A 69914-nucleotide genomic window follows, 5' to 3' on the forward strand; every position below is an offset into this window, starting at 1 on the left:
CAGGCCGGCTGCTTCGTCCGTGACCCGGCCAGATAAAACCGGGAGCGGGGAGCTGTTGTTTGTTGTTGGTGTAATTCTGGCTTTGATGGTGAGATGACCAGGGCAATTTGGACGGTCCATTTGGGCGCGAAGGCTTCAAGGTGGCGGGATCAGGTCAAGCACAAAAAAACAGACACGAAACGGGCCGTTATCAGAGGTTTCAGCCCCGCCCTCCCACCGCCAGAATTATTGTTTCAAAGAAGCTGAACCCCGGACACACGAGTCGAAGCACAGACGTGCAAACAGATGTTTTTCTGATCGCTTTAAAGCAGAACACACTGAATAAATTTACCTGTTAAATCGCCTCAATTTCCCCAATAAATCCTGACTGATGCGTCAATAAAAGCACGAGTGCGTGTTTGGCTTCAAAGTGAAAGCAGGAGGACGGAAACGGTCTCAAAGGTCCATTTTCCACGTTTCCACAATCACAGAGAAGACCAAGGACGCGACTCCCATCACGTCAGCAACAACAACAACAGCTCGAGCTGCAGAATGAATGAAAACTGCTCTGCCGGGATTCAAAGTTCAGGTTTTTACACCTGAGTTTAAAATAATCGGACGAGTTTTTTTAGGTTCTTCAGGATGTTTGGCCTCCTTTTATCCAAAAGGATAAAAATACAATTTCAGAGTCGGTCACATCAACAGCCACCTAAATTCGTTTTATAGGGTTAAAGACGCTTCAGTAATACAGAGAAACTATCAAACACTCGGCAACAGTGGGAAAGAAAAACTCGAGCACTGCTCTTCACCAGGTTTGCTCAAAACATCACCAGATACATGAAGAAAGATCTGGAGTTAAATCCTCCTCATGCTGTGGGGCAGGTTAGCAGAGGTTAAAATATTTGCACTGTGATGAGTTTAAAGACCCGAGGATTTCATCATTTCGTGATTTGATTCATGCTCTCAGCCATGAACGGTGAAGTCGCTGTGAGGGTTAGCTCCCTGAGCATGACAGCCGACGCAACGACAAACCATTTTACGACTTTCTCGATCTGGACACGTCAGTAATGCTCTTATTTGGGACATGAAGGAGTGAAGCTGTCGTCTGAGCTGATGTTTGAACCAAATGTGTTTTTTTTCACCAGATGTGAAGCTCAGACGGTTCCTCAGAGCTCGCCGGTGCCTTTCCCTCCGACCTGAAAGGTGCTTGAGGTGCTCTGCATCCATCGCAGCGTGGACTCAAGTCCCCCGGGGCTCCTCTGTGGACCCCGATGTGGAAGCGAGGGATAAAAGGTTTACAAAGAGAGGCAGTCTTATCTTATCTCACTGCCGCTGACTTCCTCCCCACACAGATATGACAGTTTAATGGCGCCCGTCACATGCTGCCACCGGCCACAAAATTACCCAAAATTCAGCAGGAGCCGGAGGTGGGAGGGCGGCAGGGGTCACAAAGAAAACCTCGACTGTTTAGGGAACCTTGCAGAGCTGGACGTGGATAAAAACCATAAATCAACATCTTTGTCATCCATCAGGATCTTCAGAGTCACAGTTTGAACTCAGCATCTTTCCACCTGCACAATCAGGTTTATTCTGTCCACAGCTGCAGTCTCTGGGTATTACACAGTATCTAGTGATCATTCGTGTGGTGTGAACGATCAGCTGTATGTAAGACATTTATTTTTGTCCTGTTTGGAGGTCTCTTTCTAAAACACCTGATATGTACATGAGAATAATAACTTTATGAATTCAGAAATCACCTTTCAAAGCGAAGTTTATGAAGTGAAGCTGGAGGTTCAGTGTCAGGTTTACAGAGTCGGTAACGATGAAGCTGACAGCGGAAATAAAACAGCATGAAACAAAAACATTGCTGCTGCCTCGTCACCAGCAGGTAAGGAGGCAGAAATAAATGGAGCGCTGCTTTAAGCCTCCTGGGCTGCGTTCATTAAAGAGGCGTGTCTGAAGCCTGTCACATGAGTCCCAGCGAGCTGTTGGCTTACAGGTGTCCACGCTGCTTCCTGTTGGGAATCCTGGCAGGAAGTAGTGCTCCACGCTGCTTGACCTGAAGACTCCGTCAGGCTGGCGATCGCAGAGCTCTCACCGCACCACTTCAGCTTCCGCCTGATGTCCACTCTGACTTCACGACCCTTCCTCACATTTTCAGGCTGAGGGGACTGACGAGGGTCTGCTGCACGTCGTCACCGGCAGCAATGAATGTGACAAAAGACATAAACATGAAGACATAAAGAAGATGTTAATCTGAATGAACCTTCTGGAACAAATGTCCTGCTTTATATAAACAACAGTAAAAACGGGGTTTCCTGAGGACAGCAGCAGGAGGTGCTCACTGAACAGGTTTGTGAGGAGTGACAGCAAGAGAAAGAAACTGATATTAACAGAGTTTACAGATTTGGGACAGCTGCTGTTCTGCAGTTCTGTGCATGTTTTGAAATTTACAATGTGTTATATCTATATCTATATATATAATAATGTGTGCCCTGTCAGTGCGCCCCAGGGCAGCTGTGGCTACAGTGTAGCTGCCGTCACCAGTGTGTGAATGGGTGGATGACTGGATGTAGTATAAAGGGCTTTGGGGTCCTGAGGGACTGAGTAAAGCGCTATACAAATGCAGGCCATTTACCATTTATATTTATTATATTTCTTAAATGCAAATCTATTTATTTGCATTTACTAAACAAGGTAAACAGTTGATTTAACAGGTAAATGTCAAATCAAAAGCGACATTTGACCCCTCAAGGTTCAGGTTCAGGGTGCAGATGAGTCCACATCCTGTGCAAAGCCTCTTCCAGATGTTTGTGTAGCTGCTCTGTAATGATTCAACTGATCTGCAAAAACTACAGGAATTAACCTCTAAAATATTTACATAGAAAATATTGGAGTGAAAGCAGAAAGTAGCAGAGTAACTGGCAGTAAATGTACTGAGTTACATTCCTTTCAAAGCTGTGGGGGGGGGCACCTCAGCTAAATACACCCCTGCAGCCAAGTGGCATGTGAGTACTTCCACAGTACTTTGGAGTATTTGTACCACTCGCGCTTTTACTTCATGTCTGTGCTGACTTTATGAGCTCACCGTCATCACGCGTGGATTCCTCCTGGTGCTTTCCTCTCCTCCTCCTCCTCCTCCTCGCGGTCACGCGCTTGTGCGTGAACTTGGAGTATCTAGGGAGGGGGTGGGCCCGGCGTGGATGACATCAGCACCCTGCAGGATATCTGGCTGCAGCGAGCGGAGGCTTCACTCGGGCTTCGGGAGAACCAGCAGCAGCATGCGGACCGCGCGTGGAGTCCCGCGCGCCGTGGACCTGGACACGGATTGCGCGGACCCGTCTCTGCGCCCCGCGCGCTCTTACGGTTGCTAAGGTCTTTCTGGATACCTGCGTGGGGGTGTGGCTCGTGGACATGGAGCCCTCTTCCCTCCTGGCCGTGTTGGCGCTCGTGCTCTCCGTAGGCTTTGGGACGGAGGAGGGGGCGTGTCAGCACTGCTTCCTGCTGCGGCCGGTCCCCGGGGACGGTCTACCGGTGGAGGCTCTGCAGGAGGACCCGGACCCAGCGCTGGACCCCACGGAGCGGGACCTGAACGTCACGGAGCTGCGTGGCTTGCTGGGAGCCCGCTTCGACCCGCGCTTCATGTCCGCATCCCCGCCGCAGGAGCCCCCGGACTCCCCGGGGGTCCCGGAACCGCCGCGCGGCCGGAAGCTGCGCCGCCGGCTGCAACAGTGGCTGTGGGCGCGTGCCGCGTGTCCGGTGCAGCACGCCTGGAGTGACCTGGGCGCGCGCTTCTGGCCGCGCTACGTGAAAGTGGGCAGCTGCTCCAACAAGCGCTCGTGCTCGGTGCCCGAGGGCATGCTGTGCACGCCCGCCAGAGCCGCGCACGTGACCCTGCTGCGGTGGCGCTGCCGGCGCAGGAACGCGCTCCGGTGCGCGTGGATCCCGGTGCAGTACCCACTCATATCTGAGTGCAAGTGCGCTTGCCCGAGCTGAGACTCTCCACTCACACCCGCATCACACCTGTACGTGACATCATCACAGGCGTGGACAGCAGAGAACAGACTGGTTTTATTTATTCATCACGGCATCCTGTAAAATCACGTGTTTGACTTTGTCTTCTGTTCGAGAAACAAAAAAGTGTCAAATTTGTTTTTGCAAGAAATGTAAAATGTTTTCTGTCACAGCAGCCAAAACCCTGAACGCAGCGCGCGCCTGCGGATCCACAGACCGGCGCGCGCCTGCGGGTCCACGTGGAGTCAGTCTGCTCAGAATAAGATCAATGCAAAAGATCCAGAATCTGTTTTATGTCCTCAGAAAAGTACAAATGGGTGGAAACGAGCAGCGCCGCAGGAACATTTGTCACATTCAGGTGACTTTACGTGTTTTTTTCTGCTTGATTTAAGGTGGAAATGTTTGTTAAAGGAAAACCTGCAGATTCCAGCTAAATGATGTAACCGAGAAAATTATTATCGTTTATTATCAGTGATTTATTCTTGTCATTTCTTTGGAGAAATAAACACATTTACCACAAGGTGGCAGCGTTTTAGCAGTTTTATATCTGTGTTGTGTTTAAATGTTTGTGTTTAATAGAGACGCTGAACGCTTCCTGTTCACGAAACAATCGCTGAGCAAGACAAGAACGTCGTTTCGGTACGAATGAGTTAAAACTAACATGAATAATGTGGGATCGTGTTATTTAAACCAGAGTTTCCGCTCACAGGCAGCAGGGAGGATGGAGGGGCGGTGGACGGCTCCAGCAGGCTCTCCTCTGCACGTATTCAGGTGGAGCGCACACCTGTGCCGCTGCTGCTGCTGAACAGCTACAGATTTTCTTTATGTTCTTCCTGTAGGTTGAAGATTAAGATTGAAAGATTAAATTCTATAAATCCAGCTGATTATTGTCCATCAGAAATACGTGCGCGACTTCTCATCAGATTCACGTCACGCATTCAGCTTCAGTCTGAACCTTTGATATAGTTTTATTGTTTGTTGTCTTTATGTCCGTTTTCTCTCTAAAATCCTGAAAAACTTTGAAAACATTAGTGAGTGAGGGTGATGTCAGGATGCAGTTTGGAATAAAAAAAACTTTGTATTGTTGAAAAAACAGCAAATCCTCAAAAACAAAAGAGCTGAAAGTGTAAAATGTTTGAGAGCAGGAAGAAGCTTTGATCCAAACGATTTAACGCTCATTTAGTTTCAGTTTAAAACCTGCAGCAGCGGCTCAGAGACGAGAAGCTTCTCTGTGCGGTCGCTGCGAAAGACCTGTGTCTGTAAATCACTGCGAAATATTAGAAAACATCAAGTTTGAGTGGTTTGCGTAGCACAAAGACTTTAAGGAAATCAGTAAAAATGTGAGAAACAGCATCAGTCCAGGAGCTCGCAGATCACTGAAAAACCTCCCGGACCCACTGACACAATCAGTGACCCTGAGCTTTGAACCGCGGTAAAGTGAGCCGTCATTTGTGAGCCGCGGTCAAGCCAGCCGCTTCTTCTCCGCCGCATAAATTTCCTTGCGCTTTTACACCAGTCTTTACGGTAGCGCCTTTTCGCTTTATATCCTGATTGAAAGGCTAGACCCGCGCACACGTGCGCGCGCGCGAACAGTCACACGCACACGCGCGCACACAAATTACAATGGAACAGCCCAACACAGCCAATACAATTATGGAAATTTCAAAAATTCATTAAAAATCATCCTGAATAGTTGAGGTCCAACTTTCAACATGTTCCTTCTCTGGGACACCTACTGTACCTCTGGGCCAGGTTTAATAATTGTTTAATATTGATGGATCAAAAGTGCCGCTGAGAGAGTCATGACAGGGACTATGAAGAGACAGCATATTTGCTTGTCTTCACTGACTCGCTTTGAAATCCAGACTCACACCGGCTCACTCCTTGGCGGCCGCTTATCGGGGCCTGGAGCCTGGGGCTCGCTCGGGCCACTTCGGAGGTGGGGTGCCCCCGGCCTCTCGGCCTGGGGCTCGGTCACTCAGGCACAGCTGGCTGCCGGCGGAGCTCACGGGCGCGTCACTGCAACCCCCCCTGGCTTCTGCTCCGCGGCTGCTGAGTGAGCCCTCATCTGGGACTCTCCTCAGCTCTTTCTGGGACAGTGGCGCGGCTGCCCCTCTGTTGGTCTTCCTTGGTCTCTTGTGTTCTGGGGGCCTCTGGATGTCTGGAGTTTTGATCTCCTCCATACCTGCTTCATGCCCTGGAGGACGGGGCTGTGGCCCCCCCACACCCTCTAGCAGATCATTACATGGAGAAACCTTTGGAATGCAAGCATGCTGATCCACACAGGTATGCACACAGGTGTACACACGGGTATTCACAGAGGCGGACTACAGCTTTCTTGGCTGCTGCCTCAAAGCACATTGTGCGCTGTCTATCTTGCGTGCTGCACAATATCGTTTATTATTTAGTATCTACTGATATCTACTGCTAGCTAGTTCATTGTGATGGTGCCGTTTTTTTTATTATGTTGCTCTTTGTTGTTTGCTTTCTCTTCTGTTTTTTTCTCCATACAGGTGATCCAGGTGTTTTGTTTTGTTTGTTTTGTTTTTTTCTTTCTTCCCCTCCTTCTCACCGTCTCTTCTCCCCTTTGGTTTTCTTTCTCTCCCTCTCTTTCTTTCATTCTTTCTCCCTGTCCTATCCCCCAGTCATGTCTGTCCCGTTTGTAGCAACTGAAAATAAAATAAATTCATAATTATAATAAAGGTCAATCAAATGGACCAATATGGCATGGCCACGATGATCCACTTGGTAAAATAAATCTGCTTGGCATCTTTCTTGGCCTTAAGACAACAATTCTGATGCTAAAGATCCAAACGGGACACAAAAAAACAAAACAAAAAAAAAATGAAATCCAGATTTTAATTTTGGAGTATTAGGTGTACTTGTGGTTCCTATAGAATTTTAAGGTTGAACGGTAAGTCTTCATCTCTTAGACCTCTCTTCTGTGGATAATAAAGTTGAATTCTATTCTATTCTATTCTATATTAATTCAGAAGACAAACACCCGTCTCTGCTTTTGAGATTAGCATTAAAACCCTCCGTTTTGACAAATAATACAGTTATAGTGGATCAGGTGACCCTGAATCTTCCCTTATTTGTGCTGCAATAAGCCTAGGAACGGTGGGCTTCCCATCATGTATGAATTTTTTCCTTCTTTGCTCGTTCTGTGTTTCTACACCTCTCTGCATTTAATCATTAGTTAATATCTCTTGCACAGTGTGTATGTTGTCCTGTCTCCTTTTCATCAACCTCAGCCAGTCACAGTAGATGGCTGTCTCTCCTTGAGCCTGTTTCTGCCAGATGTTTCTACCTCTTCAAATGGAGTTTTTCCTTCCCACTCACACTAAATGTTAGCTCATATGGGTACTTAAATTGTTGGGGTTTTCTTTGTATTATTGTTGCGTTTTTACCCAGCAACATAAAGTGTCTTTATGTGACTGTTGTTGTGATTTGGCGCTCGTCATCTCCGCTCACAGACTCAGAGTCTCTTAGTTGTTCCCCGTACACGATTGAAGACAAAAGGGGCGGAGCTTTTCAGTCTGTTGCACCAAGGCTGTGGAACAGTTTACCACTACAGTTACGTTTGCTTGACTCTGTGGATTCTTTTAAAAAACAGTTAAAAACTCTTTTGTTCAAACAAGCCTTTTGTTGATCTACATATTTTATTTTTTTTACATTATTTACATTTGATCTTTTACATTGTATATAATGTCTATTGATTTTATTGTTTATTTTAATATTTTAATATTTGTGTACAGCGCTTTGTGATTGCCTGTCTGCGAAAAGCGCTTAATAAATAAAGTTTACTTACTTACTATAAATAGAATAGAATAGAATAGAATAATGTACTTCAGACATGAAGACAAGACTGGCTTTAACACTAGAGTGTTTTCACAAGTCTTCCATCCACTTGTGGAACGCTGAAGAAGAACTACACTTAAAAGCAACATGGAACTGAAAACAAAAGAATACATAATGTAAACATACCATCAAATAATCCAGGACTCACAAGCAATGATATGATGAACAGAACTATAAAGAACAAAGCTGAGAAATGCTTGGTAAACTGACCAAGAACTATGTCATCATGTCATTTTTTAATATCATAGTTAATGTGTCCTGATTTGTAGATAGTGCCATCTTACAAATACCAGGAAATCCAACTGGGTGACAAGCCAGAGTTGTCTGCCCACACACCCACTGACTAGAAAAAGGGTCCAGGACTCTTCAAGCTGGGATACAGGCATCAAAGAAAAAGATGTAAACGGATAGAAAGTCATCAGGAAGGCATAGTCTGTTGTTGCTGCTGCTGTCAGACTTTTTCATTCATCCACTTGTGTCAGACACATACTGAACAGGAATAAACATGACTCACTGCACTCTCACTTTGTATGCCACAATGTTTGCTTAGACACCTGTATGCTTATATTACATTAACGTTAAAACTTGTGTTCCTATGTCTATATATAAGTTTATTTTCATATCTCTATATTAATCTATTTATAGCTCCATTCCCTCACTTCATTTTATACAATATCTTTGTTCCTGCATGAGAGCTATTTAAAGTGGTTTCACACACAGTGCCTCCAGATGAATACAGAGTTTTGGACAGCAGAGGCTGGAGAGTGGTATTGCTCTCTGTGTGAAAAATAACTACTTATTTGAAATGAAGATGAATGTATGTTGTCAAGGCAAAAAAAAAAGGTTTTTCTTTTAAACAGTACATTGCATAATGAGAGTTGGCAGTTCGTCTTGTAATTGGAAGGTTGCCGGTTTGAGCCCCGGCTCCCACAGTCTCGGTCGTTGTGTCCTTGGGCGAGACACTTCATCTAAAACCGACTGGTGTTGGCCAGAGGGGCCGATGGCGCGATATGGCAGCCTCGCTTCTGTCAGTCTGCCTCAGGGCAGCTGTGGCTACAACTGTAGCTGCCTCCACCCGTGTGTAAATGAATAGTGGATTTGTAAAGCGCTCTGAGGGTCTCGAAAAGCGCTTTATAAATGGAATCCATTATTATTATTAGTATTATAAGATTAGGGAAACCTGCAGTCAGCTGAGACTGCAGAAGTCACCTGGATGAGTGACAAAACTTTTCTCCCATTGAAAACGCTACGTCCAGATGAACAGAATCAACCTTTAGGGATTTAATTACCTGGATGATTGAGCGTGCATCAAGACATTCTCCATGTTGTTTCTGAATTCTTTGTCTCCTTATGAATAATGTATATAATTTTGAAAAATTTCATGTAAATTTAAGTCTTATTAATAGAAACTGAGGAAAGAATGTAAATTGTTTTTACACGTCTTGATACTTGGATATGGGGATTATTATATATTTTCATTATCTTCTGTATTTCAAACTGTAAATTAAGCTTGTTTGGTTATATTTTTTATTGCACTCTTGTAATTTTTCATGCTTATACTTTTAATACATTTTTCATAACATAAAAATAAATCTGAAAGATACCTGCATTTTTCAATACAAAATCCACAGATATTTTCAAAATTGATTTGGCAGCGTTACATTGGTAAAGTTTAATATATTGCATTAGAAACATTCACAGGATCAGTACTGGACTATATCAAGTTCTGTATTGCAAATGTGACTGTGGACAAAAGCATTCAGGTTTTCCCAAACCAAAAACCCTGGATGACCGGCGAGGTCTGCACACTCCTCAAAGCCCACAATGCCGACTTTAGGTCTGTTGACAGAGCTCTGTACAGGTCTGCTCGAGCTGACCTGAAAAGGGGTCCCACCTGTCCAGCAACAACACACGAGAGGTGTGGCAGGGAATAATCGACATCATAAACCACAGAGGCAGAACTGTGAAAACAGAAAACCTGAGTGTGCAGCTGGCAGAGGAAATAAACAGCTTCTTCGCCCACTTTGAAACACCACAACAGCAGCATTCATCTGCCTCAGCCCTGCTCCCATCCTCATCCTCACCTGGTTCCTGCACCGCTCCATTCACTGTAACGGAGCACGATGTCAGATGTGTGTTCCTAGCAGTGAACCCCAGGAAGGCGGCCGGTCCAGACGGAATACGTGGTAAAGTGCTAAGACCATGTGGCCACCAGCTCACCCTCATCTCCACCAGAATCTTCAACCTCTCACTGGATGAAGCAGCCATCCCATCCTGTCTAAAATCAGCCACAATCATCCCAGTACCAAAGAAGTCTCCCATCACCAGCCTGAACTATTATTGCCCTGTGGCCCTCACACCCGTAATCATGAAATGCTTTGAGAGACTAGTCCTTCAGCACACCAAGGATTACCTCCCCCCAGAATTCGACCCCCACCAGTTTGCATACCGTGCAAACAGATTCACAGAAGATGCCATCACCCTCCACTCGGTGCTGAGTCACCTAGAACAGCGGCAGAGCTACGCCAGAATGCTCTTTGTGGACTACAGCTCACCCTTCCACCACTCGCCCATTGAGAGCCTACTAACTTACTGCATCACAGTATTCAAATTCAAAAAATTCAAATTCAAATTTTATTTGTCACGTACACAGTCATACACAGTACGATATGTAGTGAAATGCTTGGACAACTGCTCGTGACCTAAAGAGAACAAAAAAGGAAAAGGCTATGAATAAGATAGGAAATAAATATGAAAAATTAAAAAGGGTAAATTTAACTAGGAAGGAATAAAATATAAATTAAGGTTAAAAATGAAATAACTGTACAACACAAATTAGAATGAAGGGTAAATTTAACTGGGAAGAATAAGATAAATATATAAATTAAAGTTGAAAATAAAATAACTGTACAACAAAATACACAATATAGAACTATATAAGAATGTATGAAGAAATCTAAATATAAATAAATATATACACAATAACAGCAGCTGTACAAGTATTAACCGGAAATGAAGAATATAGTGACCAGTGTTGTGCAAAACCAAAGTCCAGAAAGTCCAGTGTGTGTGTAAGAACTGTATGTGTGGGTCAGTACTGTGTGGTGGTGTGATTGAGAGACCGTATCGCCTGCGGGAAGAAGCTCCTCCTCAGTCTCTCTGTGTTGGTCTTCAGGGAGCGGAATCGCTTTCCTGACCTCAGCAGAGAGAACAGTCTGTTGTTGGGATGGCTGAGGTCCTTCACGATCTTCCTGGCCTTGGTCCAGCACCGCCTGCTGTAGATTGAGTGCAGGTCAGGGAGCTCGGAGCGGATGGTGCGCTCAGCTGACCGCACAACCCTCTGTATGGTACAGCAGCTGCACTAAGGCGGATAGAGCCACCCTCCCAGCATGTTTGCAATGAGTAGGAGATGCTCTGTATCTCACTGTACAACTGTATAGTGACAAAGGTATTGGGTTCTTTTCTAAAAATTGCTATAAACAGAGGAACCCAAACTGATGAAAAGTGGCGAATATTTTTTTTCAAATGACTATTTTTAGTGGATGTTTGATATAGAAGCAGAATGACAGAATGTTAAAAGAAGTTACTTTTAGTCGCTCTAAGCTGGGCATTGCGTTCTCTGGCTGTTCAAAGCCATGGAACTTTAGACTTTCCAAGCAAATAATGATGGCCATACTGATGTTCTTTTCAGTACATTTTACTTTATGTTCATTTTCATTTTTATGATGTTTCTATTTTTACATACTTCCTCCCACATAGCAAAATTGGTATGGCCTGGATCTGTCCCACACAATGTGCTTACACATGGCCTGCGTACCGCAAAGAATGACGGCCCTCTGGTGGCCCAGATCTGGTTTACCAGAGGTGGCCCACACATGCGCCAACACAAGGCCAGTTGCAGACACACTGCTGGCCCTGTGCTGGCCCAGAACAGTTTCAGCTCTGGCCCCAGATGTCAGCCTAATGTGTACCTTAGCCATGTAAGCCATGTAATAACAACATGTGCTGGAACATAATAGTGCAAAAGTAACATGACGAAACTCTGTTCAGACAGTGAATGGACTGATTCTTATACAGCACTTTTTTACTCACCCATATTACTCAAAGTGCTCTATACAACATGTCACATTCACCCAATCAGGCCAAATGTGGCATGCCATCACATAAACAGTGCCATCTTACCATGCCAGAAGTCAGCCAGCAGTGCCGGCTTGACACCAGATCCAGGTAAGACGGTGTTGAAAGTTGGACATCAACTATTATGGATGATTTTTAATGAATTTTTGAATATGATGCAATATTTAAGTAAGTGTATTGAATTCAATATACATGTCCTTTAATTTCTGAGTAATATTACAATAAATCTGGATGATATTTGGTACAGTGGTACAGTAGGTGTCCCGGAGAAGGAATGTGTTGAAAGTCGAACCTTAACTATTCAGGATGATTTGTAATGAATTTTTGAATTTGACATAATTGTATTGACTGTATTGAATTGCATATAAATGTCCTTTCATTTTTGAGGAATTTTACAGTAAATCTGGACGAAACATGGCACACAGGTACAGTAGGTGTCCCAGAGAAGGAATGTGTTGAAAGTTGGACATCAACTATTCAGGATGATTTTTAATGAATTTGTGAAATAGACATAATTGTAGTGTATTGACTGTATTGCACTGAATATGAGTTTACTGTGATTTCTGAGTAATATTACAGTAAATCTGGGTAAAACCTGGCCCAGAGGTAAAGTAGGTGTCCCAGAAGAGGATTGTGCTGAAAGCTTGGCATCAACTTTTAAGAATGATTTTTAATGAATTTTTGAATATGCAACCAGACTGTCACGATGGCTGTATTGGGCTGTTCCATTGTAATTTGTGTGTGCGCGCGCGCGTGTGACAGTTCGTGCGCGCGCACGTGTGCGCGGGTCTAGGCTTTCAATCAGGATATAAAGCGAAACTCTCTGCCATCTATAATCCAGTTTTGAGATCCTTCCCAGACGCCTTAACGCCCACTCACATCCTGGGCCATCTGACCTCAGGAATTCACATGATAAGGTGGGGCCAGGTTTCACAATGAGCTCACCCGAAACTCTGGCTGATTGTGACCCACGCCCAGTTTCCCACCTTGGCTCAGGCGATTAGAGGATCATCAGGGGGTCCTTTTGTCCCTCTGTGGGGAGAAACTCCCACTAGGTTTATATCTGGGACTCTCCACCATTTGACCTTAGAACTGAAGAAGCTTCTCGGATGAGAGGTGAAACGTCTTCAAGCAACTTAAAGAAGTCCAGACGCTTTTCTTTGCAAGCTCCTTTGACAATAAAGCGAAAAGGCGCTACCCTAAAGACTGGTGTAAAAGCGCAAGGAAATTTATGCGGCGGATAGGAGGCGGCTGGCTTGACCGCGGCTCACAAATGACGGCTCACTTTACCGCGGTAGCTTTGAGACGTGGTGCTTCGTCTTGGACCATGTGAGGAGCTCTACGGACCACAGCTAAACCACTGTGAAGATCTGAATCACATATTAAGTAAAATAATGTTCGTGAAACATTTCTGTCCGAAAGTGGCACAAAAACGCAAAGTTTCAAATGATCAGTTGAACGTGAAAACCCTCCAACAGGAACACGTCTGCAGCCCATCGTCCTCCTAACATGAGCTCAATGAAACGAAGTGAAATAAATCTGCCATGTCTGACGCGTTTTCATGATTTCAGGCCGTGTTTTGTGGCACAGTTACATAAATGATGAGTTCACTCGGAGTCACGCTGAGTCTGTGCAGCAGAGACGGAGCGCCTGGAAAACAGACTGCAGGTGGGATGAGTGGGAGATGTCGGATGTCACACCCACGTGTTTCAAGGGTTTCACTGCAGTGCGAGGAGACAGTCGGCATCTGTGGCCACCCAACCGGCTGGCCCGGCCTCCGCCGGCGTCCCCGCCCACACGTCATAAACCCCATGTTCAGAGGAGACTGCCAGGAGCCGACGCGTACACCGCAGTCCGCGTGCCGTGCTGGACTGCCTGTGGTGCAACAAACGTGTCAGTGTGTAAAATCTGTAAGCACAACATTAGTAACCAGAGACAGACGATGAGCAGCACACAGACACTCACGCTGTAGAAATATACTTTCATTTCTATATAAAATGTCACAAACGTGCAGAGTCTCTCTCTGTTTTAGAGTCACACATTTTTTCCTCCATTTCTGGAATTTCCTGAATTGTTTTCCTTTTTCCCAGCAGGCAGACGCTTCCTGCAGCACTTTATTCTACATCGAGTGTAGTCAAGAATATGTTTGTAGTTCCTCTACAGCAGGGGTCCCCAATCTCAGTCCACGAGGGCCGGTGTCCTGCAGGTTTTAGATCTCACCCTGGGTCAACACACCTGAATCACATGCTTAGTTCATCATCAGGCTTCTGGAGAACCCCAAGACATGTTGAGGAGGTCAATCATCCATTTAAATCAGCTGTGATGGATCAAGGACACATCTAAAACCTGCAGGGACACCGGCCCTCGTGGACTGAGATTGGGGACCCCTGGTTTAAAGACTGCACGAAGCACCGATCCTCCAATCACAGCCCCGAGCACAGCAGGACACAAGCTGATCACGAGTGTTTAGCCTCTGCTGGGTTTTCAGCAAAGCCCGACTCGCTCCTGGTGGTTCCTTTCTCAAAGAATCTGGGTGTAGCCAAGGGTGGAGCGTGTTGGACTCTCTGGTCTCAGATGTGGTTGTCTTGGCTTCATCAGATGGCGACCTCCAGCTTGGGGTAGTTTGCAGCTGAGTGCGAAGCATTAGGAATGAGAATGAGCACCTCCCACTCAGAGAAAAGGGTGGAGCAGCGTGAGGAGTTTCCAAGGTTTCTGGACATGTACAGGTCATACTGTACAAGGCAGCATGCGTCATTGAGTATATGTGTGTGTGTGGGGGGGGTGTCAGCAGAGTAAACACAGTCAGGGTCTTCCGGTCAGAGGTCAGATCCTCGGGTCGTGGCGGGGTGATGCAGATGATCGCTGAAGGTCAGCTGCTGGATGTCTCACAGCAGCAGGCTGATGGCAGTCTGGCTGTATTTGTGGCAGCAGGGAGACGCCTCCGTCTGCAGACACAGAGCTGCTGAAGAGTCTTTTTCAGGTTTTTATTCAACAATTTTTTTTTTTAGCATATTTTTACTTCTAACATTTCTCATAACCCTTAATGTTATTCATGTAATATTACTTTGATTTATTTATTTGATTTCTGACTAAACAGAATGTGTCCAACGTTTAGAATAAATAACGCGCTCAGGTACAAATTTAATGATAACTTCATATTTTTCATTTTCAGTTATTTGGATGCGACTGTAGCGTCAGGAGCAGCCACAAGGGGGCAGTGGTGTGTAGCTTCCTGCGCTCCTCCATCAGTGAACTAACCATAACTTCTCCACCTGTGAGTGAAGGTGTCTCATTCTGAGTCCTCAGGACAACAGCTGCATTACCAGGAGTCGGAGAGAAGCGGCGTCCTCCATTGCTGTAGCGTGCAGCTCGGGGGGGGGGGGGGGGGGTGTTACACTGCCCCACACTGTTCAAATTGTTCATGCACACCAGCGAGCTGTGAGGGCTGCTGTCTCCCAGCAGTTTACTCAAACATATTTTGGGAAAATTCCACCTCTCTGCTCGGCTCTGACCATAAATCACACACACACACACACACACACACACACACACACACACACACACACACACACACACACACACACACACACACACACACAGCAACCTGCAGACATCAGTGTGTGACGCCTGCATTAATCTGACGTCTCTCGCTGTCGTGTTTTGTTTCTGCGTGAATCCCAAACAGAAGCTCGGAGTTTTTCATGAAAACCTGGAAGCTCAAAGTGACGGAAACAAAGCTGCAGTTCCCCTGACGTCCACTGGAGGCTCCACACTGAGTCAGACCCACAGAGTTAAAATGAACTCGTCCACAGCCCGATATAAAATCTGTCTCTGTGCATCATTTTACCCCAATGTCAGTTTCACGATTAGGGTGTGGCCTATCTGACCACGCCCCCTCATGATTAACTCTGAGGCCTTAAGCCAGGGGTCCCCAATCTCAGTCCACGAGGGCCGGTGTCCTGCAGGTTTTAGATCTCACCCTGGGTCAACACACCTGAATTACATGATGAGTTCATCATCAGGTCTCTGGAGAACTTCAGGACATGTTGAGGAGGTCATTTATCCATTTAAATCAGCTGTGATGGATCAAGGACACATCTAAAACCTGCAGGGACCTCGTGGACTGGGATTGGGGACCCCTGGCTTAAACCGTTTAAAATTCATCTCAGAAATATCATCTCGGGTTTTTTAAAGACGTGTTTATGACTTTTCAGCTGATTCCAGTTGGAGGCGCTGCGCCTGTAAAACACCTTTTTATCAAATTCAGTACAAAAAACAGAAAAAATGAAGAAACATTGACGAGGTCCTGCTACCTGTATTATATTTATGTCTATATTTAAAATTTTACCATTTTTATTGTCATAAAATCAAAACAACTATTTCAAGAATCTGCGAAACACTAAAACGTATGTTACTTATTAGAAATAATAAACTGAATTCCTATTTTTACAGTCTGAGCCGACACGTCTGTGAGAACTGAGAAGTTATCAGTCCAGTTTGTATGTTAATGGAACGATAACCACGACGATCATGTGCTTCACTCTCGTTTCTCCTTAAAGAGTCACCGTTAAACATAAAGAATAAACCGTTTATTTATGGCTGCTGTGGCATCAACCTGACAACAGATTTGATTTCATTATTTATAGTTTCTGAAATCTCTTGGTTTGCTTATTAAAATACAATTTTACAAAAATCATTTTTAACTTTTTTAATTTCAGTATTTTACTTTGTAATTGACTTTTTTAATTATTCATCACATTCCCTGTTAATTATTATTAAATCACAATTAAGGCGTTTTTTTAAATTCTAATATTTATTCATGGTGTTTTATTTTGATCTTTTTAATATTGTTTTGAAAAACATTTTAATTATAATTTATTCATTTTAAATGTTTAAAATATTTGCTTTTTATTTTAAACATATTTTTAAAACAGTCTATTAATATGTAATTTTATTTACAGGTTAATTAATGTCATTTTTAACACAAGAAAAATCAATTCTGCGTTTATCACATTATTACTGGAGCTGATTTATCAACAGTGCTTTGTCTCAGTTGGACGCTCCGTTCATGTGACCTGATGATGTCACTGGTGTGACATCATATGACCTACGTATGACCTGCAAACTTCCTGTTAACTGCATTCATTTAAAACTTTTCCTGGTCATCAACCGTCAGCGAGCACCTGCATCCACTTTGCTCTCTGTGCAGCGCTGCCACCTGGTGGTGAAACACGGCAGCGCACAGACACACCGAGCGAGCCGTGAAGTTTCAGGTGCTTCCGGTTTATTTCAGGCTACAGGTGCGTGACGCTAAAAGCCAAAATGAGCACCCATAGATCATTACATATCACATGAAAGACATATTTACAAATATAAATTAACACATATTTCACCTCCAAAAGACACGGCGATGGTTTCAAATGGTACAAAACTGCTAAATATATATATGTACATATATAGAAGTGATTATGGGATGTCTCATGAGCTTATACTGCACGTAGTGCACGAAACACTGTCGATACCACACTGAGAACGACACACATTCGTAACAGCTTTGGTCCAAAGAGAACTGAAAGACGACGGCTGGAGGAAACTTCTTTTTTTAAACATGCTGCCCTGGAAGAAGCCACGTACGTCCAACAAACACAAATGTCCTCCTGGAGCTAATCCCGCCGAGCGGCGGTCCAACAGTCCTGCTGTGAGGGGGGAACCTGAGGCACCGGAGAGGCGCTGTCCACCTGTGAGTCCAGACCCCGTTTAGACACCCATCAGACCTGAGGAGGCGAGCACACAAAGCCTCCTGAAGGACGCCAGAGTAGTCGGACTGTGCTGTAAGCGGCGTAGCACCAAAACGCATCCGTGACGCGGCCCGAGACGCTTCAGCGATGTGAGAAAAACCGAGCGGACGGTTTCCATCATCTTTTTATCGGGCGACTGAACAAAAAGGATTTTCGGACGAGAAACAAACCAACTCATAGTGGCGTGGTTTCACGTGGCTTCACGCCTCGGAGCCGCTGGCTGTGACAGTCAGTGACAGCAGCTGTGGATGTGGGCGGCGTGTCGCTCAGAAACAATCGGATCAATAATTCTGTCTTCCAGGGTTTTTTGGCTGGTCTGTGGGGAAGCTTGAGTTATCCCCGCTGATCAGGAAGCGCCGAGAAGGACGTCACTTCCTTTCTAAGCAGAAGCAGAGGGTGCAGAAGCCTGCGCCAGCTTCGAGGGGCTTCCAGCCAATGAAATCAATGTGTCATTTACGACATCATCAAAGCCTCATCCTGACTTTGGTTTGGTCTCAGCTGCGTGGGACCTCGGCCTGACCTACTTTCATACCTGAACACCTTCCTGACAAACACCTGACGCTCTCTGTGTTTAAGACAGAGAGAAACCAGAGGTGAGGCGGGAGTGTTTATATGCAGACAACGAGCAGCTGTTTGTTTGCTCGACCTGAGCGTGCTCAGTACAGACGAAACTTTAAACTGCGAGGATGATCCTGCAGTTCAAACAAACATACAGACTTTTCCCTCCACGATGGCAGCAATCAGCTGTTAGGTTCATTAGTGTGGAGTCAAACTGTGCTCGTAAATCTGAGTAGTAGTTTTAGAACTTTGTAAACTAAAATATCTAAAGAAACGTTATGTTTGTGCATCTGTAGATGAGAATTTGTGTGTCTAAAAAATATTTACACAGGTTACACATTTTTTTTGTTAAGGTTACAGATCCAAAGTGTAAACCTCTCTGCTCCCTCACTCTGTCACTTTTAACTTACAAGTACAAATTTTGACCCAATTTTCTTCCTTTCAGCTGATTGGTCAATATCACGTGAATCACAAATTTAACAATCCAATCAGAGAACAGATGGTTTGGCTGTCAGAGTGGAGCTTGACTGAGCTTCAGGTCCTGGAAGGGTAATACATTTTACCCTTCCATTTCGTGACGGTGGGCGCTGGCTGCAGAACAGAAACAGAACGGGATGAGCAAGAGGGGTCAGAGGTCATGAGACAGATAATCGTAATTATCGTTACAAGCACAAATTCTCAACTTTAGATACAAAAAAGTAACATTTTCACATAGTTCAGTTTAAAACTGTGTTTGTCAATCAGACGACGACACAATATTTATGAGCTTAATCTGAGCCCTACATTAGCGCCCCCTCCTGGCAGTCGTAGTGTATTACATCTCAGAGGAAGGGAACATTTTGTTTTATTGACTTTTTTTAATGCATTTTCCGTCCTAACAGGAAGGTAGGAAGGTCTAAAAAGGTATGAAAGTCGCCTGACCTCTGACCCTGTGAAGGTGACCTGTTTGCAGGTTAAAGGTCGGCAGACTGATCACAGGTGTGAACGGGGTCTGAACGTCAGGGTTCCTACTGCCGACTGTCAGGAGCTTCCTGCTCGATCCGATCTCTCCACCGTGTTTTTGTTTCTTGGAACCGAAGGGTCGCCCTGGAGGCGCCGGGAATGACTGCGTGTTGGATTTCCAGAGAGGTGTAGGAACCCTGAGCTGTTCTAGGAAGCGAGCAGACGCCCGGCTCAGTGGTTCCGGGAGCTGAAGAAGCCCACGCTGGTTGGCGACTCCTTCACTGTCACCGTGATGAAGTTGGCTGTGACGTCTGTGACGAACACGTGTTCCAGGAGGCTCCGCGCCGGCCTCCAGTCCGTCTCCGTGTCAGAGTCGGTGGCGTTGTTGCCGCGGCTGGGTCTGCTGTTGCTAGGAAACAGAGGGTCTTCCGTCTCTGACTCGCTGGTGCTAGTCTCGTCGGAGTCGCCGGTGCTGAGCTCGTTCAGGTTCCTGTTCTGAGAGCCGAGCACGTGTTTACGGCCGTCCTGCCTCACGCCACTATTCCCTCGAGCAGCGCCACCACCCGTCAGTTTGTCCTTCGTCATGCCCTGCTCTGGAGCTCCGCCTCCAGTGCGAGCATCTTTCGCTCCTCCTTTTATGACCATCCCACTGCCACTACTCCGTGGGTTCGCTCTAGCTACCGCCACCCCGCTAGTGTTGCTTCCTTGAAGGCCGCTCGTGGGCGGCAGTTTGCCGACGCTCTGCAGGTTAAGGGCGCGGAGGCTCAGCGCCTGGCTGGCTCTGTCTCGGGGCGACGGCGATGCTGACGATGGCGGTTTGGACAAACTCGTGCTCAGATGCTTGTGTGGAGCCACCCCGCTCTGACCACCGCTGCCATCCTGCCTCCTCTGAGCCAGCAGGGGGCGCTGCACCACTGCGCCTCCTCCAAAGCTGCTGTGCAGTCCCAGCGACCCAGAGGCTCCGCCCTGCTTCACAGGCGTCACCTTAAAGCCGTCTCCTCTGCCGATCTCCGGGACGGAGCGCTTCAGCTCTGACAGAGAGTTCTTATTCTGTGCGGTGGGCGTGGCTTTGTTTTGGGAGGTGGAGCTGGAGGACAGGGAGGAGGTTGAGAGCGAACGATTGGTCCAAATGCAGCCGAGCCCACCGGGTTTGGAGGCCTGGGAGAAGGAGGCAGAAGAGGTCTGGGAGGCGGAGCCGGCCTCCTCTCTGGCGCTCCGGCTCAGGCCGGTGTAGGTGAAGCTGGCCGGCTGCAGTGGCTTCTTCACGCTGGCCCGCGGCTCGTCTCTGGGCAGCTGGTGGTGGCGTGGACCGGGTGGAGAAGGCGGCGGGGGAGGGCGGCTCTTTGCCTGCCTTAGAGCCCTCAGGTCGGGGTGCAGCGGCTTCCTCCCTCGCTTCTTCTTTCGGGGGGTGTCAGGTTTGGCGAGCAGGATCTGAGGCCTCTTCTGAGGGACGGGGTGGACGCGGGGGGCGGGCTTCACCTTCTTTGTGTGCTCTTCATCCTCTGAGGAAGACGAGGAGGCGGTTGATGACAGGCCAGAGGAAGAGGAGGACGAGGAGCGGTCGTCCTTCGTGACGGTGGGCGCTGGCTGCAGAACAGAAACAGAACGGGATGAGCAAGAGGGGTCAGAGGTCATGAGACAGAATCAGGAGGCGGGGTCGGCGTGTTTCACCTGAATCTTTCGAGGTCGGCCTCTCGGCCTCTTTCCCTTCTTCTGAAACAGAAGCTCGCGCTCCTGTTCTCTGGAACAGATCGAAACAAACGTTATTTAAACACGCAGACAGCAAGTCCAAATATTCAACACGTCGTTCTTTCATAAAAACAAGCGTGAAATGATTCGTGAACTGACGCGCGTCACATGTGACAAAGATCTGTCAGTTTGTCTATTTCTTTGATTCTGCTGCTTGTTTCCATTCATTAAAATCATAAATATGAAATTAAATAGTTACATGTACATATATTTATATTTTTCCTTAAATGAAAGTGACGAGAGACGAGAGCGGTCAGAGAGAGGGAGGGGCCACAGGTTGGACTCGAACCTGGGCGCCTGCTCACCCATCAATATGAAATTACATATCGAATATATATTTATTACATGTCCACATAATATAATTATTAAATTGCAATTTTATTATTAAATACATTCAATATACATCATTCTTTTAAAAGTAATTTGAATATTTGTTATTATTACTATTAGTGTTTAATACATATTAATTCTTTTATATATTATTTACATAGATTTCTGTTTGAATACTAGAATAATAATCTATTAACATATAATATGTAACACATTTAAAATACATAACATATAATAACATCCATCCATCCATTCGCTTCCACTTATCCTTTTCAGGGGCGCTGGAGCCTATCCCAGCTGTCATAGGGCGAGAGGCGGGGTCCAGGGTGGACCCCGCCTCTCGCCCTATGACAGGTCGCCAGTCTGTCGCAGGGCCAACACACAGGGACAGACAACCAATCGCTCTCACGTTCACACCTATGGGCAATTTGGATTCATCAGTTAACCTGTCCCCACTAACTGCGTGTCTTTGGACTGTGGGAGGAAGCCAAGAGTACACGGGGAGAACACGCAAACACGGGGAGAACACGCAAACTCCACACAGAGACCTTCTTGCTGTGCAGCAACAGTGCTAACCACCGTGCTGCAGAATATAATAACATATTTCTATATTTTTAATAATAAATTAAATCTATTAATTACATTATATAAATATGTAAAGTACGTAATATACATATTTTTAGTCTTTTAATAATTTATTTATTGACGCCATCATTAACTTTTTAAAATATATATCTATACATTTATCTTACTGTGACAGTAACGTTTACTAATAATGAATGAATAATTACATGTTTTTTAATATGTAATTCATATGTATATTAGAGACAACACATTTTTATATTATTTTAAATCTTTTTGATACTAATAATCGCAGGACTTTTTATTTCAGTAATTATAACTATCAGTAAAATGAAATATATAATTTATAAATTCTGATATGACATGTTTACATTTTTATAAATATTAAATAATATTAAATAAATTTTGTTACTATACAACCTTTCTTAACAAAGTTACTTTTAACTGCTTATTTAAATTATGATTAAAAACATTACAAATATTAAGGTGTTTAACTAATGAGTGGCTGGGAGGAGCTCCCTGACTGCTCCTCTCTCAGGCCCTTCAGGTGAGCTTCCACGCAGGTGGACGTGGAGCACACCTGAGTTTACCTGCAGTCTGGGGACAAACTGACCTCTTGTGAAAGGCTGCCAGCAGCCGGGGGTCCAGAATGTTCTCCTCGGGCTCCCAGCTGTTGTGCCTGAAAACACGACAAACATTTCACATTCAGGACGGACACGAGCGGGTTTTCTGTGTGGAGCCATCACGGAGGCCCACGCACAGCTGCCAGCGTTATCCACAAATACAAAACATGTCAGCAAATCAACATCAGGCTGCTCGGTGGCGCAGGACCGGCCGAGCCTCAGCTGCTGCGGCCCTGGAGCTGGACGTGTCCGCCGGCAGGCCGTGGATCGACGCCGGGCGCCGATGGGTCGGTACCGGCCGTGCTTCTCCCCCCGTGTGCCGCGATAGGAGCCTCGGTGGCGGCGCGAACCGAGCCGCGGCCCGGCTTTGTTATGACCGTTAGCCGTTAGCAGCTAGCGAGCTACTTACTTGGAGGACCATCCTCTCCACTTCACCAGGTACTCGAACTTTCCCTGCGGAGACAGAACAGTCACAGCGGGCCGGGCCGAGCGGAACCACACAACACCCGGGCCACCGGCGCTGAGCTTACCTTCCTGGGCCGCTTACTGAGGATACACTCCGCGTCAAACACCTGGCCGACGGTGACCCCCTCCATGGCTGCAGCTCCCCGCACTACCAGCGCGTTTCTTCTTGCCGGCCACCGTACTTCCCCTCACAGCGTCAACGACCAGAGCCAGGCTAGCCGGTGAATCGAATCGGCCTCCAGATTACTACTACTAATAATGATAGCATTATAATTATAATATACTAGAGCTGGGCGATATAAGATTTTTTCATATCACTATATGTTTTTTTCATTTCAGGCGATAACGATATCTATCACGATATCAGCCAAATAACTATATTTGTAAGATTTAAATGTGCCGTTGCTCACAAGTAAAATGTGAAATAATCAGCAGCTTGTTTTTATTTAAATATTTATTTCCCATAATAAGTTCAACAGGGTAGATGTACTTAAGGAACATGAGACTTTTTCAGATAAATAAAGGCAAATATTGCAAACTACACAAAAGGCAGCCGCTAAAGCGTTTAAGTTTCAAAATAGAACAAACGAAACAGACTAAACTGTCAATTCCACTTAGAAACAAAATATTAATTCTAAAAATAAATCTTAGTTTGTTTTACAGAAGAACAGACAAAACTGACTAACTTTTGTCAATATCAAATAAACTGAGAACTAAAAGGAAATTCTCAATCTCTCCTTGTTGCCTCATCACTGATGGGGACGACAAGGAGTACAGAGGACTGACTCAAGACTTTGTGGACTGGTGCCAGCTGAACTACCTCCAGATCAACGCCAGTAAAACCAAGGAGCTGGTGGTAGACTTCCGCAGGCACAAGCATTCTCCACTGCAACCACTGAACATCCAGGGTATGGACATTGAGGCTGTGGACAGCTACAGGTACCTTGGTGTTCATCTGAACAACAGACTGGACTGGACTCATAACTCAGACGCCCTCTACAGGAAAGGGCAGAGCAGGTTGTACCTGCTGCGGAGACTCAGGTCGTTTGGGGTGGAGGGCCCACTCCTGAAGACCTTCTATGACTCTGTGGTGGCTTCTGCTATCTTTTATGGTGTGGTCTGCTGGGGCGGCAGCATCTCTGCTGGGGACAGGAAGAGACTGAACAGGGTGATCCGAAGGGCCAGCTCTGTTCTAGGATGCCCTCTGGACCCAGTGGAGGTGGTGAGTGACAGGAGAACGGCGGCTAAGCTGTCATCCCTGTTGGACAACGTCTCCCACCCCATGCAGCAGACTGTGACAGTACTGAGCAGCTCCTTCAGTGGGAGACTGCGGCACCCACGGTGTGGGACGGAGAGATTTCACAGGTCTTTCCTCCCCACTGCTGTCAGACTCCACAACAAAGACTTTAACTGATCAAGCACACACATCCACACATGTGCAATAACACTAAGTGCAATAATCTTTTCTGGCATCGTTGTATTTTTACTCAGTTGTATATAGCATTCGTATTCTATTTTTATCTTATTGTATATTTTTATTCTATTTTATTCTACTGTATATAGTATATTATTTTATTCTATTCTGTACAGCTGTGTACTGTATTTATTCTTATTGTATTCTAATTTTTGCGTCATAACTTTTGCACTGTCCACTTCCTGCTGTGACAAAACAAATTTCCCACGTGTGGGACTAATAAAGGTTATCTTATCTTATCTTATCTTATCTTGTATAGCTGAGCTTTTCAAACAGTTTTAACAGTTACTTTAGTCTGACAAAAGCCGAATGACGAATCAGCGCTTCCAGTCAGAGACTGAGGCTACGTCCACGCGTACACGGGTATTTTTGAAAACGGAGATTTTCCGTTTTCGTTTTAAAAAAATAATCCCGTCCACACATAAAGGCAGAAATGAAGGAAAACGCTGCTATGAACATGCCAAAGCAGCAGGTGGCGCTAGATTCCTAACCGTGCAGAAATGTTGGCCAATCAGAAGTCTAGAAGCTTCGGTGGGAAAAAGTAAACAAAGCTGGGGACAGTAACTGTGTGTATATGTAAGCATTTAAACACTGCAGAGAGTAGAATTAACAGTAACAGTATTGTAGAAATTCATTTCACCGAAACAATAACGTGGCGCACAGTGTGACGCCAAAAAATGCGCACACCTTTGACGCTGCGTTTTCTGTTTTTCTAGTCCACACATAAATGCAAAAACTGAGTTTTTAAAAATCTTTGTTTTCAGTGACCAAAAACGCCGTTTACGTGTGGACGAAAGGCACAAACGCATAGAAAAATCTGCGTTTTCAAAAATACCCAGGTACGTGTGGACGTAGCCTGAGCATGCACCAGTTTATTGTATTTCCAGACTTGCTTTCGGCACATTTACAGTGCAGCTACTCTGTTTTTTGTCAGACTTGAAATAGCCGAAATACCTTCACACTACGGAACTTCTCTGGCTTTTCCGTTCGACAATCTCTCCGGCATTGGAACCATCATCTGTTTTCTCTTCGGTCACGCTCGGTTGATTCTTCTAGTCGGCACTAGTGATGTTCGATTCGTGAACGAATCGTTCAATACTCGTGAATCATGATTCACAAGCCCAACTGACTCACTGACTCATCCCTGTTGCTGTTAGCAAAATAATTCCATTAGTAGAAATTAGGGATGGGTACCGGTGTCCGGTGCCATGATAGCACCGGTTCTGACATAAACGGTAGTAACCAGACCGAAAAGCAGCGCACATTTCGGTGCTTTATTTCGGTGCTTTTTTTTCCTGAGCTGTGATACACTTCTAGCCAATCATTTTACGTTTCCGAGGATAGTAGGCGGGTCCAGGTACGTACGTTCTGTTAGAGCAGAGCTACAGATTAAAAATGTCCAAGGCGAAGCGGTCAAAGTCTGGCTGTACTTCACAGCAAAATATGCAAACTCAGCAGCAACAAGTGCTTTAAGCTGATACTGTGATACTGTCAAAGGAGGTAACACCAAGAATCCGATGAAACACCTGGCGACGCATAGCGTTTTCTTAAAAGCCCAGAAATGCGCCGTATTTGATAGCTTGTTGCAAGACCTCACACCGAGCGCATCTACTGCGGGTGGGTTGCCTGTTATGCAACATCCCCCAAAAACACGAAGAGGAGAGTCCTGGCCCCTAGCCCTGCCAGTGTAGCAGAAATGATGACGGATGATGATGGCAGCAGCAGCCGTTCTTCTCTGCGTGAGTAGCTTAATGTTGTTCGTGTGTAATTTACGTTGAGTAGGCTAACCACGTTATTACATTAATGCATGTAAGGTGAACTAGCAAACATCATCATAGCTACATGCGGCTGTCTTCTTGTTTGATGGCAGATACTCCCTTCACCCTGGCCAAAAAGGCTAAAATGACCAAAGAAAAAGTGGAAAACAGCTGAACATGAGAGGTTTAGGACAAAGTTTGTGTTTTTTCCATTGTTTAAGCTTCCAGCCAAGAGTGATACCATATATGCCCCATAGCTGCAGAAAAGGCTAACATTGTTATCTTTTTACAAAAAACAGCTGAACGAGAGGTTTTTGGACCAATTTTGTGTTCTCCATTCTTTAAGCACCGGTTTGAGCACCGGCACCGTTTCAAAAGTACCGATTTGGCACCGGTATCGGATAAAACCTAAACGATACCCATCCCTAGTAGAAATATATCTAGCTTATAATTAAAATTGTGGGGATAAAACAACAGCCAGTTTCGTAACAAAAGCATTTCCGCTCTGAACTGGAAGAAAAAACCCTGAGTAGAAGCTCACATCAAGAAAATAGCTCCTCGGTTCAGAGTAGCATCGCGCTGCTAACATGCTAACAACACATTTGAGCTACTCACCCCCTCCCTCCTGTGCTGAATCATAGAGCGAGCGAACGAATCACTCACTCACCCCCCCCCCTCCCTCCTGGCTCATAGCTTCTTCTTCTTCAAATTCAAATTCAAATTTTATTTGTCACGTACACAGTCATACACAGTACGATATGTAGTGAAATGCTTGGACAACTGCTCGTGACCTAAAGAAAACAAAAAAGGAAAAGGCTATGAATAAGATAGGAAATAAATATGAAAAATTAAAAAGGGTAAATTTAACTAGGAAGGAATAAAATATAAATTAAGGTTAAAAATGAAATAACTGTACAACACAAATTAGAATGAAGGGTAAATTTAACTGGGAAGAATAAGATAAAATATATAAATTAAAGTTGAAAATAAAATAACTGTACAACAAAATACACAATATAGAACTATATAAGAATGTATGAAGAAATCTAAATATAAATAAATATATACACACAATAACAGCAGCTGTACAAGTATTAACCGGAAATGAAGAATATAGTGACCAGTGTTGTGCAAAACCAAAGTCCAGAATGTCCAGTGTGTGTGTAAGAACCATATGTGTGGGTCAGTACTGTGTGGTGGTGTGATTGAGAGACCGTATCGCCTGCGGGAAGAAGCTCCTCCTCAGTCTCTCTGTGTTGGTCTTCAGGGAGCGGAATCGCTTTCCTGACCTCAACAGAGAGAACAGTCTGTTGTTGGGATGGCTGAGGTCCTTCACCATCTTCCTGGCCTTGGTCCAGCACCGCCTGCTGTAGATTGAGTGCAGGTCAGGGAGCTCGGAGCGGATGGTGCGCTCAGCTGACCGCACAACCCTCTGTAGAGCTCGTCTGTCCTGCATGGTGCTGTTCCCGAACCAGGTTAAGATGTTTCCCGCCAGGATGCTCTCTATGGTGCACGAGTAAAAGTTCCTGAGCACCTTGGAGGGCAGTTGGAAGTCTCTCAAGCGTCTGAGGTGGTAGAGACGCTGACGGGCCTTTTTCACCACGGTGTTGATGTGACAGGACCATGACAGGTCCTGCGTGATGTGAACTCCGAGGTATTTGAAGCTGTCCACTCTCTCCACTGGGCACTCGTTGATGACGGGGGTCTGGTAGTTCCTCTCCTGCTTAGTGCTGAAGTCCACTATCAGCTCCTTTGTCTTACTGACGTTTAGAAGGAGGTTGTTCCTCTGGCACCAGTTCTCCAGATTCCTAATCTCCTTCAGGTAGGCCGTCTCGTTGTTATCAGAGATCAGGCCCACCACGACGGTGTCGTCAGCAAACTTGATGATGGTGGTGGAGCTGGTAGTGGCCACACAGTCATATGTGTACAAAGAGTACAGCAGGGGGCTCAGAACACACCCCTGGGGGGCTCCAGTGCTGGGAGTGGTGGAGGCTGAGACATGTCCGCCCATCCTTACTGCCTGTGGTCTGCCAGTTAGGAAGTTGGAGATCCACTGACACATAGATGAGCTGAGTCCCAGATGCTCCAGCTTGGTGGTGAGTGTGGAGGGAATTATCTTCTTGGTTGGCAACCAATGTTAAGGTGCATTACTGCCCCCTGGCTCACAGCGCAGTGGACATTTAGATGAGAAAATATATATTTGACACACTTAAGGAAAATACTAATGAAATACAAATAAACAAAATAAATGTTTATTAAGCAATTTTGATAGGAAATTGCTTAATTTTAGAAATGTTTTTGCTCTTTTTTCTCTATAAAATAGTTGTTGTTGTTTTTTTTAATCATTCATCTTAGCAGTGGGATTTACATGAAAAGGGAAACAAACTAAGTTTGAGTGAAAATGTAAAATTTTTGCACTCTCTGGTCAACTGACTCAGTGAATCAAATGACTCAAAAAATCCGATTCACTTTCGTGAGTGACTCATTAACACTCGATTCAGTAAAAAGAATCAAATTTACCATCACTAGTCAGCACACTCATTTCCTCCATTACCCGGGCGGTACGGTGGCTGGCTGCTTCCCAAACAAATACACATGTGCGGCTTGGCACTTGTGCTGTACGTAACAAGTCACGTGACGCTGCGGCTGTGATTGGTTCGGCTCTGCGCTACTTAATTTGGATTGGCTGTTCTTTTTTTTTTCTTCTTCTTTTTTTTTTTAAGAGGACAAGAGCGGCGAGGTCTATCGCGATAGTTTAATTTTTCTATCGAGAAAAAGTTATATCGCAATACATATCATTATCGTTCTAACGCCCAGCTCTATAATATACTGTAATAATTTATATTATTGTTGTATATATTTAAGAACTCTAATTAGAAAATACAAATACATATGAACATAAAAGTATATTTACATTTTTTTACATAATAAAAATACAGAAATGTAGATGAACATGTGCTTTTAACCTGGTGTAACCTGCAGCAGGCTGAAAGGAGAGAAAAACTCAGAGGTTTCAAGAATGACTTTCTAACATTTTAAACTTCAAGCATCATTTCAGCTCAGAGAAAACAGCTGAGTTTCTCCTGATCCCCTGACGCCGTCATTAATGTGTAAATTCAGGATCCACTCCTGCTACACTAGTTAGCGGTTACAAACCAGCTGATCCTAATGGGAGAAGCAGGAAATGCAAACATGTACAGGCAGAGGCGGAGCAAGACATTCCACTTCACCTGTACACCCTGGACAGGTCCGACTGTGCCATTTGAGCACACACTAATAAAAAACTTGCAATGCAAAAGACTAGGGATGGGTATCGTTTAGGTTTTATCCGATACCGGTGCCAAATCAGTACTTTTGAAACGGTGCCGGTGCTTAAACGGTGCTCGAACCGGTGCTTAAAGAATGGAGAACACAAACTTTGTCCAAAAACCTCTCATGTTCAGCTGTTTTGTTTTGTTTTTGTAAAAATATAACAATGTTAGCCTTTTCTGCAGCTATGGGGCATATATGGTATCACTCTTGGCTGGAAGCAGTGCTTAAACAATGGAAAAAACACAAACTTTGTCCAAAACCTCTCATGTTCAGCTGTTTCCCACTTTTTCTTTGGTCATTTTAGCCTTTTTGGCCAGGGTGAAGGGAGCATCTGCCATCAAACAGGAAGACAGCCGCATGTAGCTATGATGATGTTTGCTAGTTCACCTTACATGCATTAATGTAATAACGTGGTTAGCCTACTCAATGTAAATTACTAGTGATGGGACGTTCTGTATCGAGGCTTCGGAGCGTGTGTCGAGTAATGGAGGGGGCGTTTCCGCGAAGCGCGTATCGAGGCTTGCTTCATTTATGGGAGGAGCTGAAAATGATGACGTCCGAAGCCTCGCTGCCCGGCTGTACCACGTGACTGGTTCATGAAGTGGTTCGAACTTTGCCGCGAGATATGACAGCGATATAAACCCCTCAGACTTCATTCAAAAATGTGGGTGTTTGATGGAGAGTTGCGGTTAGTGAGAGTTTGGAGACCGTTTGGAGGTTTATGAGAGTGAGGAGAGAAAGTCAGGAGAGAATGGAGCCAGCTAAGAAGAGGAGGATGTCCTCCCCTGTGTGGGAACATTTTGATCTTATTCCTCCCAACAAGGTATGTAAATTTCTACAGAAGATGTATTTTCATGATACTGATGGTGCAATACAATTTATGTTAAGCTGTCTTGACTTTTGTACAAGGTGAAGTGTTTGCTATGTGCCAGGGAGCTGGGATATAACAACAACAACACCTTATCCATGCTTAGGCACTACAGAGCTTTGCATGAGAATAAGGGGGACACCGATTGTGGAGCAAGACCAGGTGAGCCATCAAATGCAATGATAGTAGGATGCAGTAATGTTACTAAATGATATAACAATATTATACAACTGTTATAAGTTACGTATGTGATATTTATATTTGTGCTTTATCTTTATTGTCTTTCCTCAGGAGAACAATCTCAAATAGATGAAGACCTGGTCAGCATGGTGATTGAGGACTCCCAGCCATTTAGCATTGTGGAGGACAAAGGATTCAAAAGATTTGTTAAATCATTAAATCCTAGCTATGTTCTCCCCACTAAAAAGGTCATAAAAGCAGTGAAAATTTAGTTTTTACAGAATAAAATGTGAACAGGCAGGACTGAGGCTCAAAGCCTCAGTGTGTAGCTGTCCATACCTCAACGTTACAAAAGCACAACCACTGTCCACACCCCAACCACACCTCACCTCACAGTAAATGATCATTTCCATTTCAAGCATTTCCAAATAATCATTTTCCATACTGCCACTATAAATATACACAGTATACTGCCATCACTACAATATACATGTTTTACACACTCCTTTTGTTGTTGACATTTACAGGCTGTGTGCAAAATGCCACACTCTTCAAATTCATGCCAGCTATTATTTTTACGTCCAGTAGGTGTCCTGCTAGAGCAAATGAAGCTTCATGAAGCTTCGCGTTGGGGTGAACCAATTGGATGAAAAGCTTCAGTGCTTCATGGGGCTTCATCTGCCCATCACTATAAATTACACACGAACAACATTAAGCTACTCACGCAGAGAAGAACGGCTGCTGCTGCATCATCATCCTCATCATTTCTGCTACACTGGCAGGGCTAGGGGCCAGGACTCTATTCTTCGGGTTTTTGGGGGATGTTGCTCCGGGTCCGATAACTGGCAACCCACCCAACGTGCACAGTGTGAGGTCTCGCAGCAAGCTATCAAATACGGCGCATTTCTCGGCTTTAAAAAAAAAAACGCTATGCGTCGCCAGGTGTTTCATCAGATTGGAGGTGTTACCTCCTTTGACAGTATCACAGTATCAGCTTAAAGCACTTGTTGCTGCTGAGTTTGCATCTTTTGCTGTGAAGTACAGCCAGACTTTTGACCGCTTCGCCTTGGACATTTTTAATCTGTAGCTCTGCTCTAACTGAACGTACGTACCTGGCCCCGCCTACTATCCTGGGAAACGTAAAATGATTGGCTAGAAGTGTATCACAGCTCAGGAAAAAAAAGCACCGAAATAAAGCACCGAAATGTGCGCTGCTTTTCGGTCTGGTTACTACCGTTTATGTCAGAACCGGTGCCATCATGGCACCGGACACCGGTACCCATCCCTACAAAAGACTACTTTTACAATTTTTTTAATAATATTAAATTCAATTACATTTTATTTATACAGCTCAAATCACAACAACAGTCGCTTCATATTGTAAGGTAGACCCTAAAAAAATACATACAGAGAACAACTCAACATTCATAGAGCTTTGGCGACAGTGGGAAGGAAAAACTCCTTTTTAACAGGAAGAAACCTCCGACAGAACCAGGCTCAGGGAGGGGCGGGGCCATCTGCTGTGATTGGTTGGGGAGAGAGAAGGAAGACAGGATAAAGACATGCTGTGGAAGAGAGACAGAGGTTAATAACAGATATGATTCAATGCAGAGAGGTCTGTTAACACATAGTGAGTGAAGAAGAAACACCCAGTGCATCATGGGAATCCCCCAGCAGCCTACGTCTAAGAGAGGATTTAACAGGATTTAACTTAAATTTAACTTAGGTTAAATTAAGTTAAATATTAAATTATTAAATTAAGTTATTTATTTAAGCCAGAGAGTCGATCAACAGGAAGGGAAATATTATACTGAGACCTCAGTGTGGTCTCTGGACTGTCGCGCTGGGAAATGGAAATGAGTACAGCGCTAGTGCAGGTCTGTCAGGCTTTAAATATCAGCGGTGATTTCAGACAGAAGGAGCGCAGCAAGAGTGAAAGAGATAGTTTAGAGATTGTTGGAGGCCAAGCTGAAGATGTTCCTAATTTGCATATTTTGGCTGTTTTCCTTAAAATCACATTTTAAATGTAAAATCTATTTTATTTCTGTCAAATTTTCTCTTTGGTTCTTTAAAAGTATTTATTTATTTATTTATTTATTTATTTATTTATTAACTTATATATATTTTAGGTGCTTTTAATGAAAACCAATTAACTACAAACGACTCCTGTTATTCTGGTATTTTTACAGTGAAGTTTGTGTTAAACAACATTTCTCAGCGGATAAATTCAGTCACGTGATCCGTTACCCTGCGGAACTCTGCCGGCGGAACGCTTCGCTTGTTGCTATGGGGCGGAGCGGACCACATTGTGTGTTACACCGAAGTGTTTCCGGAATCATGTTTGGTAACTGAGCAGAGGTGAATGCCGAAGAAACTCCACAGGTAAGTCAACCATGAAGCTCCCACTGAGCTTCTGTAGTTAGTCCATAGTTAGAGTTTAACAACAGGTGAGTGATCCGCGTGACGTGTGCAGTCAGCCGCTGCAGGTGTGTGTGTGTGTGTGTGTGTGTGTGTGTGTGTGTGTGTGTGTGTGTGTGTGTGTGTGTGTGTGTGTTGTCAGATCGCTTTATTTAAAATCAGATTTATTGAGTGCAGATCTGTGAAGCTGATGATCCCCGATAACGTTTCTGCTCTTTGTGGTTAAATCAGCTACAAACCTTGTTTGTAAGACAAGTGTCTTAAAAGTGAACCTTTTGTAAATGTAGTTTGGTGTAGTGTACTGCTAACACTAACACAGTGTGCAATGTGCGGAATTAAAGAGTGACTTTTAAAAATGTGAAAAAGCTGTTTGATAAACTTTTAGCACATTAAGAACTTTTGTTACCAGGCAAAGTTTCTAAATGTGCACATTTTTGAAGTAGAGTTCAGGTGAATATAAAATAAAAGCTCAGTTTACAGACTGTGACGTGTCAACATAAAGTCACCAACATTCAAAGGATTCTGTGAACTCTGAATAGTCGGTGCAGTTTGGCATGGTGGCATAAAATCGTGTCGTTTTTGAATGGAGTTTGGTTCATTGTTGTTTTCACCTGACGAGTTAAACATGTGGAGAACACGTCTTCCTGTTTATTCCACACTAACTCTGATTGTCGTGCAGGTGAGTCTCAGGTGTGACTGACTGCAGCCATGTTGCTGCCTCTGCTGCTGCGGCCGCCCCTCTGCCTTCCTCAGGCCTCGGTGGTATTAACGCGATGCGTCCTGACGCTTCGCTGTGGCGCTCCAAGGGGGCTGCGCTCTCAGGCTAAGAACTTCCTGTGGCGGTGGCGTCCGCAGCGCCTCCACAGTCGGGGGCGGAGCAGGAAGACCCAGAGTCAGGAGGAGGAGTGGAGGAACAGGAACAAGACTGCGCTGACTTACATCGCCGCAGCCGGCGTGGGAATGATCGGCCTGGCATACGCCGCAGTGCCGCTGTATCGACTCTACTGCCAGGTGAGCACACACACACACACACACACACACACACACACACAGCTGCTGAGAGCTCGTTTGAACGCTCAGCTTCTGTCGCCAGGCATCAGGGCTCGGCGGCACGGCGGTGGCCGGACACGACATGGAGCAGGTGGCGACAATGACGCCGGTGAAGGAGCGCGTCATCAAGGTGACGTTCAACGCCGACACTCACGCCAGCATGCAGTGGAACTTCAGGCCGCAGCAGACGGAGATCTTCGTAAGACTTTGCGCTCCGTCTCCATCCTTCATCACTTCCTCCTCCTCCTCTTCCTCACGCACACGCTCTGTCCCCAGGTGGTTCCCGGAGAGACGGCGCTGGCGTTCTACAGAGCCAAGAACCCCACAGACAAACCGATCATCGGCATCTCCACCTACAACGTGGTGCCCTTTGACGCCGGACAGTACTTCAACAAGATCCAGGTAATCAATAATCAGTCACATGATCAATCAATGGCACAACACTCGCCACACTGGACAGGTGAGCAGGAGGTTGAGAGGCGGGGCACACCTGGACAGGTGGCCTGTGTGTCGCAGGACTAACACACACATACTCTAGATTCACACCTTCATGGATGTGTTTGGACTGTGGGAGAGAGCCCTACACGGAGACGCTCCGAGTCCTCTCGGCACGTAAAGCCGTGGCGTTGGCGGGTGATCTGAGCTGGTTGCTATCACACGTGTAACACGTGATCTCTGCTCGTGTGTCTGCAGTGTTTCTGCTTCGAGGAGCAGCGCCTGAACCCTCACGAGGAGGTGGACATGCCCGTCTTCTTCTACATCGACCCCGAGTTCGACAACGACCCGCGGATGGCCCGAGTGGACACCATCACGCTGTCCTACACCTTCTTCGAGGCCAAAGAGGGTCAGATGCTTCCTCTGCCCGGATACAGCTACAGCTGAGCGAGGGCTCCGCCTTTCTCCAAGAAAACGAAGGAAAAAACTGTTCGGATAATCGAGACTCTTCACTCTGTCTGACGTCACATTAAAAGTCGACACTGATCATCAAACGTCCCGACGGAGGAGCTCTGTGCGCCGGAGGGTCGAAGCATTTCCAGGAAGTTACAACATGAAAATGTACAAGAAAACATTTCTTTCAAAAGCAAGAATCACAGATGTTGGAGAAAAACAAATTGTACATGATAATAAACAAAAAGAAATAAAAAGATTTACAAGTGTAAAAAAGTATGAAAAATATGAAAAGTTATAAAAAAGAAAAACCAGAAGAGATCAAAGAAAATTAAATTTATGGAAAAAACTTTAAACCTGAAACAAACACATGAAACTTCCCTTCATGTGTTCATTAACAGATGCACCACTAATCATTATTATTCTGATGATATTTATTCATTTATTTCTTTTTGTTTTCCTGGTTTCTGTCCCACCTCCTGTTGTTCCAAAGTTTCCTTTCAGCTCTTCATCAGTTCTCGAACATTTAGGGAACATTTAGGGAACATCAGATAAATATCGATGTCTGATTTAAACTTATTAATGTTTCATTTTCTTTGAGGTTCAAACATTTAAAGTTTTACTTTTAAAGCCTGGAGGAAAAACACACCATGCGCTGTGTGGAAGTGCATGTGCACATGTACAGGTACACGTTTAAACCTGTGCCTGTAACGATATAAATATTGAATAAATGCGGTTGGAAATAAAGTCAAATTAAAGAGAGCGTCGTGCTGAATATATGCAGTACGGGTTCACTTTTACTCTTCTGTGTATTCTAACATGTTGTCCTGTTTTTACTTTTGTTATTTAAAGATGCCTGAGAGTTTCACAGCTGAGTGTTCTCGCAGGATGTTTCCTGTCAGTCGAATCAAATAAAAAATGTATTTCACAGTTTTTATTTTTTCAGAGTTGGACAGTCATGGACAGTTTGAACACCAGGGGGCAGCAGAGGAAAAGACGTGACCTGCTCAGAGGTCTTTTTACTGCTTCGTGTCGGCACAGACTGAACTTACACTTACATTTAACTGCAGAACGAAAGAGTTGATTTCACTTTATGTACGTTCAAAGAAGATGCTCTGACACGTCTAAGCTTTGATATATTTTAGGACCCGGTAAAAATCGTCTGGTCCTGATTCTCAGGTTGTTAAATTATGCAAATACAGCCTGGGATCAACAACAGATGAATTATTTTATCATCTAACATTTAACTAAAAGCCAAACTGCAGCAGCAGTGTGAGTTAAACACTCCACCCAGCAGGTTGGAGAACCTTCAGAGAAACTGCAGGAACAGAGAGGTTGATGAAATTACACTCAAGGATTTTAAACTGATGCCTGCACGAAGTGAAGTTATTTATTCACCACAAGAACATGCAGTTAACAACCTGAGAAAACTCGAACTAAATTAAAGAATTAAGAAAACATTTTCTAGTGCAAAGCCTGCGTTTGGAGAACTAAAAGAAAAAAAGAACTATTTACTCTATAAAGGGTTGAACTGAAAGCATTACTCATGAGCCACAACAAAGAAGTCTTTGAAGACTTTAACGAAGCTTCATGTCACAGATTAATCCATCCGATGCAGAAAATGACGAATTTTTCAACTATCTAAATCTACCAAAGCTAAAGGACGAACAGGTTGTGGCTCTGAGTCTCCTGTTTTTAAAATTTTGTTTTGGATTTTCAAAATATAAAGCAAAAACAAACCCAAAAACAAGCAGGCTCAGATGTGTTGCAGAAAAAACAGTTAATTCAGACAAACATGCATAATGCAAAACAGCACAAGACAGAACACCAAAAGCTGGAATAGAGTTTACAAATCTGGGCCCAGTTTAGCCCAGTTTAGCCCAGTCTGGCCTCCACAAAGTGTTCCAGACATTCAAAAGAGAGTCTTTACAGTCTTTGCTGATCTCTTCCATTTGTATTATGGACATCATGTCTGTTACCTTCAACTGAAAGGAAGGAGGAGTGGGGGACTCCATTCCCTCAGGATTAGTCTCTGGGCACCAATCAGACCTAACTCCAACGGCTGCTGCACTGTAGCCGGGAGCAGCTCTGAGCAGGCTGTAGGGCTTCATATATGCGCTGGAATACCAGTGAAATATATTACACCAAAAGCCTATGGATGAGGGACAAGACCAAAAAGCATGAAACAACGTCTGCCAACCTGTCACACATTAGGGAGACAGAGGGATGAATCTTGTGCAGTCAGATTTTAAATTGAATTAATTGGTGTCTACTGTTTATGGAGCCAGAGTGGATTTTAGACAAACACTTACTCCACATAGATTCAGACACCTTCATCCCTGAGTCCTTCAGCAGTATGCACCACGAAAAATGTAAAAATGAATTTCCCTTTGAGTTGAACAAATGAAGGAAATTTGACAGCAGTGACGTTTGTAGGGTTACTGAAGTTGGGCTAGCTGGTACATAATCATGTGCTAGGTGATTGCTAGCAACACAGCTATGTTAGCATAACATAAACACAGTAAAGCTGGAGGATGAACGCTAACTTTCTCCCACTCGATAAAAGTTCACCTGAGGGTTCCTGATGGTTAGAGACAAATGCAGTCGCATGGCAGGATGCTGTAAACGGACCAAACTTCAGTCAGGAGAACAACTGAGATAATCCATCCACAACACGAGGTTAGTCATTAATATACTGCAACAACATGGGAATAGAGCAGCTGCCAGAGAATTCAACATTAATGAATCAATGTTACGGAGGGGTTAGGGAATCAATGAATCAATGTTTTTCACGAAGCAGGTCTTGGCTCGCGCTGGAGAGTCGGCACAGTGGCAGGATGGCTGCTGTGTTGCCTGGGATTACTCCTTATCCCCTACCCAACCCTGTTGCTGGTCACGTGCTCTATAATGTTGTGCTGTGGACATTTATGTGCTTTCTGTGCAGAGGAGTTTTTTTGTTTCCTGTTCTCATGCTGTCCTCCTGTAGCCCAGCATGAGCAGAGGTCTCTTTTTTCCTCTTGTACTTTCCCATTGTAGTGTACATTTCAGTGGTTTTTCTGTAATGCATCCGTTCTCTGACTTGTATCCCCATGTGATGTCTGTGTTGTGTGTAAGTAAGGTCGGGGGACGGGTTCATTCCAACCAGCAACCTGCCACTGCATGTGGCGAATAAAATTTGAACTTGAACTTGAAGTGGAGGAAGCAAGAAGAATGAGCTGAGTAAAGTTTGACTTATCTGACTGTTTTGTTTCGCTTAATGCGCCTTATAATCCGAAAAATACAGTACTTCTTGATTGCTTGTGAACTTTTTTTCCTTTTTTCAAAAAAATCACAGCTACATGATGTATATGACATGAAACCACTATTAAAGGCTTGTGTAGAGTATATAAGTATAATCTCATTCAACTGTTATTGACAAAATAAGAGAAATCTTAAGTTTACTCTGATGCGTCACACTTAATAATTAATAATTATCTTCCATTATTATAGCTTCTGTTAATTAGGGGGACTTTGGGTATCAGTGAGCTACGTAACGCTAGAATCATTTTCTTTTTAAAAATATTCTCGAGGATCAGTTAATCTCTTGAAAGAATGGCTAAAAATGTAGTGATGGTTGAATTGTTCCAGTAAAGCATTTATTATAATTTTTCAAATTCAAATCAAATTCAAATTCAAATTTTATTTGTCACGTACACAGTCATACACAGTACGATATGTAGTGAAATGCTTGGACAACTGCTCGTGACCTAAAGAGAACAAAAAAGGAAAAGGCTATGAATAAGATAGGAAATAAATATGCAAAATTAAAAAGGGTAAATTTAACTAGGAAGGAATAAAATATAAATTAAGGTTAAAAATGAAATAACTGTACAACACAAATTAGAATGAAGGGTAAATTTAACTGGAAAGAATAAGATAAAATATATAAATTAAAGTTGAAAATAAAATAACTGTACAACAAAATACACAATACACAATATAGAACTATATATCACGTGTTCCCATCAACAGCTGTTAACGTGACAAACCTAAAATACTGTATGCGTGAAATTTACTGTATATGAATATCAAAGTGATGCAACAAACGGCAGTTTGGTGTGACACTGACACCTGCTGGATGTTATCACTAAAGCTGAATCCTGAGTTGAACACTGTGTGCTGCTTCCTGTTTGTTGGATACCGAAACTTTATTTAAAAATCATAAAGGAGAAAAGATAAATTCGAAGCTTTAAAGTCTGACCTCAAACAGTCCTGACAGGTTGAAAGGATGTTTTCATATTTACATTTGTCACTAATTTAGAATAGAATAGAATAGAATAGAATAGCCTTTTATTGTCATTGTACAGAGTACAACGAAATTGGAGTGCCGCTCCCTTGGTGCAAGTTTCAATAATAAATATAAATATAAAAGGACAAAAAAAACAATCGTAAGTACTCAAACAATAGTATGTACAATATATACAGAATAGCAGCATAATATAATGACAGTGACGGTATGGAATAGGTTCAGTTATTTTTGTGCTTATTTACTACGGTGATAGCTCTGGGAAAGAAGCTATCCCTGAATCTTTTTGTCCTGGTTTTATGTGACCTGTACCGTCGGCCTGACGGTAATAGTTCAAACAGTTGGTTGCTGGGGTGAGAGTGGTCCTTGATGATATTGCCAGCTCTGCTGAGGTACCGAGAGTTTGCAGTGACCTCCAGGCTGGGCAGAGAGCAGCCAGTGATCTTCTGGGCTGTGTTGATGACCCTCTGCAGTGCTTTCCTGTCTGCAGCTGAGCACCCTGCATACCATGTTGTTATGCCGTACGTTAGGATGCTCTCTATGGTGGCTCTGTAAAATGTCACCAGCAGCCTCTCCTCCAGGTTGTTCCTCCTGAGCACTCTCAGAAAGTGGAGACGCTGCTGGGCCTTTTTAACCACCGCCGTGGTATTTGCAGTCCAGGAGAGGTCATCAGATATCTGCACGCCCAGAAACCTCATGGAGTGTACCCTCTCCACACAGTTCCCGTGGATGTAGAGTGGGGCCGGGTCTGCTCTGCCCTTCCTGAAGTCCAAGATAAGTTCTTTAGTTTTCGTGGTGTTCAGTTGGAGGTTGTTAACTGAACACCACTCAGTCAGTCTGTTGACCTCATCTCTGTAGTCCGACTCATCCCCCCTTGAGATGAGTCCAACCACTGTGGTGTCATCCGCGAACTTTATGATGGTGTTTGAGAGATGGGTAGGGGAGCAGTCGGATGTGTAGAGCGTAAACAGGAGGGGACTCAAAACACATCCTTGTGGAGACCCGGTGCTGAGTGTGATGGTGCTGGACCGGTGGGGGCCGAGTCTGACAGACTGTGGTCTATTTGTCAGGAAGTTAGGAATTTATATCTGCTGTTGCTGTTATTGTGCCTCGGCCTCTGGGAAACCAGAGCACAACACAAAAAAAGATAACTCCCCCACTCCCTACTCCCGGGAAGGACCAACCCTGCCACAGAGTTTGTGGTTTTACAGCAACCAAATATGTCATTCATCTTTGTCAGGGTGGGCACGGCCAAAACAGCCAAAAACATGTTGTTGAGGTGACTGCTGTTGTGAGTTGGTGCTGTATAAATAACATTGTCACGCTTTCAGTCAGTGATTGGTTACTCGAGTGTGAGCTGATGGAGGAAAACTTCTTCCTTCGACTGCATTAAGACATTTCCAACAGTCACTGCTTCACAAAACTCAGAGAGACGCAGATGGACATCATGAAATATCTCCTGCAAATGTAACCTCAGTCTGCTCCGAGTGCTGCACTTGTTGATCTGAACATCAGCCTCATCAAACCCGGACTGCTGTCTGTCCGAAGGCTCATCTCTAGACTGCTCCTGTGTAAAGCATCTCTTCCGCCCAGCCGCTGTCATGCTTTTATTTTCTCAATCCAAACAGGAAATTGTTGCCTTTTCTATTTCTGTTCAGCTTGACGTCACTTAGTGAGCCAAACGCACAGCTTGTCCCGCTCGCTGATGGACGTCTCCAACGTCCAATCCTGACTCAAGGTTGCCCTAGCAACTCGAACGATTACCCAATCGAACCGAGATAAACACCCTCCCTCACCTCCTCAGCTGGAGCAGGGAGGGGGGAGGCCAGAGATCCATGAGTTGCTCCTCAGTCCGGGAGCAGACCTGGACCTGAACCTGCAGAGGATTTTTACTGTCGTGCGTAAAAGCGCGCCGATGGCACAGCTGGACGCGCTCCGAGCAGCTCCTGAACACGCTCCAGTCTGAGTGCGGGGGGAAGAGGTGTAAGCCTGCTCTCATCTCAGGATGGGACACCACAGCCGTCACCCGCCGCGAGCATGAGCCACAGAAGCAGCCCGGCGCGCGCCTACGACTTTCTGCTCAAGTTCCTGCTGGTGGGCGACAGCGACGTGGGGAAGGGCGAGATCCTGGCCAGCCTGCAGGACGGAGCCACCGAGTCCCCGTACGGCTACAACATGGGTGAGTGGGGGGAGTAGGGTCAGCTGTCCGGTGATCTCTGTGGAGGCTGCTGACACCGAGTCCTCCATCAGGAGTCTGACTTCATGTTCACTCAAACTTTAAGCGCCTCCATCAGAGCTCCAGTCCACAGCAGCCTCTCTGACATCAAAGCTTTATGAAAAGAAAAGAATTATGTTATTATTAGTTATTATTAGTCCTTATGAAAAGATTTTATTCTGAGTTGAAAAATCAAAGTTAGTGATTAAAGTTTACAAGAAAAAGCTGTTTTTGTGAAATAAGTTCACAAGTTTATTCTTAAAAATAAATAAATGTATTCACGTTTACTTTAATAAACAGCTGAGTGTATTTTATTATTGAAAGCATTTTAACTGGTTCACAAGTTTTACTCTTTCAAAATAAGAGCCATAGTTGTTAAGATATGCATTGTTCTCTGGTGAGCAGACACCATCCAACTAACTGATGGTTTGGATCCACTGCGTATAAAAACTGGACATAATCACTGTGATGTCACTCAACAGTGGTGATTGGCTGGTTTTAGAGCCTGCCCCCTGTGGACGTCAGAGGAACTGCAGTGAAGTGTTGCTTTGTTCTGGGAAGCATTAGAAGCTCCACACACCGTTTTAGTTTGTAATATTGAAGCCGTGTTGCCATGGTGTGTGTGTGTGTGTGTGTGTGTGTGTGTGTGTGTGTACGTCTGTGTGTGTGTGTGTGTACGTCTGTGTGTGTGTGTGTGTGTGTGTCTGTGTGCGTGTGTGTGTGTGTGTGTACGTCTGTGTGTGTGTGTGTGTGTGTGTCTGTGTGTCTGTGTGTGTGTGTGTACGTCTGTGTGTGTCTGTGTGTGGCGCTGGCAGGCAGCTGCTCATGACTCATGCTCGGCCTGCAGGAGGGTGACAGGAGTTGAAGCTCTCCAAGTTCACGCGCTGACACACGATGTAACACACTGTGCTCACGAGTCACATGACCACATGCTCAACCTGCTGTCATAAAAACTGATTTCATATTTAAATATGTAACATCCTGCACACGGCTGTCATCTCTCTGCAGAAAAGTCCAAACTGAGCTTTTAGGACAGTTTCATAGATGATCTGAGCTCCACCGTGGTCAGACGTGACGTGCAGCAGCAGCAGGTGATGTTACTCACCTGTTTACAGCAGACGTGTTTTCATGTTTTATACTTGGACAGAAAACGATTTACCAGCAGAGAACAGTCTGCTGGCTCAGGAGATGAGTCCTCACACGCCAAAAAATCTCCCCTGCACATAAAAAGGTCTGCTGACATCACCAGCCACAGCCTGCAGTGAGGAGGTCAAAGGTCACAGATGACAGGCCAGTGCCATGCTTTGTGGATGCAGAAAAACACCCACATGGTCTCTGAATCATCCTGGAGGAAGGAAGGCTGTACTCTCATGTCTAATTCTGAAGTGAAAGAAGTAAATTCAAAAAATAGAAAATGTATAAAAATCTGTAGTAAGTTTTATCCAATTATCCTGTTTTTAAAATATTCCACACAGCTACGCCATCAGTAATATTTGTGTCTCCTAACAGTGAAATGACATCTATCTGCTGTCCCAGTGACAATAATCAGCTCAGCCTATGTTCATTAATCACTATGAGACCAAAGCTCAGATCTAAACACTCAGTTTACACCAGTTTTTTTATGGTGTTGGCTTTGTATGATGTCATAGGGAGGTTATATCCTTATATGGTCAATCTCAGGCACAGAAGCCCCGCCCACTTGCTATTTAAACCTTCTGTTGTGAGGGGCAGCCAGCTGTCTCCGTATGAGATGAAGGATTATTCTGAACTATTCTGAAGCAAAGAATTACAATATGGAGCAAAATCATTACTCAAAAAAGTAATCCATTACACATTACTCATTACTTTGCTTAAAAGTGATGTGCTGCGTTACTTAATTACGCTGAAGAAAGGTTTTTTTCCATTGCTTTCTCATTACTCCGTAAATTGTCCTGAAACACAGTCCTCATGAGGACACAGGTACGCTCTTTCTTTTATTGTTCAGGGATGAACAAAAAGCAAAGATGGAAACCAGCACAAAGACACTTTGGAGTGGTCACCACGGTGATTCTGAACTGGTAGGAACAGGCTGCAGGCTGACTGCTCATCAGTTTGTTACCCGTTGATGTTCAGGCTCTGGCTGCTGGGCCGGGGTCTGCATACACCCAGCTTTACCATCAGTCTGGGTTCTTGGCTAGCTAAGTGTTAGCATGCTACCTGTGCAGATGTTAGCACTATAATGCAGCTGCCTCTGTACTGGGCGCAGTTTGCACCATACTGTTGGGCCCTTGTCCTTTCATGCAGTAAACTGGTTTTGAACACACATCCTGGGTTCTGAGAAACTGTGGAAACTGTAGGATAAAGTGTTCATTGATACAGTAACAGGAAAACTAGAGGTCTGTGGTTTTCTGGAGGAACTACGTTGGACATGTTGATCTGAATGTTTGATGAACCTCAGCTGTGACACTGCTGATGAACAGAAATCAGTTTTTGTTTAGTAATTTTTTGTCTTTGGTCTCTCAGACGTGATGACCGTTGGGTGGATTAATCAGTAGCAGCGACATCAGCAGAGGCCTCGAGTCGTGCCGTTTCTGGGTTTTCCTTGGTGTGAGGACGGTTTCAGGCTGATGGAAAACCGCAGGCTTCTGCTGTTTCTGGGTCATCTCCTCTAACGGGAGGCATGACGGCACACAGACATAGCTGTGGTGAAACTGTGGGACGATTTCTGGCTCTCAGGTCCAGGAGGGGGCTTTGCTCTCCTGCCGAGTCCAGAGAAGAGCTGGCTGCAGTGCAAAGCTGAGCCAGACCACATGGGGAAGCCTTGATTAGCATTGACGCGAGCTCGGAAAAATGCACACAAACAGCTTGCTAGTTTATTCTCTGTGCTTTTATGAGCCGTTGATAATTACTCCCAAATGAGACACGCGAAGACGGGCCAAGCGCTTGTTTACGGTCTGAATGCCACGATCGGCTCTTTTATAACATCCTTCTGAGTGTTGTGTAACTCCACAAAAACACTCCACTCTCCCATCTACTCCAAATGTGCACTGTGAGAGTGTTTGTGTGGTTGTGGTGGTGCTGCTGCGAGCTGCTCGGTGGGGGTATAATGATGCTGCTGGTGCTGCCAGGAGAGGCTGACTCATTCCTCCAGTGTGAACCGGCTCTTACAGATAGGCCGACCTTCACTATGCATGAAGAATACTGTTAGAGGTGATGTGTTTGTTTGGGTTTGAACTGATTGTGAGGACTTCTTTACAGATGGCACACAAAGATGTAAGTGGTCATATTTCTGTTTGAAACAAAACGCAGCAGCACGGCAGAACCTCTGACATCATTAACCATCTGTGAGTCCAAATCTCCCCTCAGTTCCCAAACAGAGTTACTAACAGTCTGATAAAATGATCCGTGTGGCTGCTCGCCCAGGTGTTACAAGAAAACTTAAAGAGGGGTAATCTGTACCATAATACTGCCTGTTTTATTATTCAGACTCAATTATAACACAGAGCTAACACAAGAAGGGCCAACATCAGGCTGTGAAGTAGGGCTGGATATCGTCACTGATTTCTAGAATCGATTCGATTCCAATTCACAAAGTCCCGAATCGATTCGATTTAAATCTGGGAAATTTTGCCTCAGACAGTCAGCAATATTATAATTCAGATCAGTACATTTACATATTTTTGTATCTATAAAAAGGAAGCTGACACTTTTGAGACTTTATCAAAGGTGTGAGCATCACAGCGAGGCCTTTGTGTCAAAGTAACTGAGGATAAAACAGAAAAACATGAAGTTGATTTTCCTGTTCTGGATTTTATAAAAATATTCTGCAGTACATCAAAAACGAAAGAAAACCATTAATCAACATATGAACATCACCTCTGACGTAACAGCGGTTTTATTACAGACACAGCGTTTTGCATTTTGTATAATTTTAAAAAGTTTACATTTGTTCAGTATTGAACGGCAGAAGTTAGGTTTTCTTTTCGGAAGTAAGTAAAAGGAAAAAAACAGCGGCTGACAGCCTGTAAACAACAGTAGACTGGTGCGTAACAAGCAAGCGAATAATGCAGAAAACAGAGAGAGAGAGAGAGAGAGAGAGAGAGAGAGCTGTGCATGAAGTGTGATTTTATCCTGGTGGAAGCAAAACAGCAAAAGTCAGAGTGAGTTCATGTTTGTGTGAAGCGTAGTTTGGATCTTCTTTTGCTGCTGGTTCGGTCAATATTGTTTGGAGAGAGATAAAACCTGCAGCTTTAGAATCAGCGCAAAAAGGGCGTGAACACAAAGCTCGACCCGCCGACACATCAGAATCAGCGACCGTGTCCGTGCCGTCGGTGAGAAAGTCACATCTCACTGATTCTGATGCGTCGGCGCTTTGTGTTCACGTCTTTGTGCAGAAGCCGTGTTCCTGCTCTCATTTACTGTTTTAGCTGTTTGGTGATTGTTGAAATTTTGTGAGGTTTAACCTGAGATTCTGGCGTTTCGGGCAAAATAAATTTATATTAAAAAATCGATTCAGGATTTTAATGAATCGATATCACGTTATCCAAGCCAGGATCGATTTTAATCGATGAATCGATCATCAAAACCCACCCCTACTGTGAAGCTAACACAATGCTAATGTGGCTAAGTTATCAATTCTTAGTTAATGGGACACAAAGCTATCAGATAGCGTGCTAATGTGACATTAGCTTAGACAAGGTAAACCTTAAATAGGCTAACAGCAGTAAATGAAGCTAGAGCAACATAAAAAGATGATTTTCTGTATCGTAGTGTTAGCGTGGCTAATATCTGAGAGCAGGACATGAAGCTAATGTAAGATAAGAAGCTGCTTATTATTTTTGTGCACTACAAGGCTGTTTTAACTGTAGTGTGGCTAAGCTACAAACAACCGCTAATCAGAGTTTTGCAGTTTTATATTTTTAAATTTAATTTTATTTCTAATCCAGTTTATTTGTTATTGTTGGAAACTGTTTACTGTTAGTTTGCTTTGTTTGATTTCAATGTTTGTTTTATTCTTCTTATTTATTTGTTTATACAATAAAAACACAGAACTTTGTGAAATCAGTTGACTCACACTCTTGTAGACAAGTCTCAGTAACGCCTCCTGTACTTAGGAGTTATTGTGTCACACTGAAAGAACAAAGATGAATCAATTTGTGCAGATTTGAATAAAGGAATCTTGTTTCGTGCACTCGGGCCTGCTGGTGTTTAAACTGAATCATGGAGCTCTTATTGTCACCCTGCAGCAGCTACGTTTCCCAGCGCTCTGCTGTTTAGACATCTGTCAGCAGACCTTTCTGTTTTAGCCTGTTATGTAACTCCACTTTCCCTTCATGCATCATGCACACCAGAGTGTGTGTGTGCAATAACTTGGACACAGTGTGTGTCGGTGGGGCTTACGTCTCCCAGAATAACTCCTACGTTATATCACGTCTTGTTCTCTCAGGATATTCTCCCGCAGATATTTTCATATACGTGTTCGATACGAGGAGCTGGCTTTCACTGTTTGTTCTTTGCTAATAGCACATTATTAATTTATAGTCAGTTATCAGGGAGCCCTCTTTCTGTTCGTTGAGCAGTTGAATTCTTAGAATTATTAACTCATCTTTGGACATTTCTGTGCAGGGATTGGCTGGGATTCAACCTGCATGGACACAGGAATCAGTATTCATAATTTAGTATTGTCTGTTTTTGCTTTTATGCTTTTACTAGTCAAAACTAGTAAATGAATAAAAAAATGACTTAAGATTCAAATCTTAACAAGTACACGTGAAATGTAAAGCTCATTTTGTTTTAGTCAGAGCAGTTTCGTTTCAGTGCTGGTAGACGCCGTGCAATCAGCCTCTGCTGAAGCTGCTCCAAGAGCTCGCTCCACATCTTTGTGCGTGTAGCTGTCACTACGAGGAAGCAGTTGTGGTCTACATGTGGGTGTAGGTGAAGCTGCTGCCCCACAAAAGAGGCAAAAATGGTCAAAGTTAATCCTGTTGTCAGTGTTGGGTCAGAGAGACGGAGTCATATCACACCAGTCGTTTGTGTCATTAATAGTTAAGCACATATACTGTAAACTGTGTCAAAGTGACACTGGAACCATCTTAGGTCATTGATGGAGGACCACAGAAGGCCGTCCCACTAGCATCAGCACTCTATCATAGTAGTACTGGGCTTAGGGCAGCATCATCCCCCGGAATCTCCTATTTCCTGCCATAGCTGGACTGGCCATCAGGCATACAGGCATTTGCCTGTGGGCCATGGTGATTTTTGATTTTGATTTTTGTAACGGTATAAACAATGAGAGGTGGTGGATTGGCCAGATGCTGGCAGATGTGTAAAAACAACTCAGTTGTTTGCTGGTGGCTGTGGCGGAGCTTCCACAGAGGCCAGCAGGTGGATGAGGGGAAGGGGAGGCAGGAGGAGCAGAGACCCGAGGCGGTGAACTGAACTCCAGGTAAGAAGTTATGAGCTGCAGTCTATCTGGGTCAGATATGAACCAAGTTTAGTTTATTTTCGTTGTGCTGACTTTTTACAGTCAGTTACAATAACTCGTACTGCTACTAGCTAGCATGACGGAGTTTCTATACAGCTGGGTGGTGCTATGATGTTACTGATAGTGAACTTTATTTTATTCATAAGGTTAGTTAGTAGCTGCCAACCGTGCCTCTTCTCCTCTCATCCTCTCCCCTCTCTCTCCTGTTGCTACTTCAATCATGAAACTGATCAGTGATCAGCTGATCGGCTCTCTTGTTTGTTTATCGTCCACTTTGCGCCAGAAAGAAGAAACCAGCGGATGTCGCGCTAAACAACAGCAGCACGTTTAAGCTTGATCAGCTGTTGTTAGAATTTATTTAATATTAGTTTCTAGTATCAGCTGAATTGAAGGGAAGTTATGAACTGTTTCTGAGAGACAAATAACACCAGGATCCTTTTCTAAGTATCTGACAGCTGGTAACTGTGCAGGGGCGGGTCTAGCAAAGCTTTGCCACGGGGGCAGGTAGGGCATTAACAGGGAGAGGGGGGCACAAAGACATACTTTCTTATTCTCATTTAAAATGTTTCGCTTTTAATAAATAATTATCTGAATCTTACAACCAAAGTTTTTAGTATGATGTAAAATGTATAGGAATCATGCATATACCAACAAGACTGTACATCACTGTCACAACAGTGTTTTCATTCAAAGGCTTTATGGTTTTTCCTATAATACCTGGTGGGCCGGTCCGATTTTTTTGTCCCAGTCCAGCCCTGCTTCCTGCACCCAGCAGCTTTCCCGTGACATACGTGACGGTGAGCGTGTGCCGCGTGTGTCGACGCGTCAAAGTGCGCTGTGGTTATTTTCAGGAAGCTAATAATAATTACAGTTACAGAAGAGACGAGCTGCTTTCTGCTTTTGTCCCCTGTGAGAGTCGCCTGATATTAGTGGCTAACCAGTAACAAGCTGGAGAGAAACCACACACCTGCACAGGACGCTCTGAATACCCAGCATCACACCTGGATTTGGGCAGCTGCAGGGCTCTGGTGAAAGTGTTCATGAATATATGAGGGTTTCACGAATAACCCTTTAATTAAATGTAGTTACTAACTAAAGCTGAGCAAGTCCTTATTCAGAGCAAACTGTTTTTACAGCCTAAACTGAACAACGTGGTTTAGCAACATAAAGCCATGGACGTGAACTCCTCATGAACCGCTGTATCTGCTCAGACCTGCTGCAGTGCTTTGCATGATTGACGATTCCTTCTAATACTGTGCCTTTGTTTGTTCTGATTGGCTGGCCCTCACAAATTCATTCATCACAGTCAAAGTCATTCTTTTCTGATTTGATGTTATTTGTGATCAGTAGAGGTTTTTGATACAGGCAACACAGGCGGTTGCCCGGGGCGGCATCACGGGCATCTGCGGGAAAAAAAAAATTGCTCGTACTCATGCTGCTGCGACGTCATGCCAGCGCATATTGGGGATGGCATAGGCACTGATCGGTTTTCTGATGCCCATTTGCTGGGCCCAGGGCGCCAAACAGGCTCGGACCGCCACTGTTTGTGATGCATGTTTGAGATGTTTGGCACGTTGGATCTAAAACTGCTGCTCGTTGGTTTGATCTGAATCTTTCCTTCTGCTGTTTTTCAGGAATCGACTACAAGACGACCACCATCCTCCTGGACGGGAGAAGAGTGAAGCTGCAGCTCTGGTACGAACACGCCGTCGTTCACACGGCTGCCTACGTCTCATGTTATCAGTCTGTGTGGAAAGAAAGCAGAGGACAACCAAAATATACAGGAGGCATGTGAGGCCCGTTTACCCAATAAAAAGCTTTTTCAGGTACTGAGCTTCATCCAGCTTCAGCCTGACGGGTGTTAAAGGCTCGCTTCACTCAGTGAAAATATTCCTTCAGTTTTAGTTTAACGTTTCAGTTTTATGTCCAAAGAAACTGAGAGGAATGCAGCTGACAGCACAGCCTGAGCGGTGTGTGGTGGATAAAAGTGGAAAGAAAATAACTTATGATGATTAAAAGCCTTAATGTGACACTGACAGCAGGTCTGATTCAAAACCTCCTTTGATGCTGCAGCTGACAGGATGTCGTCATCAGAGGGCGAACACCGTAAAAGCGTAACCACACAAGATGCGTGTGACCCGCCCTGCTGGACACGTCACACAAACTAACCTGGAAGTGACCAGGACTTTTATTTTGAAGGACCAGTCCAGGATGATGATGCCATCATAAGAGCATCTGCAGCACTGATGCTTTTACTTTGGCATAAAAGATGTCATTGGATGAAATCAGCGGAGCTGTACTCGAGTAAATCTACTCAGTTTGTTTCTGTGATGACGGTTTGCTGCTCTGCACAAACTCGCTCGTGTTTGTAGAAACGTGTTTCAGCCGAGGCGCCGTCACATGTTCAGTCTGCCGCTTTGATGTTTAAGAGGATGCGACGCTGTGTGTGTGTGTGTGATGATCCTGTCTGGATCTGCCGCTCTGACTTTGATAACTGGCGGCCATCTTTTCCCCGCCCGCGTGCTCATGAGCCAAGCAAACCCCTGCTGTGGTGCTCAGACACACTCGCGTTTCTTACTGTGGACAGGAACAACAAACCCACAGAGCGCGCTACGCTTGCAGGAGGAGGCGGAGACAAGCATCTGTGCACATGTTCATCACCACAGTCAGGACGCTGCTGTGCAAAAGTCTTGAGCCACCTTTCATGTCTTAAATCTTGTAGGAAAATGTGAAGCAGGTGCACAATTAAAACAGCCTCAGCTGAAATCAGCAGTAAATACGACTGTGTGCTTAAAAAAGCAGGTTTTTAACAGGAGTTTGAGACACTGGGCAGCTTCGAGTCTCTGAATCCAGTCAAACACAACAACAGAAAGAAACCACGACTCTACCTGAACTGAAGGAAGCACTGACCTTTCACAATAAGAGTGAGGGGAGAACCCAGCCCACCATGTCTGTGCACACTTCCTCCAGAGCCTCGGGAACACTTCAATCCTAATCTGTCCACGACTTCATGACAGAACCCTTAAAACCAGGACGCACACTGTCACCGGTCTGAGAGGGTCGAGACCAAAGTCCACACCACTGGCTCTGTGCTCGGCTTCCTGTGTTTGGACCTTTTTCACGTTCAGGCAGCTGAAGTCGGCCCCGTGAGACGGCTCTCCAAAGTAAAGCTGGGAGTTTGTTTTTTCTTTCCCATTAAGGCTGGACAACGGGAGAGCTCATCCCAGTCTGACCTTCAGCTTCACAGTCATTAGTTAAGACTCTGAGTAATGTTTGTTTGGAGGCGTGAGCGTCGCCACGGTGACCTTTAACCTCTCCTGGTCTGTGTTGTTTCAGGGACACGTCGGGGCAGGGCCGGTTCTGCACCATATTCCGATCCTATTCCAGAGGAGCACAGGTGAGCACCGAGTGCACTGCTGCAGACAAACACAGGGGGGCGCTCACTGAACCTGGGGGTGAGTTCTCCATTCTCCTAATGACCTTTGACCTTCACTGAATGTAAACGAACCCCTGGGCTGCTGTAAAGCAGTAACGGTTCTATCATCAGAATGATCAACATGAGTTCATCTTATTTTCCGAACAAATAACATTTTTAGTTTTAAACTGGTTTTTAGTTTCAAACGTGCTCTGAAGCACCGTGTTAGACACGCTTTGGGGGTTTCGAGGCTGAAGATGCTGATGCTGACCAGCTGTGAGTGCTGCTCCCTGATTGGACATGGAGCCATGTGACTCTGGCAGCAGGCGGTGGCAGGAAGTGTGAGAAAACACGTTTCCCTGAATGAAGCTGTTCTGTTGTAGTCGCTCATCAGGGCTATTAGAGGACATGTAACCATGGAAACGGTGTCACTGTTGCCACGGCAAGGCTAAAAGTTGATCTTGAATCTGTAGTTTCAGTCACGGCGAGCAGGTAACGGCCCGCTGGCCCGAGAGCAGGGCGCTCACACCTGTCAGTCAAAGAGGCCACGCCCCCAGCGATGCAGCCTTTAAGCGTTCATTTAAACAGGTGATGTAATGACGGTGAGATTATCTGTAGAGGCTGTAAACACGCTGATGAGAGTGTGAGTTTGTTTGTTTTCAGGGGGTCATCCTGGTGTATGACATCACCAACCGCTGGTCGTTTGACGGCATCGACAGGTGGATCAAAGAGATCGACGAGGTGAGCCATCGATCGTGTGTGTGTGCAGTCAGCTCTCTCTCCATCGCTCTCCTGTTATCTAACAGCTGACCGGTGATGTCACAAACTCTGACTGAGTCAAAACGGCGCCCACGCCTGCTGAGGCAGTGCCTCTTTAGGTTGCTGTACTTCAAACGTTTCCCTTAACTTTAAGCTGCCTCCCCCCACCTGACACACCTGTAACACTGAGTGTGCTTAAAGACCCACATCCCCCTTTCCTTTCTGTTCCCCGTTTACCCAGCATGCCCCAGGAGTTCCTAAGATCCTCGTTGGCAACCGTCTGCACCTGGCCTACAAGCGTCAAGTGACCACGGAGCAGGCGCAGGTGTACGCCGAGAAACTGGGCGTCACCTTTTTCGAGGTCAGCCCGCTATGCAACTTCAATATCACCGAGTCGTTCACGGAGCTCGCCCGAATCGTGCTGATGAGACACGGCATGGAGCGCCTGTGGAGGCCCAGTAAAGGTGTGCCATTAGCTCCGCCCCCTGCAGGTCTGTGATGCAGCTTTAAAATGGGACGTTCAGCTCTGCGCTGCCCTCTGCTGGAGGCTCCGCCTCACTGAGGATAAAATCAGACGTCATTCACAAAAACATCGTTCTGCTTTCACTCTTTCCTGAAAAAACACTTTTTATTCCTGAAATATTCCAACTTTATTTTTATTTGTCACTTTATTAATACAACATTTTCACTTTGTTGCTGAAATATGTTTTTCATAATCTTATTCATTTATTGCTAAATTAATGTTCTTGGAATATTTTACAACTTTATTCCTAAATTTTTATGACTTTAGTCCTAAAATATTAGGAAATGTATCCAAACATATGTTATTGTACAAATACATGATTCCATATTCAATATTTCAATTTGTTTCCTAAAGTTTTATAACTTTATTGATAAAGTGTTTTTTCATGAAATACAATAAATTTATAATGATTCCCTGTTTTGATTGGTTCTTCTCTGTGAGCGCTGTAATCTGATTGGTTCTCTGTGTGTGTCAGTGCTCAGTCTGCAGGACCTCTGCTGTCGCTCCATCGTTTCCTGCACGCCGGTCCACCTGGTCGACAAGTTGCCCCTCCCACTGGCTCTGAAGTCTCACCTGAAGTCCTTCTCTATGGCCAACGGCCTCAACGCTCGCATGATGCACGGACGCTCCTATTCCGTCACCGCCAGCGCCCACTACGGCGCCACCAAGAGGACTGGGGGGGCGCTGCTGAAAAAGCCCAAACTGATCCGGGCGCCGCCCCTCAGCCCGTCGACTCAGAGTTGCAGAAACAGCTGTAAAATCTCCTAACGACAGTTAAGGCACCGCCTGCTCGAACATTTGAAGATGGCGGTTAGAAATGAAGAATTCCTCACCAGGACCTGAACCGAGCTTCAGACTTCCCGTTGGTGACGTTTGCTTTGCCACCTGTGAGCTGCAGGCGTCCAGTCATAGGTGAGGTGACATCACATGGTTGGAAAACGACAGTGTCAGGAAAAATCCTCGGAGCACGTCAGCCCCAAGTCTGAAAGTGTGACGTAAAGCTGCTCGATGCTCAGAAAACGCGCGTTCTCAGCAGCCAATCAGAGCTGCAGACGCTGATTTATTCTTCTGGCTTTCTTCTGGTTTTTGTTACTTTGGTACTTTTTTTACTTTTGAAAGAGACTTTTTTTTTTTTATTTACAGATTTTATAATAAAAAAAAAACTTCCAGTCAGATTTGTAAGATTCAGATTTCCTTCTTGAATCGTTCAGATGTGGTTTTTTGCCCGGACTCTTCTTCGTTATGTGATTTGATCTGCAGGTGTGACAGTTTTCCACTCTGGGACTTTATTCTTGGAATTCTTCGGAGCCTCTGGCTGTGTCCCAATTCAGGGTCTGCACGCTTGAAGTACGCATTTTAAGTGCGGTTACGTCACCGCCACGCGACGACGGCTGTCCCAATTCGAAGTGTACTTCAAATGCATACTTCAAATGCGCCGTCGATTTCCCCAAATATCAAGCGTGGTCCGGTGCACGCTTTGTGGTCCCATATATCCCACAATTCATAGCGCGGCGGTGGGTGTGGATAATTTTGCCGCAAAATACGGCAGAAGGGAGCGGCGAAGAGGTTTTTTTTTTTTCCCAAACTTTATTGAAATTATAAAGCGAACAGTCATTCCAGTTCAGTTTGTACAGTAGACATACAAGGCAAATAAGAGTAACAATATACAGCACAATGAAATAAGAAGGAGAAATAAATAAAGGAAAAAAGAAACAAAAGGGGGGAATGTGACAGACTTCATAACTTTGTACTTGAAAGTTGTGACAGCTCATTCGTTAAACATTTCTGAATGAATTTCAATCAATGATAAACCTTTTTTATTGGAAGTTAATTTAAGAGAGTTTAAGTAATATTCAATTTCAATCAAAAACAAATTAAATGATGGGGTTGAGTTTTGAAATTGACATTTATGTATGTGGAAGTTCCCTAATAAGATGGAGCGGCCGAAGAGTGAACTGTCAAAAGTACTGAACGCAACCCATAACGGCAATGCTCAGTGGCTAGAGGATCTGAGGGCAGACCACAGCGACCTCCCTGAACAGGGTCCAGTAACCATCACAGTGGCAGATATCCAAGAAAGGGTCTCCAGTATGAAGAGTTGGACAGCACCAGGGCCCGACATGGTTCACACCTACTGGCTAAAGAAGCTGACTGCACTCCACGAGCGTCTGGCAGCACAAATGAACCAGCTGCTAGTTAACGAGAGACACCCGGAATGGCTAACCGAAGGCCGGACGGTCCTGATCCCCAAGGACCCCAAGAAGGGAGCGGTCCCCTCCAACTACCGACCAATAACCTACCTCAGTACTACATGGAAGCTCCTGTCAGGCATCATATCGGCTAAGATGAACAGGCACATGGGTCAATACATGACCCATTCCTTTCTGCGGGACACAGAAAGGAATTGGCAAGAATACCAGAAGCGCAAAACACCAGCTACTGGTAGACAGAACAATCAGCCGAGACTGCAAGACCAGACTGACCAACCTGTGCACTGCCTGGATTGATTACAAGAAGGCCTATGACTCAATGCCCCACAGCTGGATACTGGAATGCCTAGAATTGTACAAGATCAATGGGACCCTAAGAGCCTTCATCAGGAACTCAATGGGGATGTGGCGTACAACACTAGAGGCCAACTCCAAGCCCATAGCACAAGTCACCATCAAGTGCGGGATCTACCAAGGAGATGCTCTGTCCCCACTGCTGTTCTGCATAGGCCTGAACCCCCTCAGTGAGATCATTAACAAGACTGGCTACGGATACCGACTACGGAACGGAGCAGTTGTCAGCCACCTCCTGTACATGGATGACATCAAGCTGTATGCCAAGAGTGAACGAGACATCGATTCACTGATCCACACTACCAGGCTATACAGCAATGACATTGGAATGTCGTTCGGACTGGAGAAGTGTAGTCGGATGGTATCAAAGAGAGGGAAGGTAGTCAGAACTGAGGGGATTGAACTACCAGAAGGCAACATTGCAGACATAGAGGACAGTTACAAGTACTTGGGGATCCCGCAGGCAAATGGGAACCATGAAGAGGCCGCTAGAAAAGCTGCAACCACCAAGTACCTGCAGAGGGTCAGGCAAGTCCTGAGGAGTCAGCTGAATGGTAAGAACAAGATCCGGGCCATCAACACGTACGCCCTACCCGTGATCAGGTACCCTGCTGGGGTAATAGGCTGGCCAAAGGAGGAGATAGAAGCCACTGACATCAAGACAAGAAAGCTCCTTACCATGCATGGAGGGTTTCACCCCAAGTCCAGCACCCTGAGGCTGTACGCTAAGCGGAAGGAAGGGGGCCGGGGACTGGTGAGTGTCAGCACCACAGTCCAGGATGAGACAACAAACATCCAAGAATACATTGGGAAGATGGCCCCAACTGACAGCGTGCTCAGTGAATACCTCAGGCAGCAGAAACCCAAGAAAGAGGAGGGAGACGAGGAACCATCATGGAAGGACAGGCCCCTGCACGGTATGTACCACCGGCAGATAGAGGAGGTGGCTGATATCCAGAAATCCTACCAGTGGCTGGACAAAGCTGGACTGAAAGACAGCACAGAGGCACTAATCATGGCAGCACAAGAACAAGCTCTGAGCACAAGATCCATAGAGGCTGGGGTCTATCACACCAGGCAAGACCCCAGGTGCAGGCTGTGTAAAGATGCCCCAGAGACAATCCAGCACATAACAGCAGGGTGCAAGATGCTAGCAGGCAAGGCATACATGGAACGCCACAACCAAGTGGCCGGCATAGTGTACAGGAACATCTGTGCCGAGTATAACCTGGAAGTCCCGAGGTCAAAATGGGAGATGCCCCCAAGGGTGGTGGAGAATGACCGAGCTAAGATCCTGTGGGACTTCCAGATACAGACGGACAAAATGGTGGTGGCTAACCAACCGGACATAGTGGTGGTAGACAAACAGAAGCAGACGGCCATAGTGATCGATGTAGCGGTTCCGAATGACAGCAATATCAGGAAGAAGGAACACGAGAAGCTGGAGAAATACCAAGGGCTCAGAGAAGAGCTCGAGAGGATGTGGAGGGTGAAGGTAACGGTGGTCCCCGTGGTAATCGGAGCACTAGGTGCGGTGACTCCCAAGCTAGGCGAGTGGCTCCAGCAGATCCCGGGAACAACATCGGAGATCTCTGTCCAGAAGAGCGCAGTCCTGGGAACAGCTAAGATACTGCGCAGGACCCTCAAGCTCCCAGGCCTCTGGTAGAGGACCCGAGCTTGAAGGATAAACCGCCCGCAGGGGCGTGCTGGGTGTTTTATTTATATATATATATATATATATATATATATATCAATCTGACAATACTATAATATTGGCCATATTATATTTACATTACCACAGTGAGATGACTTTAGTCTCATAAACAACATCAGCTAATTGTTATTTACTAACTACTCTTAAATGAATAATAATAATAATAATTCTTCTTAAATGACTGTTCAGCACAGACATGAAGCCTAACAATCATGTTTTACAGTCCTGTGGTCTCAGCCTCAGATACTCAACTAATCAAAGTGATGTCATGACAAAAATGAATGACCAACAAAACATTTTTCTCCTTCATTTCTGTCAAACAAAGCTGTATGTAACGTGTCTCGCGGTTAGTATCATGGTTGCTAGGCAACCTGAACAGCGCGACGAAGCGTATACCGTCCCATTTCACAAGCCTCTCACTTCCGCACTTCTCGTACTTATAGTACGCACCGTACGTAGTACGCGTAGTGCGCGTACTTCAAGCGTGCAGACCCTGAATTGGGACACAGCCTCTGATTCATGTTCATAAGATGAACTGAAACCGTGACCTTTGACACTTCCTGCGCCACATTTCCACCTCAGCGCTGAGGTTAAATGTTTCCTCACCTGTACATAGAAGCACCTTGAAGCTGTGCTTTTGCACATCATTCTTCTTCAGACACACAAACTTTTTGTGTGCGATATTTGTACGTGTTGTAAATACGCCTGTTTGATATGAAGCTGAAGATGATGATGGTGATGATGAAGCTGACCCCTGCAGCACGCGCTCAGGAGGTGACTGTTAACCGTCAGTGTTTCAATAAAGTTGTCCACGTCACAGCGTGCACTTCCTGCTTCACGTGTTTTGTTTTTGTTGTGACATTAAAACGATGTTCTCTGAGTTTGGAAGCTGTGTGTCTGTGTTGTTGCACGCTTCTTTCTGGTTTTGTCTCGTTGTTTTCATCCAGTCTTGGTACTTTGTGCCATGTTGTTGCCTCACAGTTTATGGTGAATTTGTGCGTTTCTGATTGTGTTAATGTTGGATCTGTTGTGCTCACTCTTCATCTCTCACTGATCATGTTTCATTTTGTCTGCTCGTCTTTGTGTGTTTGCTGGTTGTGCTGCTGTGTTTTGGTTTGTATCTCTACGATGTTGTTCTTGGTTTCCGTGATTATAATCACGTGCATGTCTGACGTCACAGAGGAATAATTAGTATTAGTACATTTATTTATTTATTTTTAACTTTACTTATCACATTTTAGACATACAGTCAAGTAAAACAGGGATCACATAAAAGATAACATTGTGGTAGTACAATGAAGAACAGAAAGAGGGACAAGGACAGTGAGACAAAAGTGAGTACAAAAAATAAAATAAATTAAGGGGAACATAAATAAACAAAGTTTGCAAGAGCCAAAATCAAGTTAACATCTGTAACCGACTGAAACTGCTAACAGTCTTGAGAGCCTTCGTGTTTTTTGATGAGGAGATTGTCCTTATATATTGTACAAGTTCAGGCTTTCTGCCGAGGACTTTGCTTTTGTGTATATGAAATTTTGCCAAAAAATAAAACCAGATTTATAAAGAAGAAAGCATCATTGTCCTTGTCTTTAAAAGTATAATAGCCAAAAGATAACATCCTTATAGTATAGTTGAAGATTAGGGAGAACAGAGTCAGTAATAAACTTGTTTAAATCCTTCCAGAATTTACATGTAAATTTACTTACATGACCAAAACAGATGAGAAACTGTTTCAGGTTGCTCTTGACAGAAGGTACAATTTACATTTATTTCAATTCAATTCAATTTTATTTATATAGCGCCAAATCACAACAAAAGTCGCCTCAAGGCGCTTCATAAATTTCAGCCATAAATTTGGACAAATATTGTTTGGTAGGGTAAAACTTATGAATCAACTTAAAGGAAATCTCTTTAATTTTGTTTGTTAAGAAACACCTTTGTGGTAAAGTCCAAACTTTTTTCCATTCAATATCTGTTACAAAATTGGCCGAATAAAATATGGCTGATGGAACAGAGACCATTGCATCCTGAAAGAGAGATCTTATTTTGGTATTTATAGACTTATGAGAGGAAAAGCAAACATTGCCAAGAGAAGAATGTAACACATCCGGGGGAGTGACCTGTAGTGGAGCACTGTGGGAGCATCTGTGTAACATGGACAGACCAGATGGGATGGCATCGAACACTATTGAGAATTCTTTAGGCGTTATATTAGTATTAGTAAATGCAGATGAACGCGCTGGTGGCTCTGACGTCATCACGCAGTAATTTGCAGATGAAAATCTGACGCAGGGCGCCTCCGGTCCAGCAGGGGGCGGGGCAGAGCCGCGGTGACGTCGTCAGAGGAAGAGGAGGAGGTTTGTGTTGCCAGCCTGGCTGTGAGGATCGCTGAGACGAGTCTGCGCTGAAGCTGAAGCTGTTCTCGGGCACAAACTCGGTGAGAGCAGAAACCCTCGGTCCTCACCGGAAGCTGACAGAGGTGACGGTTCCGGTTATCCAGAAACTTCTACGGTTCCGACTCTTTACTCTGACCTGAACAGAGACAGTCTGTCTGCCAGCGAGACTGCGCACAGGTGAGCCCAGCACAGGTGAGTCACAGTAAAGGGGGCTTTGGTGGGTTTGTGTGGTCATAAAAGTGGCGTGACCGGCCTCACTTCCGGTCACGTACTGTCTCAGAGCTGCTCCAAACACTCCGTTTACCACAGCCTTCCACACTCTGGGACCTGTGTGACGTCACAAAGCTGCACCGCTGCAGGTGTGTCAGGTGTTCAGTGAGCTGAGACTCAGTCAAAGAAGGCTGACTGTGAGTGAATCATGCAAAGCTGCTTCTGCCTCGTTCAGGGTCTCACCCTCACCTTCCAGAGACTTTCTGGTGATCTTTGGCCCCAGCTGCAGTGCCCTCCAGGTGAACTTTGACCTGTTGAGAGGCGCAGAAGGGCAGATGGAGCTCTTTAAGCAGAAGTGTCCAGTCACAGGAAGTGGCGTCTGGTTTCTTGGCTGTCTGGTTTGGGACTTCCTGTCACTGGGCCAGAGAGTGTGTGTGTGTGTGGTCACAGCTCTGGTGTGTTTCATGCTCTTCAGCACGAGGTCAGGACTCTTCTTTGTCCTCTCCTGGCTCCGCTTCAGTGTCACTCACAGGCCCAGGATGACGGCTTCCCCCTCAGCAGCACCGACGCCACGTTTCAGCTTCAGACACGTCACTGCTTCAACCTGTGACGGGAGACAGAGCGTGCGTGTGGGCGTGTCTTGATGTTTTTGTGTGCTTGTGGTTGTTGTGAGTGTGCTGAGCGCTCTGACTTCAGTATCAGTACCTGTAACGCTTCAACGTCTGGCGTTGGTGTGATGTCAGCACTGACGCCTGGTTTCTGCCCGTGTGTGCAGGTACGATGGCGCTCTGTGGGTGGTGGTTAATCCACTTCCTCGTCTTCACTTCTTGCTCAGCTCACGACTTCTTCACCTCCATCGGTGAGTTTGGCCGCTCTGTATCGTAGCGTGGAGTCCTGCTGAGCGCGTGTGTGAGCGCTAATTTGTTCTTTGTCACAGGTCACATGACGGACCTGCTGTTCACGGAGAAGGACCTGGTCACCTCCCTGAAGGACTACATCCGAGCGGAGGAGAGCAAACTGGAGCAGATCAAAAAGTGAGTGTCGCTGCTCGCCGTTAAACGCTCCGCCTCCTGTTATCCTGGAACAGAATCTCAAGTTTGTTGGGGGGGGGGCAGCTAACTAGGTTTACATTGCTGTCATGATCTGCGACACACTCTTACCTGTGCCGTGTGTGTGTTCAGGTGGGCAGACAAACTGGACGTCCTCTCGGCAGCTGCCACTCAGGACCCCGAAGGCTTCCTGGGTCACCCAGTGAACGCCTTCAAGCTGATGAAGAGGCTGAACACGGAGTGGGGGGAGCTGGAGAGCCTGGTGCTCACCGACGTGTCTGATGGTGCGACGCAGAAATCAGCTGTTGGACGTTAGGACACAGAATCTTTTTTCCTTGTTTTCATTGTCCTCCTTCTTCTTCTTCTGTGGTGTTTCAGTGTTCATCTCCAACCTCACCATCCAGAGGCAGTACTTCCCCAACGACGACGACCAGACCGGCGCGGCCAAAGCTCTGATGAGACTGCAGGACACCTACCAGCTGGACACCAACGCCATCTCCACCGGAGAGCTCCCAGGTCTGTGAACCGGGACCTGCTCTGCTTTACAGGGCAGAGCGGGCTCTTCAGTCCGAGTTTAGAGAAGACGGCGCTCAGGAGGAAAAGGACCACAAATGTTTCTGAGCTCTCGGTCGTGTGTCTGAAAGTCATTTACACGATTCAACCTTCCAGCTCGCGCTTTAATAACAGGAACATAAGTTGTAAATGCTCCTGCTCTCTCTCGTCTCCTCAGGATCGTCCTCCACCTCCTCCGCCTGGAGCACTCTGACCGTGGATGACTGCTACGACCTCGGGAAGGTGGTGTACTCGGAGGCGGATTACTACCACACCGAGCTGTGGATGGCTCAGGCCCTGAGGCAGCTGGACCAGGGCGAGACGTCCCGCGCCGTGGACGCCGTCACCGTCCTCGACTACCTGAGCTACTCCGTGTACCAGCAGGGGGAGCTGGAGAGAGCGCTGGAGTTCACCAGGAGGCTGCTGGACCTGGGTTAGTACCTGCAGACGGGCAGTTCAGTCAGCAAACGTGCTGCTGTTGTTTTAAAGAGTTAGAAAAAGGAGCAACGCTGAGTTTCCAGAGAGTCCAAGGCTTCTTCTCACATCTTCAGAGCTTGTGTGCAGATTTGTTGATCTCGCTCACCTGAAGTTGTTTTTCTGCCCGTTAGATCCGACACACCAGCGAGCCAACGGGAACCTGAAATACTTTGAGTACCAGCTGGCCAAACAGAAGAAGGTGGAGAAGGTGGAGGAGAAGGAGGAGGAAAGCAAGGTGAGGCAGAGGAGGGAGAGCAAAGACGACTACCTGCCTGAGAGGAAGAAGTACGAGCAGCTGTGTCGCGGCCAAGGCATCAAGCTGGTGAGGCGAGCGAAACAAGCGCACCTCTGAGAGTCGTTTATCGGCGTCACTTCAACCTCTGCTTCCTGTCAGACTCCCCGCAGGCAGAGCCGCCTCTTCTGCCGCTACTATGACAACAACCGGCACCCGCGGTACGTGATTGGCCCGGTGCAGCAGGAGGACGAGTGGGACAGCCCGCACATCGTGCGCTACCACAACATCGTGTCAGAGAAAGACATGGAGAAGGTGAAAGAGCTGGCCAAGCCCAGGGTGAGTCCGAGCATCTTTATCTCACGCGCTGCTGCAGAGCTTATCCCAGGTCGGACGCCATTAGTGCTTTACCAACGCAAGGGGCGGGGCTAAATATCAGTATTCAGAAATATTGCTCCCCGTTAAGTCGCTGTATATTAAAATTTTTATGAAAACATGTTTATTATTACTTCCCCCGCCAACCTGACCCAACAGAGTCCAATAGGTGGAGCTTATCAAAGGATGGAGAGGAAATGACCTCGAAGAAGAAACTCGCAGAAGTGTCGGAAAACTAATCGAGAGCAGTCGGGATGTTAAAAACTGGACAAGAGTCATGATGAGAACATGACTGCTGCCTGATGTGTCGCCGCGACTCTAAACTGTCAGTTTTCGTTTTTGTGGCTGACTGTCGGCTCGCGGTTACGTCTGCTCGCGGTTACGTCGGCTCGTGGTTACGTCTGCTCGCGGTTACGTCGGCTCGTGGTTACGTCTGCTCGCGGTTACGTCGGCTCGCGGTTACGTCTGCTCGTGGTTACGTCGGCTCGCTGCTCGACTGCCGATCGGTCGTGTTGATGTTCGGTTCACGGTTTACAGCAAAGAAGAGCAGCGCGAGCACTTTCAGCTCAAACACCCAGAAACTCAGGTCAATCGTGTGGATGCACAAAATTTACCTCGGCAACAGTGAATGCTGTTATCTGATTGGCTGCTAGGTCGTTAAGCCGCGATGAGCTCTGTAGAGAAATGAAATATATTATATTGAAATTAGAACGAATCCCCGTTCACACCTCAGTGCAGCGTTCAAACATCCATCATCACAAACTGCTTCCTGTTGGCCGGCGGCGTCCTGTCAGCTAGCGGCAACTGCTCATTTTTAACTTGTAACCCCGTGACACGGGTGCTGTCAATCATTAATCTATGCCCCGCCCCTACCTCTTGATACACGCCCACAAAATCAGGATCAAACGTCTAAAACTGAAACAATTAATTTAAAGCCAGAAAAAAATATTTGCATGAAAACAAAAAAATTATTTAAAGTAAAAAATTTCGTTTGTTTTTCAAACACATCAAAAACAAAACTGTAGTTTGAGCCTCGTCAGTGACCGAGGAAGAAAGGTGACGGGCGGGCGGTGGGTGGAGAGGATCACGAGGTTGTGCGGCTGTGTGGTGTGGCTCCTCCGTCGGTGTCGGTCGGCGTTAGTCGGTGCTCCGGGCGTCGCTCTGTGTCTGCCTGTAACTGTTGGCCGATTGGCTCCACAGCTCCGTCGAGCCACCATCTCTAACCCCGTCACCGGCGTGCTGGAGACGGCCCACTACCGCATCAGTAAGAGGTAAGAGCTGCTGGGGCAGGAGGCGGCGTCCGCGGGGTGGACCTCACCTCTCTGCCCCCAACACCACCCTGTCCTCCCCCCTCTGTGATGGCGGCCGTCCCGGTGAGAGCAGAAAAGGCAACGAGTCGCTTCAAACAAACGAATAATTAAAATGTTCCTTCCTCCAAAGTGGAATTCTCATTTAAACGTCCCAGAAGAATCGGCATTATTATTACAGACTTCCAGCCTCCGATCATCACAGCTGACGCCCCCCAACAGTCTGAAACATAAAAGACTTCAGTTTTATAAAATCCAGTTTTCACACATTCAGCTTGAAAGAAACGTTTAAACGTCCATGATGGGCTGTAAGCTCTGAAACATCTCCATAAACTTGTAGTTTCACGTTGTTGCTGCTGAGAAATGGTTAATAATAATAAAGCAGATGTTCATGAGCAGCTGTTTTACCGCTGTCCTCCCACCAGGGGGCGCTGCAGCACAGAGAGACAGCTGTAACTGTCATCAGCTCAATCAGTCCCACCTGGGCAGGTGTAAAAGGCCACATCAGAGGAGATATCAGAAGGTCCTGTAACGCTGCAGGAACAGCTACTTTGAGCGTCTTCTTTCAGGCTCTGCTCTCGCTGGGATTCGAGCCTCGGCTTGTTTTCTTTGCTCGTTCGGGGACAGGAAGTCAAACATTTAAGACTCTCGATGTCGCTTTAACGTTTTCGTGGAGGCAGCAGGAGGATTCTTGTCTCATACCTGTGCTTCTCACTGTTACCTGCACATTGTTACGTAAAATAACAAGAGTCTGCAAACGTTTCAAAATAAAGTTCTGAAGTCAGACAGTCTGTTGACCTGTCAGTGCGTCAGCTTCACGGAAATACTCTCTACAGTAGTTACTGTAAAACTACTGCAGGTACTGCAATGTTACTGCGTGTTTTGTGTATGATGCTGGTGTAGTGACTTCATAAGTGAAACATCAACTGAGATTATTTTCAGTTTCAATTATGGCAGAATATCGATCCCATAACCTTCTGTTTGTGAGGGGCAGCCAATCAGAGGAAAGTTGTCTGAAGGAGGGAGGAGCTAAAGCAGCTTGTCAAACATCCTGAAGGTTGACCACGTGCACTCCATGTCCTCTTCATTAGGTACCTTGTTGGCTCTGGGTTGGACTCGGCGCTCTTTAACTCGCCAAAGCAGATCAGGGCTTCACGTGTACCTAATGAAGTGGCCTTATGTGGCGTTTGAAGCTCGTGCTGCCTCCCTGACTGCAGCGTGTGGATAGTGACCGCCCTCTCTCTGTCCTCTCTCTGTCTCTCTGCATTAACCTATAATTGGGAGTAGCTCAGACGTGCCACGGTGCATGACCCTCACACAGGCAAACTGACCACGGCCCATTACCGAGTCTCCAAGAGGTAAGAGCAGGACGTCACTCGCTTCAGGCCCGGGCGGAGCGCAGGCTGTTCGTAACGATGGACGCCGCACGTGCAGCGCTCCGGACGGCTTTGTCACAAGCGACCAATCACAAGCCGACTTGTAAAGCCGCGTGTGAACTCCTGGATCCATCAGTGAGCGTGCGAGTTTTTTTCCTCCGCAGTAAATTTGTGACTTCGCTTCAGCTTTTATTGAAGTCACGATATAAATGTTTTTGGGGCGTCCATCTTTATTTACAGCCTGTGGTCACCACCGTCTCGGGGGCGGAGTCTCCTCCTTCATGCTTTTCTAACGTTCAGCTGGCTGTAATGACACAAACGTCAGCGGTGAAGCTCTGTAAATGTCGTTTTTTTCATAGAGGAGCTGCTTTAGAAACTGTCTGTTGTTTCCCCGCCCTCCTCGTTGCCGTCTCCTCGCCGTGCGCCGGTTTGTGCTGTTTTCGTGACCTCGGCGGTGACTCTGTGTCTTCTCTGTCCTCTCAGCGCCTGGCTCGGAGCGTACGAGCATCCCGTGGTGGACAAAATCAACCAGCTGATCGAGGACGTCACGGGGCTGAACGTGAAGACGGCCGAGGACCTGCAGGTAACGCCTCACCTGAGTTCAAACGCCGCTAACCGTCTGGCGCCTCTGATGTTTTAAGCGCTGTGTTTGATGCAGGTGGCTAACTACGGCCTGGGGGGACAGTACGAGCCGCACTTCGACTTCGGACGGGTAAATAAAACCAGATACATGAGAATCTGTTTCTGTCAGCATTTTATTTCTGCTGAAAGACGGAAAACGATCAATAACAGATATGGATCCATGTTGGACACATTTCATTAAAATCAACTAAATAGATCCAATCTGTGTATTTGTATTGTAGATTTATTTATTTGTAACTTTTAACAAAGTTCAGTTTTTTGAAATGAGTGAATGAATTTTCATTACTCTGACCGCCGTGCACTTCCTGTTTCAGAAAGACGAACCGGACGCATTCGAGGAGCTGGGCACGGGCAACCGGATCGCCACGTGGCTGCTTTACGTCAGTGCTGCTGTGTGTGTGTGTGTGTGTGTGCATGTGCGTGTGTGTTGCTGCCGCTCACGCTTTCCTCCTTCCCGCTGCAGATGACTGACGTGCAGGCAGGGGGCGCCACCGTCTTCACTGACATCGGAGCTGCTGTGAAACCCAAAAAGGTTCAACTACTCACTTTCTTCATCATCATCATCATCACAGAAACAAGTCTGTTTAATAAACCAAACTGAGAAACAGGCGGGCAGACGAGGGCGCCGCTTCTCAGTAATCTGATGCAGTGTCATGTGACGCGTCATGTGACCGTGTTTCTCCAGGGGACGGCGGTGTTCTGGTACAACCTGTATCCAAGCGGAGAAGGAGACTATCGGACCCGACACGCCGCCTGCCCCGTGCTGCTGGGAAACAAGTGGGGTGAGGTCATCGCGCCATATTCACACACGTGCACAGTAAAACAATAAATACACACAAAATCATCATCAAGTAAAAATACTTTCAGATTTTCACGCCTGGTGATGATTGACATAAAAAAATTTCTTTTAAAAATTATTTTCTAAAAATAAGTAAAATAAAAGAACAAATCCAAACTCCCGTCAGTTATATAAAACTGTTTTGGGTCATTAAAAGCTTCGTTGTTATGTTGGAGTTGATTTATTTTTAAATGTTTGTGTTGATTGATGAATATTGGATGTTTTCTGGGTGTGTTTGCAGCAGCTCACGTGACTGCTGAAGGATTTTCGGTGTTTGATGTTTCAGATGAAACGAACTTGACTGAGCTTCATGAAAAGCTTCAGATTTGATGAGAAAGACGGAGAAACCTTCACGCTGCTCAGACTCGTGGCGTTTGTCGAGGCTCTGATGAAACTCTTTCTTCCTGCAGTATCGAACAAATGGATCCACGAGCGAGGGCAGGAGTTCAGGCGGCGCTGCAGCCTCAACGAGACCGACTGACGACCGACCTTCCTCCTCCAGCTCAGCCGTCTTCCTCCTCTGCTTCCTGCCTGCAGGCGCAGAGTGTGACTGCACATGTGATCCAACACGCTTATTTTTCTCTACAGCGTGTGTGTGTGTGTGTGTGTGTGTGTGTGTGTGTGTTTGACTCATTTCTCCTTTAACGAGAATCACGCTGACGTTCAGACGTCCGTACCTGTCCAGGTGTTCAGCCTGAGAGCTAAAACTTCTCGAGAACAAAGAACGCTGCACGAGAGGTTCGTTTAAAGACGAATAAAGTTTTTTGGGGGGTTTTGGATCCAGAATGTTTGAAATCTCGTGAGCTTTGACTTAAAAGCAGAAAATCTGATTGATTTAATTCTGTTCCATCGACGGTTCTGCCCATTAAACCAGCGAGTGGAACGAAGGAGCGCTAAATGTGACAAATTTTGAATGGAGTTTGGCCCGAGGTCGCTAACATGAGTCGAGTCAGACGCTACAGACCGAGAAACGCTCCGTCACCCGTGTCACTCCCTGACCTTCACGACTGTTACAAAGACGGCGAGGAATCAGATTACTCTCGTCATCACGGGAATCAACCAGAAGCAAGAACCGATCGAATCTGAACGACGATCGATCGTGTGGTTCTGTGAGACAATCATAGCTGAAACTGAGCTGCGTATTTATTGATTTCTGACAGGATTCGTGTGAACGCCTCTTCACTGTTTTTCATCTGCGTTTTAAAAATTCCTCGTTTAAAAGTTTTAAAATGTTTGCACCTTCTTTTTTCTGTTTCCTGTTTCTTTTTGAAGTCTGAAACGTGTCGCCGAGTTCCTGCTCCTGATCTGATTCATGTCACCTCAGCCGTGACAAAGTGGGTTTTATTTTGGAAACTCTTCCACGCTTCAGCTGCCATGCTTTTATTCTGAAAAGCAGAACATCTGAGGCTCTTTGATTTACAAATTCAGTCCAAGTGGATTTTTCTGCGCTGTCCACCCGTCGTCATGGTTACACCTCCGTTTCCACCAATAGCGTGAGCGTTCGAGGAGGTTTAACCGTAAGGTCGTTCAGATGCTGCAGGTCAAACTCCAGATAAGCAAAGCACGCCGCCTCCTCTTAACCCTGTTAGCTTATTTCTGAGCGCAGTTACTAATTTCTGCTCCACGCCGTTTCCGTGACAACCCTCACTCCTGTTTGTGTGTGTCTGTTGTGTGTTGGATGATGTCCTGTGCAGTGACCTGATGTAAGACACGTTTCTTATCAGAATAAAATGCTGCTGCAACCCAGGAGAAGTAAGAAAATGGCGTCTGTCGTTATTCTCTGGCGGCAGCGTTGCCTCAGCAGCGTGCTGCTGCGTTTTAAAGATGGCGACCATTTATCGTGTTTAAAAAAAAGAAACAAACACTCTTCAAACGTATAAATTTAATAATCAAAAACAAAACGATCGATCAGCTGATCAGCGATGGACTACCCCACCCACAGGAAGACAACGTCTTTGGTTCAAGGCAGAAAACAGCAGGAATTGTGGGATTGTAGTTTTGCAGGGAGAACTCCGATTGGCCCTTTGTGCTGGTGTCGTGCGGCACGGTCAGAGAGGCCCGTGTTAAGGCTCGGGGAGGCGGTAATCTGGCAGGTGATTTCCCTCGCGAACGCGTCCGAAGCAGCCGAGCAGCAGATCGATGGCGGTGCTGACGGTGGAGCGGACGTCCTCCTCAGTCTGGCCCCTCAGAGGGTTCACCTCCACCAGGTCCACCGCCGACAGCAGACCTGCAGAGAGACAAAGAGCACATTTGTGGTAACTTCCTGGTTATGTGAGGGCGAGTGTGGCACGTGGGGGTAATGAGCTGGTGTTCATGTTGTGGATTTTGGAGTTAATTCAGTTTGAAAATGAGGCAGCGTCACTGACAGGAAGCTTCAGCATCATGTGACCGCACAGTTCCTCTGATCGTTTTATAGGCGCATAAAGACTTTAACGTGAGTTCTTCGGCTGGTGGGGTGCTGCAGTCACTCCCCAAAGGCTGCGTCTGTACAGGGAGTGCAGAATTATTAGGCAAGTTGTATTTTTGAGGAATAATGTTATTATTGAACAACAACCATGTTCTCAATGAACCCAAAAAACTCATTAATATCAAAGCTGAATGTTTTTGGAAGTAGTTTTTGTTTGTTTTTAGTTTTAGCTATTTTAGGGGGATATCTGTGTGTGCAGGTGACTATTACTGTGCATAATTATTAGGCAACTTAACAAAAAACAAATATATACCCATTTCAATGATTTATTTTTACCAGTGAAACCAATATAACATCTCCACATTCACAAATATACATTTCTGACATTCAAAAACAAAAACAAATCAGCGACCAATATAGCCACCTTTCTTTGCAAGGACACTCAAAAGCCTGCCATCCATGGATTCTGTCAGTGTTTTGATCTGTTCACCATCAACATTGCGTGCAGCAGCAACCACAGCCTCCCAGACACTGTTCAGAGAGGTGTACTGTTTTCCCTCCTTGTAAATCTCACATTTGATGATGGACCACAGGTTCTCAATGGGGTTCAGATCAGGTGAACAAGGAGGCCATGTCATTAGTTTTTCTTCTTTTATACCCTTTCTTGCCAGCCACGCTGTGGAGTACTTGGACGCGTGTGATGGAGCATTGTCCTGCATGAAAATCATGTTTTTCTTGAAGGATGCAGACTTCTTCCTGTACCACTGCTTGAAGAAGGTGTCTTCCAGAAACTGGCAGTAGGACTGGGAGTTGAGCTTGACTCCATCCTCAACCCGAAAAGGCCCCACAAGCTCATCTTTGATGATACCAGCCCAAACCAGTACTCCACCTCCACCTTGCTGGCGTCTGAGTGGGACTGGAGCTCTCTGCCCTTTACCAATCCAGCCACGGGCCCATCCATCTGGCCAATCAAGACTCACTCTCATTTCATCAGTCCATAAAACCTTAGAAAAACCAGTCTTGAGATATTTCTTGGCCAATCGAAGTGTTAACTGAAGAAAATGTTGCAAGCACTGGTGATCACACTGATAATGTGGTCCTATTCAGTAAAATGGGCCAAAAAATGGCAT

The 69914-nt window shown here is 45.5% G+C and overlaps 6 protein-coding genes across 7 annotated transcripts in view; 4 read left to right on the forward strand and 2 right to left on the reverse strand.

The window, feature by feature from the left end:
* The first annotated feature begins 3073 nt into the window (after positions 1-3073).
* On the forward strand, positions 3074-4494 carry nog3 (noggin 3). Its single transcript, XM_082543756.1, has one exon. The coding sequence runs from the start codon at positions 3394-3396 to the stop codon at positions 3973-3975; it is 582 nt and encodes a 193-aa protein (XP_082399882.1). The 5' UTR covers positions 3074-3393; the 3' UTR covers positions 3976-4494.
* A 12659-nt stretch (positions 4495-17153) lies between these two features.
* Positions 17154-23749, reverse strand: LOC309712708 (chromobox protein homolog 2-like). Its single transcript, XM_082543740.1, has 5 exons — positions 23104-23749; positions 22983-23026; positions 22564-22629; positions 20961-21030; positions 17154-20876 (listed from the first exon to the last, which is right to left on the reverse strand). The coding sequence occupies exons 1-5, from the start codon at positions 23167-23169 to the stop codon at positions 19521-19523; spliced, it is 1602 nt and encodes a 533-aa protein (XP_082399866.1). The 5' UTR covers positions 23170-23749; the 3' UTR covers positions 17154-19520.
* Positions 23750-32154: 8405 nt separating this feature from the next.
* Positions 32155-35918, forward strand: cox11 (cytochrome c oxidase assembly homolog 11 (yeast)). Its single transcript, XM_082543755.1, has 6 exons — positions 32155-32213; positions 32819-33011; positions 33727-34058; positions 34141-34296; positions 34374-34499; positions 34791-35918. The coding sequence occupies exons 3-6, from the start codon at positions 33756-33758 to the stop codon at positions 34977-34979; spliced, it is 774 nt and encodes a 257-aa protein (XP_082399881.1). The 5' UTR covers positions 32155-32213; positions 32819-33011; positions 33727-33755; the 3' UTR covers positions 34980-35918.
* Positions 35919-40998: 5080 nt separating this feature from the next.
* rab40b (RAB40B, member RAS oncogene family) lies at positions 40999-53818 on the forward strand. Its single transcript, XM_082543754.1, has 6 exons — positions 40999-41449; positions 49583-49643; positions 51285-51345; positions 52027-52104; positions 52364-52586; positions 53121-53818. The coding sequence occupies exons 1-6, from the start codon at positions 41308-41310 to the stop codon at positions 53411-53413; spliced, it is 858 nt and encodes a 285-aa protein (XP_082399880.1). The 5' UTR covers positions 40999-41307; the 3' UTR covers positions 53414-53818.
* A 5129-nt stretch (positions 53819-58947) lies between these two features.
* Positions 58948-68138, forward strand: p4ha1a (prolyl 4-hydroxylase, alpha polypeptide I a). 2 transcript variants are annotated; one of them, XM_082543739.1, is made up of 15 exons: positions 58948-59511; positions 60305-60388; positions 60467-60563; positions 60711-60862; positions 60957-61094; positions 61309-61563; positions 61739-61929; positions 62002-62178; positions 63415-63485; positions 65381-65480; positions 65556-65609; positions 65854-65919; positions 66003-66071; positions 66225-66321; positions 66788-68138. In XM_082543739.1, exons 2-15 carry the CDS (start codon positions 60310-60312, stop codon positions 66856-66858), a joined length of 1617 nt encoding a protein of 538 aa, XP_082399865.1. In that variant the 5' UTR covers positions 58948-59511; positions 60305-60309; the 3' UTR covers positions 66859-68138. The 2 variants fall into 2 exon arrangements, with proteins under 2 accessions (XP_082399865.1, XP_082399864.1); XM_082543738.1 differs by lacking the exon at positions 63415-63485 and adding an exon at positions 64809-64879 and having other exon boundaries at positions 58950-59511.
* A 106-nt stretch (positions 68139-68244) lies between these two features.
* The window catches only part of arg1 (arginase 1), an 8830-nt gene continuing 7160 nt past the window's right edge, over positions 68245-69914 (reverse strand). Inside the window, exon 9 of the mRNA XM_082543753.1 lies at positions 68245-68604. Within this exon, the coding sequence (XP_082399879.1) occupies positions 68441-68604 (164 nt within the window). The 3' untranslated portion in view covers positions 68245-68440. The remainder of the gene's footprint in view (positions 68605-69914) is intronic.

This window comes from Aulonocara stuartgranti (genome assembly GCF_965226115.1).
Source record: "Aulonocara stuartgranti genome assembly, chromosome: 8".
NCBI classification, from domain to species: Eukaryota; Metazoa; Chordata; class Actinopteri; order Cichliformes; family Cichlidae; genus Aulonocara; species Aulonocara stuartgranti.

Bases quoted from the DNA above. Each gene is read 5' to 3' on its own strand.
- nog3 (XM_082543756.1), top strand. From the start codon at position 3,394: ATGGAGCCCTCTTCCCTCCTGGCCGTGTTGGCGCTCGTGCTCTCCGTA.
- LOC309712708 (XM_082543740.1), bottom strand. From the start codon at position 23,169: ATGGAGGGGGTCACCGTCGGCCAGGTGTTTGACGCGGAGTGTATCCTC. The intron at 22,630-22,982 runs GTAAGTAGCTCG...TCGTGTTTTCAG, and splicing joins TGGAGAGGATGGTCCTCCAA to GCACAACAGCTGGGAGCCCG. The intron at 20,877-20,960 runs GTGAAACACGCC...TCTGTTCTGCAG, and splicing joins GCCGACCTCGAAAGATTCAG to CCAGCGCCCACCGTCACGAA.
- cox11 (XM_082543755.1), top strand. From the start codon at position 33,756: ATGTTGCTGCCTCTGCTGCTGCGGCCGCCCCTCTGCCTTCCTCAGGCC. The intron at 34,297-34,373 runs GTAAGACTTTGC...CTCTGTCCCCAG, and splicing joins CGCAGCAGACGGAGATCTTC to GTGGTTCCCGGAGAGACGGC. The intron at 34,500-34,790 runs GTAATCAATAAT...GTGTGTCTGCAG, and splicing joins AGTACTTCAACAAGATCCAG to TGTTTCTGCTTCGAGGAGCA.
- rab40b (XM_082543754.1), top strand. From the start codon at position 41,308: ATGAGCCACAGAAGCAGCCCGGCGCGCGCCTACGACTTTCTGCTCAAG. The intron at 41,450-49,582 runs GTGAGTGGGGGG...GCTGTTTTTCAG, and splicing joins CCCGTACGGCTACAACATGG to GAATCGACTACAAGACGACC. The intron at 49,644-51,284 runs GTACGAACACGC...GTGTTGTTTCAG, and splicing joins AGAGTGAAGCTGCAGCTCTG to GGACACGTCGGGGCAGGGCC.
- p4ha1a (XM_082543739.1), top strand. From the start codon at position 60,310: ATGGCGCTCTGTGGGTGGTGGTTAATCCACTTCCTCGTCTTCACTTCT. The intron at 60,863-60,956 runs GTGCGACGCAGA...GTGGTGTTTCAG, and splicing joins GCTCACCGACGTGTCTGATG to TGTTCATCTCCAACCTCACC. The intron at 63,486-65,380 runs GTAAGAGCTGCT...CTGTCCTCTCAG, and splicing joins CACTACCGCATCAGTAAGAG to CGCCTGGCTCGGAGCGTACG.